The sequence below is a fragment of the Callorhinchus milii genome, unplaced genomic scaffold, assembly GCF_018977255.1.
Source record: "Callorhinchus milii isolate IMCB2004 unplaced genomic scaffold, IMCB_Cmil_1.0 Scaffold90, whole genome shotgun sequence".
NCBI lineage: Eukaryota > Metazoa > Chordata > Chondrichthyes > Chimaeriformes > Callorhinchidae > Callorhinchus > Callorhinchus milii.
The window spans coordinates 10,533-81,967 of NW_024704831.1; the positions used below are offsets into that span (position 1 = coordinate 10,533).

General features: G+C 45.8%; 3 protein-coding genes and 1 non-coding gene across 5 annotated transcripts; 2 read left to right on the forward strand and 2 right to left on the reverse strand.

The window, feature by feature from the left end:
- Window positions 1-3,533: 3,533 nt before the first annotated feature.
- Window positions 3,534-13,725, reverse strand: mfn2 (mitofusin 2). The gene is made up of 18 exons (XM_042345761.1): window positions 13,642-13,725; window positions 11,886-12,064; window positions 11,591-11,726; window positions 11,210-11,372; window positions 10,759-10,883; window positions 10,281-10,389; window positions 10,081-10,188; window positions 9,827-9,980; window positions 9,574-9,641; window positions 8,607-8,728; window positions 8,341-8,467; window positions 8,026-8,130; window positions 7,673-7,775; window positions 7,362-7,582; window positions 7,080-7,235; window positions 6,745-6,941; window positions 6,141-6,275; window positions 3,534-5,143 (listed from the first exon to the last, which is right to left on the reverse strand). The coding sequence occupies exons 2-18, from the start codon at window positions 12,058-12,060 to the stop codon at window positions 5,074-5,076; spliced, it is 2,274 nt and encodes a 757-aa protein (XP_042201695.1). The 5' UTR covers window positions 12,061-12,064; window positions 13,642-13,725; the 3' UTR covers window positions 3,534-5,073.
- Window positions 13,726-14,975: 1,250 nt separating this feature from the next.
- plod1a (procollagen-lysine, 2-oxoglutarate 5-dioxygenase 1a) lies at window positions 14,976-30,386 on the reverse strand. 2 transcript variants are annotated; one of them, XM_007897851.2, is made up of 19 exons: window positions 30,234-30,386; window positions 27,310-27,401; window positions 26,866-27,002; window positions 25,432-25,595; window positions 25,049-25,161; window positions 24,531-24,594; window positions 24,108-24,205; window positions 23,895-23,996; window positions 23,442-23,573; window positions 22,944-23,065; window positions 22,635-22,739; window positions 22,089-22,214; window positions 21,478-21,619; window positions 20,866-20,979; window positions 20,565-20,630; window positions 20,271-20,375; window positions 20,028-20,174; window positions 18,374-18,499; window positions 14,976-16,515 (listed from the first exon to the last, which is right to left on the reverse strand). In XM_007897851.2, the coding sequence occupies exons 1-19, from the start codon at window positions 30,334-30,336 to the stop codon at window positions 16,360-16,362; spliced, it is 2,214 nt and encodes a 737-aa protein (XP_007896042.2). In that variant the 5' UTR covers window positions 30,337-30,386; the 3' UTR covers window positions 14,976-16,359. The 2 variants fall into 2 exon arrangements, with proteins under 2 accessions (XP_007896042.2, XP_042201701.1); XM_042345767.1 differs by lacking the exon at window positions 18,374-18,499 and adding an exon at window positions 18,757-18,882.
- Window positions 30,387-32,038: 1,652 nt separating this feature from the next.
- On the forward strand, window positions 32,039-32,110 carry trnat-ugu. Its single transcript has one exon. It is a non-coding gene; the product is annotated as a tRNA-Thr (tRNA).
- A 1,105-nt stretch (window positions 32,111-33,215) lies between these two features.
- On the forward strand, window positions 33,216-39,428 carry kiaa2013 (KIAA2013 ortholog). Its single transcript, XM_042345768.1, has 3 exons — window positions 33,216-34,611; window positions 36,081-36,934; window positions 39,119-39,428. The coding sequence occupies exons 1-3, from the start codon at window positions 33,642-33,644 to the stop codon at window positions 39,134-39,136; spliced, it is 1,842 nt and encodes a 613-aa protein (XP_042201702.1). The 5' UTR covers window positions 33,216-33,641; the 3' UTR covers window positions 39,137-39,428.
- Window positions 39,429-71,435: the final 32,007 nt, after the last annotated feature.

Consider the following 71,435-nt stretch of genomic DNA (forward strand, 5'->3'; position numbering starts at 1 on the left):
ATTATTATTATTTGAACGGATTATTGTCCCCGTCAACTGACTAACATCCGGGTTACAACTTACTGCTAGGTAAACAGAGGTGTATGGAGTTAGGAAACTTGCCTAAAGTTTTGCTCTGCCCGTGAACTGAACCCATGTCCTCTCACTTGTGAGGTGAGCTATGGGACTCTTCCTGTTTCCCTCTCCTTGTTTTTTCTGCTGAACTCTAAACACATAACCATCACATTCCAACTGATCTGATCTCCTCTCCTCCAGCTACTGCTGTCCTGCCTGTTTCCTGCCCACAGTGTAACACTGTGTCCAGGAGCCGGAGTCACTCACACTGGTGAGGTGTCCGGCTGGGATCCAGCTCCTCATTCTGCCAGCTTCCACTCGGACGTTCCCGGGTCCCTCTGTCCTGCTCTGACAGTAAAACACAAAGAGGTGATGGGTACAGTACAGCAGCCATCAGCGGCTTTCCCCGTTAAACGGTCACTGTTGCGAATGGTGGGTGCTGTGCCAGGGCAGTGCCGAGAAATCCACAGTTACAACAACAACTTACACAGGGCCCCTCATGCAGGATAGAGTTCCACCGAGCTGGGGGGAGGGGGAGGTAACCGTAAGCATGGTGGAAGCGGAAAGCGGAGGGATAGAGGAAATGTTAGAGTTTTGGGGCACAGAGGCTGAAAGCGTGATGATGGAACTTACTCCAAGTATTCCTCGCGGATACATTCCTCCTTGTTCACCCGACGGAAATCCTGCAGATCTGTGAAATACTGTTCAGCTCTTTCTGACAACGAGCAGTCAATGTCCATGAGACCTTAGGCACAATAGCAGTATCGCATTAGCGTTCACCTGACCAGGGTCCTGCTGTGTGTGTGTGACCACACACTGTACACTATACACTGTATCCCGAGATATTATTTCCTAACGGAAATCTATCTAATTTGTTCTTGAAACGAACAACACTTTCAGCTTCCACCATCTTCCCTGGGGAGCCTGTCCCATACATTGACAAACTTTATTATAAACACACTTGTACAAAATTTATAATACCCCCAGTTTGGGTCCAAATGCCGGACTGTTCAGCGTCTTGGGATGTTCTCCTGACGTGAAAGGCTCTATACAAATCTAACTATGTATTGTATTGTAATACAAATAAGAGGCATGTCCCTGAACTACAACCCGCGCAGATTGTAATGTTCCCAGTGTATGTTACCTGCGATCCAGTCATAGCCCAGTAATGGCTGCAGTGACCGATCACCGGCCCTCGGCACCTGCTCCTCGTCTGGCAACAAGAATGTCACCTGTCCCACACCAGCCTGGTAATCATTGACAGTTATAACGACAACAAATTACATTACATTTACACAGCGCCTTTCATGTCGGGAGGAGGTCCCAGAGTCCTGGACAGTCAAATGATTTGGACCTGAGTAGGAGTTGGGATCAGGAAGGGTGGAGGGTGGCTGAAGGCGCGGTCAAAGGGGAGAGGCAATGGATGGAAGGGAGCAAGATGAAGGGACAGCCTCAAGGACAGTCACACTGGGAGTGGGGGAGCCAAGGGTGTCTGTGTGAGATGACTGAAAGTGCGGTCAATAACGAAGTGAAATGAAGTGCATGACTGTGCTCTCTTACCCTCGCAGCGTGGTCACTAGCGGCAGCCAGAATGGGTTTGGGTTTCTCATCCTCTCTGAACAGTTCTGTCGCATGTTCGTTTCCTTCAGTCAGCAGCCGGTTCCTATAGGAGGCCGTCCTCGGCCCTGGCCCAGTCCCAGGCCTCAGCCACCCACCCTGACCAAAGGAATGTGAGAGACGGGAACAGTCCTGGGGGCTGCCGAACGGGCTCTGGGCTGGGGCTGAAGTTGCCCAGTGCCTTGGCCTTGCAGCCATTTGCTGTGCATTGGGAGCCTCTGGCTGTCCGGCCTGTCTGCTCACAGGGAACTGTCTGAAAGGAGTTGAGCTTTTAAAGACGTCCCTTCCCCTGGAGCCACTCAATGGTTGTTGGTGGAAACCGGTCGCAAGCTTTGGCCGTGACGGGGTCTTGGCCCGCGTTAGGCTCCCAAGTCTGGGGGAATTCACTGTTGATAGCTGTCTCAGGGCTGGGTTAGTCTGTACTGCACCGCGATGCCCACCAGGCTGGATATTCTCTCTGCCAAGAGCCAGCCAGGCCGGGCCACCATTGCTGGGCCTCAGTCGCTCATGCGTGGCTCTGTCCCTCCCTGGGGAGCAGAGTGTGGCTCTGGCCACGGCCCTCCTCCCCGGAGACACCCTGATCACAAACTCCTCAGGAATCCTTCCTCCGTCACTGGTTTGATCTGTCAAACGCTGACTCTTCCCCGAGGCAGCGTCGCTCTGGGGTAATGACAATAAATAATAACAATCCTTACTTTTGATGCACGTTATCGCATCGCCAAATGTCTCAAAGCTTCACCAGACTCACTATAAAGTGTAGTGACCACATGCTTTGTGTAGTGACTGGGTGTTTTGTGTAATGACTGGGTGTTTTGTGTAATGACTGGGTATCTTGTGTAGTGACTGGGTGATCAGGCCGTAGCTTCTGACACCGCGGCTCCCTTCGGCTTAGCCCGGGCCCGCGCGGGGCCCAAACCCACAGGCCGCAGCCCCGGCGGCGGGGATGTACCTGCCGCTCAAGCCCTGCCGCCCCCAGCTCCCGGCGGCCGCTCCTCAGGCGCTGCAGCTGCCGCTGGTTCTGATCCCGAAGCTCCAACAGCGCCTGACTGTAGCGCATCCCGCTCCCCGGCCTCAGGCCTCCCGCTCCCCGGCCTCAGGCCTCCCGCTCCCCGGCCTCAGGCCTCCCGCTCCCCGGCCTCAGGCCTCCCGCTCCCCGGCTGTGAGCGGCGGTTACAAGCCCCGCCCACCCCGCGCGCCAGTTGCCGGGGTGACCGCGGGCAGGGGCGGGGCCTGTTGCCAGGGTGATCGCGGGCAGGGGCGGGGCTTGTTGCCGGGGTGACCGCGGGCAGGGGCGGGGCCTGTTGCCGGGGTGACCGCGGGCAGGGGCGGGGCCTGTTGCCGGGGTGACCGGGAGACAGACAGTTGCTGCTCTCGCTGCGTCACCTGAGCACTGATGTCCACGTTGAGGTGATCACTGTTGAGAGGTCCTCCTGACCTCAAATGCCCTACAAAATATCATTGTGCTGTGGTGTTGCCCCCACCCACCCACCCCCGGGTCTGCGTCACGCGCTCCGAGACGCTGCCCCGCCCTCAAGCCTCTGTGTACGTGTGTAAGCTGTTGTTGTATCCCCGGCTCAGCCGCAGCAGTCGGGTGTTAAGTGACTGTTTGATAAGGCGCCTCATCACATCGTCGCGACATCTCAAAGCCCTTCGCGCGCTGTACCGTAAGGTGTGGCGACTGTGTATTTTGCGGGGAAAACGCGGCAGCCAATTGCGTACAGCAACGTCCCTCCCCCCCCCCCACACACACACACACACACACACAGAGCCGTGGATTGAGTCACCAAATTATTAACATTTTTAATCTCCTGAGGCTGGAAAGAGCCGAGGTTTGTGGATACAGAAATGAAGCACACAAGCGATGGTTTATATATTAATTTATTGTACGTTTTCATTTTTAAACAAATAATAGTACCAGCAGCACAAAGACACTCGCATCGGGAATCTGGTTGTGTGCATTTACTCTTCTCCCGAACTTTAAATAAACACTTTCACAACAGACTTTGTTCCAATCGGGGACTAAACTCCAGTCTGAGCAGCAGCACCGAACTCATCCGTTCTACATAATGGTCACAATCTGATCAAGGCTACACATTAGCCTCTCAGTGACATTAAACCTGACAAAACCAGGGTACAGCTGCACCTTCCTCTCAATACTCTGGGTTATACATTTGGATTAAAGAGGCTTACATTTCACAGGACTTTAGCCTTATTTAGAACAAAGTTGAAATCTTACCAGCAAAATTACTTGGAAAAACACTCAGCTTTCCCAACACAGATAGTGCATGTTTATTCCAAGAACCGCTGACGAATCAGTAGTGTCACACGGTATTTGAATGAATGCTAATGAACATCTTCCTGTTCACAGTTTATTCCCCAGACTCTCCCCGAATTGTAAGTGCACAACAGCTGGATTGATTGCTTTAAATGACACTTCCTCTCACACTGTAAGCTCTTCAACCAGTTCAAGTTTCATGGTTTTATTTATAATAAACTGCAAGCATTATAATATATTTCAGTGTCGTATTTACTATTATTTAGGGGTAGAGATTCCTCTGACAGCAACCACCTGAGGGCACAGCATGACTGGGTGGCGGAGATGGTGTGGGGTGGGGTAGGAGAATGAGTATGCACATGTTGTGCGGGATATAAGTGCAAGGTAAAGTATACCCTGATATCCAAACACTTGGCAGCAAATTATAACTCAGAATCAAACCAAACCTCAGAGTTGGTGCCCACTGAGGCTGAAAATCCTCAAAATTAAGTACAGCAGCACTGATACACTGGAAAATCACCTTGTTTTTACTCAATTATGTGGGCAAAACAAGGTGGGGGGGAGGGGGGGAGAGTTTATCTCTTTCTCTAACTCACAGTCTCTCTCACATAAAGTGGGAGTTAAATACAATGTTTTCATCAAATAAAGCAGTTTTACTCAAAGTCCGAGGTTACTTGGGGGCGCAGTCACAACCGCTCACTCATCCCTGCATACGGAACAAACCAGAATGTGGAAGATTTGACGGACGCGATAACGGCCTTTAACACAACAAGCTCCGAGTGTAAGGAAACGTCACCATTGCTGATCAGCAGGAGGACATCGACAACATGCATTTAAGTGAACTGATCCCGGAATTCAGGAGCGGTTTGGGTTTAAACTAGTCGCTTCCGAAGCTGAGAATCAACGCATCTTTACACTTTCTCCAGTCATGCATTACAGGGATTAGTCAGGAGGTAACTAACTGGTTTAATACAAGTCTCTGTAGGCCTTTACTATATGACCAGAGTCAGGAAACAAACCAGTTAAAAACCTGAGCAATTTCTGCCATTCCAGGAGCTCGGCACTTGGCTTCAGCATCAGCACTACCCCTTTCCCCTCTTCCCCCACCAGGCTCAGGGGAGCTGCTCTCATCGGCTCTGCTCCAAGTACTGGTGGGTGAACATGTTGAGTTCACTGTCTAACCAGCCAGCCTTGTTCCTGAAAGAGAACAACAATTACATTTTGTATGCAGCCTTTGACACCCTGCCAATCTGCGCACAGCGACCTCCCACAACAGCTGTGAACTCACTGGCTCACTGTATTTGTGGGGTTGTTTCTCTTGGCTCAAATCAAAAAGAGCCTGTAGAAAGGATGTCAGTGATCTGTCACAAGGGAACACAATCAGACTGCAGTCTGGAAACTTCATCCCAATCACAGACTGACATAGTTCCCAGCACAGACCAGTAATGTGATCCCCTGTCAGCTCAGTGTGTTGCTGGCACATTCGGTGAATACTTTTCTTTTCCAATATTTCTAAATTCCCTTTAAAAAGCTATTATGGATTCTACTTCAGCCAGTGTGTTTCACACACTCACCCCCCTGCACACTCACTCACCCCCCCACCCACACACACACTCACCCCCACAAACACCACCACACACACTCACCCCAAACACACACACCACACCACACTCACCCCAAACCACACACCAAACACACACCCCAAACACACACACCCCAAACACACACACACTCACCCCAAACACACACACCCCCACACACACACACCCCCAAACACACACACACTCCCCCAAACACCACACACACCCCCCAAACTCACACACACCCCCCCAAACTCACACACCCCAAACTCACACACCCCAAACTCACTCACCCCAAACACACACACACTCACCCCAAACACACACACACTCACCCCAAACACACACACACTCACCCCAAACACACACACACTCACCCCAAACACACACACTCACCCCAAACACACAAACTCACCCCAAACACACACACACTCACCCCAAACACACACACTCACCCCAAACACACACATACTCACCCCAAACACACACACCCCAAACTCACACACCCAAACTCACACACCCAAACTCACACACACTCACCCCAAACTCACACACACTCACCCCAAACACACACTCACTCAACCGCAAACTCAGGCCCAGAGCGAGGGACCCACCGGAGCAGCTTGGCTTTGCCCTGAAGCGTGTCCAACAATTCAATCTTCTTATTCAGGCCTTTAATCTCGTCGTCCAGGTTCTGACGTGTGATGTCCACCTGCTGACATAGCTGTGCAAATGTGCCAGCCAGCTCCCTGCGTGAGAGAGGTAGAAAGTCAGAGACAGGGGTAATAATAATAATAATCCCTGCATTTGCATAGAGTGCTTTTCACAGAACACACTGTAAAGTGAATTGACTGTATATTTGTGGGCGAACGCGGCAGCCAATTGCGCACAGCAATGTCCCACAAACAGTCGTAGATTGAAAATGACCAATTTACTATTGTTTTTGGTTTTGGAGGGATTATTATTAGGCTCTGTGTGGAGTAAGGAAACTTGCCCAAGGTTTCGCCCTCTGCCTGGAATTGAACTCAGGTCTCTCACTTGCAAAGCGAGTGCTCTAACCACTGAGCTACAGGACTCCACAATGTCTGCCCAGAACTCCCTGTAAGGGACAGGCAATATTCTGTTTACAATATGCTTTATTCCTGGTGGGTGAGGGGGCAGGTAAGAGTAGGGGTGGGCAAGGGAGGGGGCAGGCAAGGAGGGTGCAAGGATACTCACTGCTGCACCTGGTGACTGCAGTTAGAGCCTGTGTAGCTGACAATGAGTTGCAGCTTCTCGCTGGCGTACTCCACAAACTGGCGTTTGAACACTCGCTCCTTGGCCCTCGTCGTCCATGTCAGCCGTTCATACACATACAGGAGCCCGTACATCCCCACGCTGAGCGCGATCAGCCGCCAGCCCACGGCCTTCCACACCTGTAACACACGGCAGTTACACACACAGCGGCTATACGAGCCCAGTTACACACACTCCCATTACACACACCGGCATTACAGCACCAGCCCTAGCTGGACAGGTCACACACGGCGAGCACAGCTGCAGTGATCACTCACCACGCCTCCAACCAGGATTATTCCCATCGACGTCCGTGATGTCAGTGATGCCAATCCCGTCACCATGGAGACCATGAGTTCCTCCTGCGTCATGGAGCCCTGGGGTAGCGGCGGGAGGCTCGCACCAACTGGGGTCAGGGGCATCGGGCGCTGCACCTACGAGTGACAACACGGTGAGAGGTTTGAGGGAGTGGGAAATTGAGGAGGCGGAGTTTGAGGGGACGGGATTTGGTGGGGGGGGTGGGGGGAGTATCTCCTGTGCCAGCGCTGTCTTATACTAACCTGCTCACTGTATCCCATCAGGGCCCGGCGGCCGCCCTTTGGCCCCAGGAAGCGGTTGACGAGCATGGTCCACCCGAGCGAGAAGTGGAAGTCCACGTCCTCTTGGAAGTCGGAGCAGAGTTTGTCGCAGTTCAGGTCGTAGCTCAGGCTGAAGCGCTGGCGTGGGATCAGCGCGTCCACCTGGCCTCGCACCTTTGGGGGCAGCAGGGGCTTCAGCCCGTCTGTGAGAGACACAGAGTGTAGTGAGCACAGAGTGTAGTGAGCGCAGAGCCAGCGATCTCGTCACCGTGGCTGCACCCGCTCACACTCACCGATCATCTCCTGCTGGGTGTCCTGCAGGGTGGTCGTGATGGTCACAGAGCAGCGATCGGACATGTTACGTCCCAGCCCCTCCTCGATGTGCTTGTGCAGCTCCTGCGAAGAGCAACACAGTAGGTTACAACAACCACCTGTATTCATATAGCTCTTCCCCTCACACAGCGTAGTGTCTCACAGCGCTTAAACAATCTGGGAGAGGCCGAAGGTCAGAACAGGCTGTGACAGTAGCTTCCCAGAGGCCTAGCGCCTACCCCTCCCACCCCAGTCCCTTCCCCACACACCAGGCCTTCCCCCTCATCAGTCCCTCCCCAGCTCCAGCCCCCACTCCCCAATAGCCCAGACTCACGTTCTTGTAAACCCTCAGCACCACGGAGGAAGGATGGAAATCCATCTGAAAATCATCCACCAGAACAGAGAGGCGACGGATTTCCTCCGCCATCGCGTTCGAGACCTGAAACGCACAAAATATCATGAAATGTGAATCCCAAGGCAGCCCGGTCCCCAACTCCCTACCCTCAGCCCCTCCCTCACTCCCCTCAGCCCCTCCCTCGCTCACCTCAGCTCCTCACTCCCTCCCCTCAGCCCCTCTCTCCCTGCCCTCAGCTCCTCCCTCACTATATCACATCAGGTCCTCCCTCGCTCACTCCCCTCAGCCCCTCACCTGTCTCTCCACCTCCTCTGTGATGTGTTTGATCTTGGATTTACAGTCCTGGCTCAGTAAATCCAGCTGCTTCTCGATGAACTCCAGCCGGTCCTGTCGTTCCTCCCTCTGCTCCAAACAATGGATCCTGCAGCAAAACACAGACACACCCACGCACACACACACACACACACAAGGTTATTCCCAACTCGAACACAAGTGTAACTTGTGGTGCTGAGCGCTCCCCCCACAGCAGCCCCTTCCCCCACCACAGCCTGACACGCTACCTCTGTTCAGCTGCAGAGACGTGGACAGAATCCATGATCTGCCGGAGAGCTTCAGAGATCTGCTTGGCTCGCACCGTATGCTGCTCGAACTTGGTCTTGACGGCAGATTGCGAGATACATTCCTGCAGGGAGCACGGGACAGTTCAGAGCCAGCAATCCATCCGGCTCAGTCTATTGTACACTCATCTCGCAGTCGGGAGGTTGTGGATTCAAGCCCCCCACATCGCGGCATTGAGCTCACAGTCCAGGCTGATGCCGCAGAGCAGTGCTGGTGGCGCGACATTGTTTGAGGTACCGTCCTTCAGATGAGACATTAAACTGAGGTCCCGCCTGCTCCCTGTGCAGCCTGAGAAGCCAGTTAAACTGAGAAGGGAGTTTCTCCTGACATGCGCAAATTCATCAAATCCAAGCATCATTATTATATTTATCTCATCATCTTAAACCCTTAAGCGAGAGGACCTGGATTCAATTCCCGGGCAAGGCGAAACGTTGGGCATGTTTCCTTCCTCCACATGCCTCCACACGCATTTTTCCTTACTCCACACGCCAAGCAGTAAGTAGGAACCGGCTTGTTGGTCAATTGACGGATTGGTTTTCTGGGGGTAATAATTCCTTAATTTTTTTTATTATTTAGTATATAACCCCTTGGGTCCCACAGACAGCCATGAAATTAATGGCCAACTTTAATTGGAAGATTGTTGACCAGGATACAAGGAAAAAATTCCCTTATTTTTTCAGGTAGTGTCAGGGGATATTTAATGTGTATTTAATGACTTCAGTGTGACGTCTCCTCCGAAGGTCAGGACCTCTGTGGATGGGGCATTCCCTCTGGCATTGTGCTGGAACAAGAAGCCCTGACCTAAACTAAATTACAGAATAAAAATTCCTCTAGAGAGAGTCGAGACAGAAAAGGACAGCGACAGGCCGACACATCCACTCCCCAACCCTCTCATTCCAAGTCACTCACCTCAAATCTTCGCTCGAAGTTCTGGAATTCAAACATTCTCGCCTGGAAGCCCTCGGCCAGCGCCCCACCTGCTCACAACCACAAGCGTTAGCCTGGGCAACAACAACAGCCAACCAAAGTTCAGCACCACTCCCCACATTGGGCGCTCCCTCACTACCCAGTAACCCCATCACTCCCCTCCCTCACCCCGGCACAACCTCGCACCACCCTCCCCCAGGCACCTCTTCCCTTCCCACCGGCGACACCCCCATACCTCCCTCCGGCAGTCCTTGTGCTTTCTGGATGCGAGCGTTCAGCACCTCTTTAGCTGATACAAAGAAGATCCTGTCGCTAGCCTGTGCACGGTCCACCACCCCCAGCTCCTCCACCAGGAAACTGCTGCAGCGATCCATGTGCTGCCTCCGCACCTGCTGGGGCGGGGGGTGACAGTTACAGTCCCTGCAAGGCCATGTTGCTCCACATGGTTACGCCCCTCCCCGCAGTGCCACTCCCCCACGCCCCACTCACCTCATCCATATACTCGGGCTCAGACGCAGACGCATCCCAGCGGTTGTTCAAGATGAAAATATTAGGCTGCGATAGGCGTTCGTTCACTTTGTGAAAGAACTGCTTCTCCTAGAGAGAGAGAGAGAGCATTATATCATGCTCACAGACCCCTGGACGCTGTCTGGTTACTGAAGTTGATACGAGGTCTCAGTAACTCTTACCGTCTGCATCAGTGTCGACTCAGAGTTTGCCACCAGCACAAACACATCTGCATCCAGACAGAAGCGGTCGATCCAGCTGTCCAGCTCAGTGGTAACATCAATGCCCGGGCTGCAAGAGAGAGCAGCCGAGGTGAGCTCAGCTTAGGAGCTGGTATTGATACAGGTTAACGTGTTAGGCTGTCAACCTGGCTCAGTCGGTAGCACTTGAGTCAGAAGTTTGGGTTCAAGGTCCACGTGGGGACTTTGAGCTCGCAGTCTAGGCTGGTGTTCAGGCAGTGCTGGGGGAGCGCTGCATTGTTAAGAGTCACTACATCGAGTGCAAGGATGATTGTTTATTATGCTGAGCTGGAAGATTCTCATAGATTTGCACAAATTCTTAAATACTGTATTTTAGTCAAAATATAAACTTTAAAAATGCAGGTTGCACAGGTTGCACAGGCCGCTCGGACACAGCAACCCCCACCTCCCCACACCTCACCTGTCCATCAGCACCAGGTCATCACGCAGCAGAGCGCACTTCAGCTTCGGCCACATAACGGACACCAGGCTCCCGGCATCCAGCAGCTCATCCTGGTGTAGCGCATGTGCCAACTGGTTCACCGTCTGTGAGAGAATCACTCCCGTCAGCACGAGGCCCAAAATCACCCCCAGCTCCCTGCGTATGGATCCCCCCCAAGGGGCAGGGAGGGGGGGTGAGGGGCAGGGAGGGGCTGCGGGGAGCAGGGAGGGCATGGGTGGGGCGGGGGAAGTGGCAGAGAGGGGGAATGGCAGGGAGGGGGTGTGGGGGGCATGGAGTGGCTGCAGGGGCAGGAAGGGGGAGGCAAGGGGCGGGGGGAGCGAGGGGCAGGGAGGGAGTGTGGGAATCAAGGAACCTTAGTACCACACAGTCTAGATCCAACGCCATTAGGACTGAGCTCTTGATTATTCACCTTTATGCTCTTCTTCTCTTCCGATCCATCCGTCAGTAAATAGGATTCATTGCCATCTGTGCCCTCCACCCGCAGAAAGCAGTTTGTGGTGTGACCGATTCCTGAAGGCAGCACCTTATCCCACAGCATGGCATTAATCACCGTGCTTTTCCCATTGCTCGTCCTGCGCAAACACAGCACGTCACGTCACCATGATACCAGCCAGCCAGGCTGCATACAGTGGCATTTATACAGCGCTCTTTACTTAGAATAACATCTTGGAGCCCCTCACAGTTGTATGGATGGAGGCTGATGTGTGTGTATGTATGTGCGGTCGGAGGGTATTACCAAAGAAACCATACAGTCGGAGGAAACTCTCAGGACACCTGGGTACACCCCTACCTGCCGAAGAACGCCACCTTCATGTGCCGTCGAGCCAACACCTCACTGATACCCCCGACCTTGGACAAGTAGCCCTTTACCTCCAGCACCTGCTCCTCCATGGTGACAGGATCCAGCTCCTCATTCTGGTAAGTTTCTGTACAGACAGGAAACAGCAACAGCATTGACCACATCTGGTAATTCCTCACTCGCACGAGTGCGTGTGTCTCTGAGGCAGATCCTCCTTCCCTACCCCCACACTGCACCTCACTGTCCCCCGGCCCATGTACAGTAACTACACGTGACCAAGACCCACCTTGCAGGAAAGCCGCACTTTCCTTGATGTACGCAGCGAGCTGCTCAAAGATCCCGTTGATCTTCTTCTTGGCTGTGACAAAGTGTTTGAGCGGCGACACGTTTGCCTCCGCCATCAGTCGCTTGTCCTTTTTCCCAACTGCAACTGAGCTTGAGCGGGAGAACATCAGGGACATGGCTCTGGAACAACAACAAATTAAATTTGTATAGTGCCTTTCATGTCTGGAGGATGTCCCAAGGCTCTGGGACAGAGCAGAGATGGTCAGGTTGACAACAGCATCACAACACAAAGCCAAACTCGCTGCATTGCTTCTTCTGAAGTGTGAGAGTCACACAAACAGTCCCCTCACTGTCACCAGCACCAGACATTCATAGTCCAAATCCTTATCCTTATCCTCGCTTTGCACTCACGCACAGTAAATCACACTGTTCAGCCATAAATGTCTCAGTGCCAGCCACAGCATTCTGATCACAGAGCTGGACAGTCGCTGTACACTGCAGACGCCTGATCCACTGGCATTTCCACCAGGTAGAAATACAAAAGAAAGATGATATCTACTTATTGCATATTTACAAGATATTATATTTTGAGTAAAGGAGTGGGTGGAAAATCATGTGCAGTATAAACACCAACACAGACTCGTGAGGCTGTGTAGCCTGTATCAATGCTGTACATTGTTTGTTAATCTTTAGCAGCTAGTGTTACACTAGCATTAATGTCATGGTCACTTCACAGCTTCTTCATTATAATTTTTGCATTTGATATAGCACGTTATCATTTCAAAGCATTTCATAAAATATACTGTAAAGTGAATTGACTGTATATTTTGTGGGCAAAACAAGGCAGCCAATTGTGTGCAGCAGTGTCCCGCAGTCATGGATTGTGTGACCAAATTTTTTTTTATTTTTTTTCTTAAGGGATTATTATCCCGAGAGAAGCGATCCACCAAACGACTAACAACTGTGTTCCCACTTACTGCTAAGTCGCGTGGAGAAAGCCAACTTGCCTAAGGTCTCGCCCTGCACGGGAATCGAACCCAGGTCCTCTCTCTTGCGAGGCGAGTGATCTAACCACTAGGCTGCAGGACTCCAATTAATTATTCGTTACCAATTTCTCTTCCCAAACCTGGAGAACAGAGGCCTTCCTGCGCTGTCTTGGTTCATGCTCGCTCTGGGTGCTGCGTCCAGACCTCCCTCACACTCTCTAAACATAAATGCACATCTGGTCACGCACGACTCTCGCTCCTGCCCTGATGTCCAGCCCCAGCCTCGGGGCTGCCTCGTCCACGCCTTGTAATAATAATCCTTGCATTTGATATAGCGCCACTATCACATCTTCCGCACGTCTCCAAAGTGCTTCACTGTAATGTGAATTTACTGTATATTTTGTGCACGAAACAGTGAGCAGTTCACTGAGTATGGACCGAGCGGGCAACCGGACCTTTACCGAGCGGGTAACCGGACCTTTACTGAGCGGGTAACCGGACCTTTACCGAGCGGATAACCGGACCTTCACTGAGCGGATAACCGGACCTTCACTGAGCGGATAACCGGACCTTCACTGAGCGGATAACCGGACCTTCACTGAGCGGATAACCGGACCTTTACTGAGCGGATAACTGGACCTTACTGAGCGGGTAACCGGAGCGGGTAACTGAGCAGATTCGCCACACTCACTGATGGCTTTAGCTGAGATGCTCACAGTGAGCGCGCGGGGCGGGTTCGGGCGGGTTCGGGGCCTCGGGCCTCTGTCTGACCTTGTGTTGGCGGCGGCGAGAGCTTCACCCTGTGGCCAGGCCTCGGCCTCAGCCCGGGCGGTAGGCGGCTCAGGCGGGCGGTCAGCGGCGAAGGGAAAAGCGGCGGCTCGGGGGTGGTGGTGGTGGCGGGGGGCGGGGCGGGCCGGGCCGGGCCGGGGGGCCGGAGGCTGCGGTCAGTGGGCTACTCCGGGCTGCGGCCTCCCCTCAGCGGCGCTGCTTCCCGGCGCCATCATTGCGTCATCACTGTGCGCCACAAGCGGGCGGTCAGGTCACTGTGAGCGATGACGACCTGTGGTGTCAGACCTCAGCGGCAGTCAGTCAGGGCATGAAACCACCTCGAGGGGGGGCAGGACCCTGGGGGGGGGGGGGGGGCAGGACCCTGTGGGGGGGGGCAGGACCCTGTGGTGGGGGGGGCAGGACCCCGTGGGGGGGGGCAGGACCCTGTGGGGGGGGGCAGGACCCTGTGGGGGGGGCAGGACCCCGTGGGGGGGGGGGGGGGCAGGACCCCGTGGGGGGGGGGGGCAGGACCCTGTGGGGGGGGGCAGGACCCTGTGGGGGGGGGCAGGACCCCGTGGGGGGGGGGGGCAGGACCCTGTGGGGGGGGGCAGGACCCTGTGGGGGGGGGCAGGACCCTGGGGGGGCAGGACCCTGTGGGGGGGGGCAGGACCCCGTGGGGGGGGGGGGCAGGACCCCGTGGGGGGGGGGGCAGGACCCTGTGGGGGGGGCGGCAGGACCCTGTGGGGGGGGCGGCAGGACCCTGTTGGGGGGGCGGGGGCAGGACCCTGTGGGGGGGGGGGGCAGGACCCTGTGGGTGGGGCAGGACTCTGTGGGGGGACAGGACCCTGTATGTGGGTGGGGGGGACCCAGGACCCAGTGGGGGGGGCCCAGGACCCTGTGGGGGTTGGGGGGGGCAGGACCCTGTGGGGGGTCCCAGGACCCTGTGGGGGGTGGGGGGGGCAGGACCCTGTTTGTGGGTGGGGGGGGGGAAGGACCCTGTTTGTGGGTGAGAGGGCAGGACCCTGTATGTGGTGGGGGGCCAGGACCAGGACCCTGTGGGGGGGGCCAGGACCCTGTATGTGGGTGGGGGGGCCCAGGACCCTGTATGTGGGTGGGGGGGACCCAGGACCCAGTGGGGGGGGGCAGGACCCTGTGGGGGTTGGGGGGGGCCAGGACCCTGTGGGGTTGGGGGGGGCAGGACCCTGTGGGGGGTCCCAGGACCCTGTGGGGGGGGGGGAAGGACCCTGTGTGTGGTGGGGGGCCAGGACCAGGACCCTGTGGGGGGGCCCAGGACCCTGTATGTGCAGCACAGTCATCAGCAGCCAAAAAACAGGAACTGGGTGATCAGAAAATATTTTATTTCAAAACTAACTGTACAACATAAAAGCTCCAGAGCTCTACAAACAGCTGCACCCACATCTATACACATGTAATTTGTTGCTGTTATTGTTTACAGCCCAATTTCCAGCCCAGGAGCCTATGTTTGACTAAGATTTGGGGTCAGGAGGACGTCCCAAAGCGCTGGACACTCAAAAGATCCACACCCTGTTTAATTCTACCCAATTGTACTCTCTCTGCGCACAGTTAAACATTGGGTACAAAGGGCGCTATAGAAGTGTAATTTGTTGTAATTTGTTGTAAACATGCAGTTAATGTGTGATAGCTCATGGGTGGCTTCCAGGGCGGTCTGGCTCACATTACATTTTTTTAAAAATCAGGGATGTGGTAGGAAGGAGAGGAAGAGAGAGTTAACTTTATCTTGGAATGCAAACTTTACATGCGAAAGAATGTGATATCCTTTTTTGGGGGGGAAAAAAATTGGAAAACTGGAAAAAAATGATTTTATTGGAATGGACTATATGATAGTCTGTATGAAACAATGTGCATCTTTCTTGTTTGGGAGGATATCTGGATGTGTTTCACACACAGCTGATGGGAAGAGAGGGAGAAAGGTGGAGGGACTCTGGGATTGAGTTGCTGTGAGTTTCAATTTTCAAATGACTTATAAAATCTTAAAAGTTGATCAACTGGGAGATAGGGAATCAGTGGAGCCAAGCAATGAGCTGGTGCAAGGGGAGGACATGGGCTGCAGAATGCTGTTTGGCCTGCAGGGAGGAGCTGGGAGTTGGAATAATGGAACCTGATCCTTATCACTGCTAATATTCTGATTAAATATTTCTGGTTGGTCCTATTTTCCTCTACTACTTGATTGTCACGTAGAAAACTATAAATGACATTGGAACATTGTTCAACTGCAAAACAGTCAAATAAAACAGAAGAAAGTAATGTAAGAAGCTACGGTGAGAAAGCTGGTGCTGGTTTAATATATAAATACTGGATATGTTAGTGTTGCGCACCCACTGGGACACATGTCTCTGCAGAACCTGGTAAACTGAAAGTCATACTGACTCGGTTTGGGATCTCTATTGTGCTCTAATCTAATTTTCACTGAATGCATCGCAAGATGCCATGTAAACATAGATATTCCATCCAGAGTTCATAGCCTGACACAGGAGAGTGGGTGTCCCCGGCCTGCAGAGTGCATGTCCATTCTCTTATTACACACAAAAATAAAATTAACAGCTGATGAGAATTCTGACTAACTATTCCTTTGAGAAGCCTGCAGAGTTGTATCAGCCACGAGGCACAGTGTTAGAGCAGGGATATTGGTGCTATGTTGATTATAAAGCACATTGTTCCTGCAGCTACTCCATGTTTTTATTAAGGGTCAACAAAAGAGACAACAATGTATCGTGTCCCATTGACAGTTGGAAGACCCTCATGGTAATGAGTTAGACGTCCGGGATGCAGAATGGCCCAGCCTTTGCGAGGAGCCAGAACAGAACAGTTGTACCTGATAAACCTGCAGCCGCCTCCCTGCAAGAGAAAGAGAAAGTCCTCAGTGATAGCATCAAATCTTCGGGGTGTAAAAGAACAGAGGCTAAACATAAAAGGGTTGCAGAATTTAAGCCCAAATGTCATTGTCTTGTGGATCTTTGAGTGTAAACGTTTATTCATGACTAGGTCTCATTCCTGCTCAAGGCATAGAAACTCAGTCAGCAGTGGAGGAATAGACAGTCAGTGTTGAAGCAGTGGCCAATCCCCAGCACAAGTTGTACAGAATATTGGTCATGCTTCGTGTCACTTACAGTCACAATCCGCCGTCTCTAATCAACCTTTCCTCCCAAAGTTCTACCAGACTCACTCACCAGGTTTACTTGTTATATCCTCTCCTGTACTCTGTCAGCACAGGATGTTTAGTACTTGAACAATGAAAAGTAGGAAAAACATTTAACATGAAACATTCAACATGAAGAGAAATAACATTGGTATTAATATACTGGGGAATAGGGCAGCCCCCTCCCCAACAGACAGGCACAGACTGACACACCCAGACATACACACACAATTAGACACATACCAGACAGCAAGAAAGTTCAGCATGGACCAGTGATAGTGTCTGATGACATTACTATGTCTCAGCACTTTTTGCAGGGTCAGATATTGGTTACATGCAGGAGAGAAAGAGGATGGTTCCTGAGATTACTGTACTCACTTTGGAAATGTAGATGAGCAGCACCCCAAGGAGATGAGAGCAGCTGCCCAGGTGGACTAGACTAACTCTCAGTCTCCCCTCATCCTCCCCATTACAAAAATCTTGCAAGTTTCTCCCATTTCCCTTCTCTGAAGTGATAATGCCCTGCAATCCAGCAACATCCCACTGTATCTCCCACCACTTGCACTGTGGCTGTGCATACTCACACCCACATATCAATGGGAAAGCACACATTGCACTAATTACTTAGGAATAACTCTTCTCTCTGGAAATATTTGTTCTTAAAATGGAAAAGGACAAAACACACAGTCAGACAGACAGAGACAGTCTGATAGACATTGTCAAGCAGAGGACAGACTGAGGTGTTTTGAGATGACATCTGAAAGACACAAGTTAATTTCATAAGTGTTTGCTGTTGTATCCAACTAGAATATTATCCGACAAACATTAACATTGCAACCCACATTGAGCTATCTCTGGCCTATAGCTGGGCCAAGCGGGCAATGAAAAGGCTGATCTGATCTAGTGTGGAGTCTGTTTCCTAAATGACCTAAATATTCAATCACACATTTACCAGTGAAATACAGTACAAAGCCAGGCATAATTCTTTCTGACAAATGACAGACAAAATGATTATTAGAAATAATAGACTAAGAAAAGCAAAACTAGCAACTCTATTGTGATAACACATGAAAGAGCTCAGGTCTTAGCACCCAGGATCTGACTACACAAAACCTGGAAACCTAGTAAACTGAATTATGGACACAATTTCCTCATGACACATTATTGTTGAAACATCAACCCTTACTCTGTGCAAACTGTTGTCAATGGGAACACACCACACCATGCAGTCACTGAACAAGGAATATTTTGCCAACCCTATCCAGCTCACCTCAAACATCCTTCAATCAAACATTCCAAAAGTCCGGGAGCAACAACAACAAATTGCATTGATATAGCGGCTTTCACATCAGGAGGACATCCCAAGGAATTGGACAGGAATAAATAGACTTGTGAAAATCCTTCAGAGGTTCGGGTGGGGAAACTGTCCTCTGGCAACGGGAGCCATGCACAAGTTCATGCTGCTGTTTGCTGTGCACAGCCAGAATTTATTCACCGAGCAAACCAAACCTGCCACCTCATACACAGACATCCTAAAGAACCGCACGCCCAACTCACCTGGTAGTCATTTCCAACACTGTTGAGTGCAATGTTTAGAGTAAAGGTAGATGCGTCATGATGTGGCCTTAAGGATGGCTGCTCATCAGGTCTATACCTAACTACAAAGGCCAGATCAAAGAGCGCCTGCAAGAGACAAAAGCGGCGTGAAGCGACACATGCAGCATTCAGAAACAGTCTCCAAGGAGCAGCTCGGCCTGTCCTGTCCTGTCAGCCTCTCTGGCCATAACACTGCCTCCACCTCATCTTCTTCCTCAGCAAACCACTTGGACCTGAATACTCTCCTGTGCTACTACCAACACCACAGCCCGAGGCATGTCTCTCAGCACTGCCAAAGTCTCTCTCCTCCTGCTGTAGCTAAACCAGACACTATTGGGTTTTACCTCATAATCAATTCCTGCCCTGTTTAGAGCTATGTTTACAGTGAAGGTGGAGGCATCGTGGTGCGGCTCAAGCAAGGGCTGCTCATCAGGCTTGTATCTCACTACAAAGTTGAGAAAGGAGTAGGCCTGAGGCAGACCGACGGGCAACATGGAAGAAATAAAAGCAGCGTTAGCAAAACAGATCACAGTTTACAATTATTTCAGAACATCTATTTGATAAACATTTTGAGAATCTTACTTTAGATCGTGCTGCCTTTCCTATTGTGATTATCCACTGTGGGCCAGGTGGGCGGTGGGGGGTGGGGGAATAGAATTGAGTTCATCCCTCTGTGGCTGTCTTGGTTCAGGTGGGTCCACAGTGCTACAGGGCACTGCCAATGACAGACCAGGCAACCTGGCTCATCAGCAGGACTTGAAGGGGCAGGGATTTTTCCCAATCGACTCTTGTTATTCCTACAAGTCAAAGCCCTAATGGGTAGGGTGGTCCTGACTGCGCAAACAGACAGTGCTTTCAATGGCAACCTATCCATTTTTAGTTGATTAGATACCAGCAGTTACCCCAACACCTACTCTAGGATATTCAAACCATGGCTCTTGCCAATCTGCTCTTAATACTCTCAGGAATTAGATGAGAAGAGTGCATCCTTCCAGGCAGAGAGTGGGCGTTCTATTCCAGATACAGGGACATTTCCAAGTGTAGGTGGCATACATATATGGAATTCTGTCTGGTTTGAATAGTCTTAAGCATAGCAAGTTTCTGCGTGTGTCAGACACCAGACTGATCACGGTGATGGATTTCCGTGTGTGTCAGACATCCGGCTGATCACAGTGACGGATTTCTGCTTGTATCAAACACCTGGCTGATCACAGTGATGGGTTTCACACAAGGCTGGGACAACTGTTCCTGTTTATGTGCGGTGCAAGGTCTCTCAGAGCAAACTGGAATTTACCTTCAAATGGCCACAGCACAGCCCTGACTCATCAACAGGTGCTGTTTCTCAGTGGAGAGCATTGAAACGGCAAAGCGCAGTCTATCACTGGTAATAGTAGCAATACTGTTGATTACTCAGTAATTACCGACCAGCCATGAGGGTGACTTCCTCCCTCTCAACTGGTTCTCGGTCACCATCGAAGATGGATCTCTTGTTCAGCCTGGCTGTAACTCCAGACCGCTGATGGACAGAGAGCGGATGCCCTCTGCTGCTTGTCACACCTCACTGCTGCTGTGTGAGATGCTGAGGAGAATGTTACTGTACAAAGAGCAAGGTCACCTTGGTGTAGTAGCCCGGATAGATCTTCTCGGTCAACGTAGCCACGTATTCCTGGAGGAATTTCTGCCATTCTTTCTCGAACCCAATCTGATTCATGTGGATGTCAATGGTGGGCACGTTTTCGTATCCGCCCTGAATCCTCGCGTCCTGGCAACAGACAAACAACTCAATCAGATGGTACAGGGGAGGCCAGAGCCAGGGTAATGTGGATACTGAGCGCGCTGTCTATCCTGGCTCTCTCACCCGATTGCCTCCACTCGACCACTGTCCAAAATGCTCCATCTCCTCGACGATATCGTCGCAAGCCCGTTCGGAGAAAATCGGGAACCAGTAAACATCTGGGCATGGCTGCAAGAGAATACAACAGTCTCAGCCACACACACACACAGCGCAGATACACATACACCCACACACAAACACACAGCCACACACACACATAGGCAAACGCACTCATAGCCACACACACATAGCCAGACGCACACACATAGCCACACACACTACTCAGCCTAACCCGCAATTGACACAGCCACTCTTTACCTCCTCCAGGATCTTCTTTTTCACCACTGAGCTCCAGTTTGTGTGAATGTATTTCTCCTCCCAGTCCTGCAGGTCAGCATAAAAACACCATATTACCCAACACCTGTCTCCACAGCCTACACAACTATCACTGCTACTGACCTGGGAGTGTGGAAGGACAGTGTAGAGGGAGCGTTATTCTGTCTGTAACACACGCTGTCGCTGACTTTGGATTGCTGGATAATCTTTGCTTATACAACCAGCTTTCAGTGAGTTGAGATACGTTACAAAGTACCAGTTGGAAGCAGAGGTCATTCATTACCTGTGGGTTTTCAAAGATCTGCCACAAATCGTTGTGCAGGTGACTGGTCTGGTAATTGGTGGTGGAAAGAATGCGACCGAACTCATGTCTGTTTGTGACATACATGAAAATACCCTGGAGAGAAGGAAATCAGTTAGAATCTACAGTGATTCCTGTAGCTCAGTGGTTAGAGCACGTCTCGCAAGCGAGAGGACCTGGGTTCGATTCCCGGGCAAGGCAAAACGGTAGGAAGGTTTCCTTACACCACACGCCTCTGTTTACCTAGCAGTACATAAGAACCTGATTGTTGTTGATCGTCGGATTGTTTTTCTGTCAGTAATAATCACTTTGAAAATTATATTTAAAAAATAATAATTTGGTCATTCAATCTGCGACTGTTTGTGGGACATTGCTGTGCGCAATTGGCTGCTGCGTTTCGCCCACAAATATTCACTTTACAGTCAATTCACTTTACAGTGTTTTCTGTGAAGCGCTTTGAGATGGATCGAAGATGTGATAAGGCGCTGCATCAAATGCAAGGATTATTATCATTATTCATACAGGCACGAGCACACACACCATAGACAGTCTAGTACAGTGTGCAGGATGTCACTCGGGAGCTGCCCATCTCACCTTGTTCCTGAGATTGTAGCAGAAAGCCATGTCCACGTCCAGCCGGCCTGCGTGGAACAGATCTTTCTCGCTCAGATGGGAGCGCAGCAGGTATCCGTGGATCAAGTACACGCTGGAGATGTACGGAACATTCCAGACCCCGCTGCGGAGGAGAACCATAACTTCAGCGAGCAGCAGCAATCAACCACAACATTACGCTTCCACTTCCACATGAAACAAAAAGCTTGAAGCGGTACACAGAATCCGGTTTGTTAGAGACCTGAAGCGAGGCAACGACAACAAATTACATTTGTATGGCGTTTAACACACAGTGTTATACTGAGGGGCTAGAACCGGTTTCCCCTGTAACTTGCGATGGAAATCCCAAATTATTGTCAAAATAAAACGGATGAACTGAAAATAAATACATTTAAAATTTGATTAATATCCCGTGTTCTCCCGGGGTCCCTTTTACCCCAGTTGCTGAATCCCTGGAGCAGATACTCTCACCTTGTTCCATCTCGCCCCCCCCCCCCACTCCCTCCACACACACTAATGTACAGCCCTAATAGCTGGGAACAAGACAGGTCCGACTATGGCTCTGAGCATAAGAGGGGTGAAAGATCACTCACCTTCTCCTGCCTTGAACAATATCCACATAATCCTCGGAGCGAGCGTAATAGTTATCTGCGCTCAAGGCGCCCCAGAAGTTAGACCACAGCTTTCTGTGCCGGCTGACCAGGGGAGCCAGGACAGGCCTACAGAAGAAGAAACGTGGGGAACATCATTATCCTGTGATAATAATCCTTGCATTTGATAAAGTGCCTTATCACATCTTTGAGATGTCTCAAAGAGCTTCACAGACTATACTGTCAAGTGAATTGGCTGTATATTTTGTGGGCACACACAGCAGCGTCCCACAAAGAGTCGTGGACTGAGTGACCAAATTATTTTTTATTTATTTTGAAGGGATTACAACCAGGTTCCTACTTACTGCCAGGCAAACAGAGGTGGGTGGAGTAAGGAAACGTGCCCAACGTTTCGCCCCGTCCCGGACTCAAAGCCACATCCTCTCGTTTGCGAGGCAAGTGCTCTAACACAGCTGACATCTGTTGTCCGCCATCAAAGTCCCCTTCAGTCTGATCCCAATGCTCACTCCCCAACATGTAACCACTGACCTGTTTTGCTGGATCAGGATTTTCAGGCTCTCGGGATTTGGCAGCACCACCTCAATATCAAGACTCAGATAATAATCGCACGTCACGTCCTGCCGGCACAGGTCACTGCAAGCAGACACAGCGGTTCATTGGTACCTCAGCAACTGCAAGACAGTGCATAGAGTGACAGCACACACACACACACACACAGACACAGATGTGCACACACACACACGCACAGATACACACAGACAAACACTCATCGACACAAACATCATGCAGTTTCACTCACTCTGGCACAGACGCTCTCTCTCCCGCTCTGTTACTCACATGCCCATGTTCCGCCCCTCTGCATTGCTGAGCTTCTCCTCTGCTCCCACCAGTTTTACCATTTGGTATTTGTCTCCATGTTGCTCCATGAATTGCTGCACAAGCTTCTCATGATGAGCTTCCTGCACACAGAACACAGTGTGAGAGGAGGAGCAATATCATTAGAATAGGCGTCTCCACAGCCCTTGTACATGGTACGCAATCAGCCTGCCCAGAGCAACCTCCCTCTGGATTCACCCTGAATACCCTGTATAACGACTCCATCTTAGCCCTCAGCCACTTGTAAAACAGCGTTAGAGAGAGAGTAACGATGAACGTTACTCTGACTGGAAGGACGTTTATTAGATCTTTGATTTATCAACGTTGCAAAATGTCCCGGGTGAAGCAACAAGAATAAGTTTCTAATGATGGATCTTCTTTCCTCTCTTCCCATGAGCTTCTCGACGTCCTGCAAAACAAATGAACAGAGGAGTGAGGAGCAGCGAGGCCGGCACTCACTGTGTTGTGGATAAACACTCGCAGACACTCTTTCGGGTAGTCCAAATTCACCAAACGCTCAACAAATTCAGATGTGAAAGGAGTCCCCTGCTCGATGAAGATTCCGATCAGGACTACAGGGTACTTGCTCTCCTGTGTTCAACAGAAAGCACAAACACATGTGGTAGTAAGTAACAACAACAACAACAAATTACATTTGTATAGCGCCTTTCATGTCAGGAGGACGTCCCAAACAGCTGTAGGAATGCTCTATACCGTGTGATACAGGCACTGTGATGTCTTTCCGACGTGAAGGGCACTAGACAAGTATAATTTATTTTTGTAAATTACAGGATTCACAAAAGGATTTGGAACCAGCGAGTCACAGGTGTGTGGTGGCTGGAACTCGGCACAGACCCCAAAGTCACACGTTGGCGTCTGAGGCAAGGTCCATGCGATGGATGTGCTTCTCACCTTCAGTCCTGCCAAACTGATCGTATCTTCGTCACACACGGTGCAGCCTGTTTCGAAGGTCCACACCTTCGGGATGTAGTTTCCCAGATAGTTTAGTTGCAGCTTCAAAATAAAAATATCAATGTCAACGTCAGGTTTGGTTTCAGAGGTAGGGTTGTGTGATCTCTGTTACGCAGACTCTATGTGGAGATTAACAAAACGCCATCTGCTTACCTTTGTGGGCCCGTTCCCGTGAACAATCACCGGCAGAGTGTCGTAGGCCACGTTCCTCGCCCTCACCCGTCCGTCCTCAAATTTCAGAACCACTTCATCTGTCAATCACAGGAGATACAAGCGGCTGTGTTAGAAACTCACAGAGCCAGTGAGCTCAGCAGACAGCAGCCAGGGAGAGGGGGCAAACTAAGTGAGAACGAAATGTGGAGCAGAGGAGATTTATAGAGAGTAATTTCTCCTGGGTGCAATGTCTGGAACTAATGAAGGAAGCGATTGGCATAGGTTCAATTTCTTTATTGCTGCATTTAAACTATGCCAAGCGTCAAAGCCACATTGTGTTTGAGGTTTAATTGCTGTGTTGTATAACACAACGATGATAATGTTCTGGAGAGCATCCAGCCCCATTTGCCCAGCCCCACTTACCCAGAGCACCGTTCAAATTCTGGAATATCCGACACCGGTGATCGAGGGTGATATTCAGCTTCTCCTGGGAACAGGGAAAGAGGAAATAAGAATGTAATGTGTGAAAATTAAGGTCCGTGAACACTCTGTCAATACAGAGCGAGTGATGTAGTTCGTGGACTGACCCAATCACATAACAACCTGAGCTCAGGATCGCTGCTTCTCTGCTCCTGTCTCTTCCTTTTTCTACAGCAGCTGCTATTCCAACAACAACAACAACTTGCATTTACGGTATTTAGCGCCCTTCACGCAGGATAGCGTCCCAGATTGCTTATTCCCTCCCCGCCCAACTCCTCCTTCCTGTACTTGATGAGCTCTGTACTCCAATCCCATTCCTTGCTCTCTCCCCATCGTGTCTGTGCTGGTGCTCGCTCCCCCATTGAATCAAATTAGGAATGAGCTTCTAGAACATCGGTGTTTTCACAGAAACTCTTAATGGTGCGGGTTCTTTCATTCCCACCCTCTCTCCCTCTCCTCACCTTCTTCTCTGAGTCCAGGAAGATTTTTGTGTAGAAAAGCTGGTCGTCATCATCGTCCTGCAGGCTCCAGGGCTCTATCATCTGGTAAACATTGTCCGCGAAGCCGATAAACCCTGAACATCCCAACAATGGAAGTGTTAAAATCACTTTCCGTCAATCAAACTGATAAGGTGATGGGGTACACACAGGGGATGGGGTACACACATGGGGATGGGGTACACACAGGGGATGGGGTACACAGGGGATAGGGTACACACAGGGGATGGGGTACACACTCGGGCAATGGGGTACACACACATAAACAGAGAGGGAGCTGATGTTTCAGATACAGTATGTGGTATACTGTTGCAGACAGCATGACTGTGTAAAGAGCTAACACCCACCTCCAGAGTTCAGGAAGCGTTTGCCAATGCGCACGTGTGGATACTGGGCCTCCAACTGCCGGTTAGGCCAGGCAAACGCTTCAGCCGCAAAGACAACGCGATGCCGGGATTGCTGAAACTTCTTCAGTAGCTCCTCGGGGCCGGAGGCGAATATCACATCGTAGCTGGAGAAGTAAGGAGGAGAAAATAATAATAATCCTTGCATTTGATACAGCGCCTTATCACGTCTTCGAAACGTTGGGGACAAAACGCGCCAGTCAATTGCGCACAGCTGTGCCTACAAGCAGTCATGGATTGAGTGACCAATTATCATTATTATTTTTTATAAGGAATTATTAGCCCCGGAAAAGCGATCCACCAATTGACTAACAACCGGGTTCCTTACTTACTACCGTAAACAGGCGTGTGGAATAAGGAAACTTGCCCAACGTTTCGCCCTGCAGGGAATCGAACCCAGGTCTCTTGCTTGCGAGGCAAGTGCTCTAACCACTGAGCTACAGGACTCCACCTGAGGACAGGCAGCAACACAGCCCCTGGTATCAGTGCACGTACCTCACCCCAACCCAACAACACACAAACCATCCCTCTGTCTGGTCACTGGAGGCTGAAAATAACAATAATCTGATACAGTGTCTATAAAGCGACACAGCCCAAAGGTCTTCACTGCTAATTGCTGTCAACAGTGACTATTTGTGTTGGAAACGCAGCAACCAATTTGCACGCTGCAAGGTCCCCACACCTCCGAGAAGTAAATTACCAACTTATTTGAGGGACTGTTGGCCAGGACACCAGAAGAAATTCCCTTCTCGTTTTCCTGTAGCACAATGGGAATTTTAACGTCCACCTGAACAGTCAGACGGGAATTTAGTTTAATGGCACATGGCTTCTCTGATAGTACATTGCTCCTCCCAGTAACAAGTACTTCAGTGGAATGTCTGCCTAGACTGAGCTTGTCGGCTATCTGCACTTAACCTTCTGACCCAGAGGCACATTGCTACCAACTGAGCCAAAATAACACAGGATAATAATAGTAGTAATAATCCTTGCATTTGATATAGCGCCTTATCACATCTTCGAGACGTCTCAAACACTTCACAGAACATACTGTATATTTTGTGGGCGAAACGCGGCAGCCAATTGACACAGCAGTGTCTCACAAACAGTTGTGGATTGAATGATCAAATTATTATTATTTTTTGAAGGGATTATTCCCCCATCCCCCCCAAAAGCAATCCGTCAATTGATTAACAACCGGGTCCCTAGGTAAACAGAGGCGTGTGGAGTAAGAAAACTTGCCCAATGTTTCTCCCTGCCCGAGAATCTAACCCAAGGTCCTGTCACTTGCGAGACGAATGCTCTAACACTAAGCTACAGGAGTCCACTAAGATGACACAAGAAGCTTAAAATGATTTCATCACTGAGCTTTGCCAATACCTATCAACAAACAGAATGACCAGATCTTCTCTTGCGGCATACGGTTTCAGAGCAGGCTTGAGAATCCGGACTTTCTGCCCTCCGCCCACCGTTCTCTTCACATCACCGCCCTTCCACTCCTCACCCAGACCGAACACCTGGCACAACACAACACAACGGCATTAGTGTGTCCTTTACGCCACTCCGGCTGATCTGTAAAAGCGGAACATTTACTCGGTCACCGTGCTACAAATTTCATCCCAAGGCAGGAATTACCATCAATAATTGAGCCAATGTTTGGTGAATAGAGAACATCGATGTGTCAGCCTCGCATCCTGTTCTCAACCCTCAGAAACTCCCTCAGGTGCCCCACAGCCTCCCAGCCCCACCCCCAGCCCCCATCTCTCCTGATTGACTCCTCCTGTTTACAGCTCACAAGGAATCAAGCTCACACACTGGCATCACCTTAATTGTGTAATTGAAGAATTTTGCAGATCTGAAGAATCGCTTGAATCCATCTGTCTCCTCCGTGGCCACCGTGACAACCAAGAGATTCTCTGCAACAAACAACAGCAACAAATTATATTTACACAGCGCTTTTCATGGCAGGAGGACATCCCGAGGCGCTGTACAGTCAGGAGACAAACAGTGCCGAGGAGACAGAGATCAGTTTATAATAATAATAGTAATCCTTGCATTTGGTCTAGTGCCTTATCAGGTCTGCGAGATGAAACGTTGATGCTAAACTGCGAGAGTTTAGTATAACTTACCTATAAATACACAATTACTTGCACCCATCTGGGTTTCCCTTTGAAACCCTGTGAGATATTTTGATGTTATCGACACTACATTAATATTATTATAAGGATTGTTATTATAATACACTGAATGTGCGACCAACACTCTGGAACCTTGGGCTCTTGGAAAGAGAGATACTCGTCAGGCAACATAACATCAACTACAACAAATTATGTTTGTAAAGCCGCTTTTACACAAGGAGGATGTCCCAGGCAGAGCCAGCACAGCTCCTCACAGCACCTCATTCACAGATTGCTGCTGAGGTCAAATTCCTGAGCTCAGAGAAGCTGTTTGGACTTGCATGTTTTCAGCAAGATGTTATACAATAATATTTGAGGATGGAATGAATGATGAAAGACTGGATAATTGAAGCACAGACTGGATAAAAGAACTTTTAGCACAACCTATTGTGGACTCTCTCTCTCTCGGGTGCAGATCACCTCGGCAGCTGTTGCTCACTGAGCTGTGCTGGTGAAAGAAGAGCCAGTGTTTCCACCATTGGCGGGCGGGCCTTCAGCCTCTCTGCCCCCACCCTCTGGAACTCCATCCCTCAGTCCCACTACCTCTCTCGCTCCCTTGCCCCTTCAAGACTCATCTCAAGACCCTCCGCTTCGACTGTGCCTTCGGTCACCCTCCTACCCCTACCCTCCTGGCCCTCCACTCTTCTTGATCTCAAACCCCAGCTTGAGTGCGGATCCCTAACTGTCCAGTACCTTGGGAAGTCCTCCTGACACAAAAAGCGTTGTGTAAATGTAATTTGTCGCTGCTGTTGTTGTTTGCCTCAAATATCATATTAAGAGCACAAAATACCCCGGCAGCTGCACACTGGATTCGACATGTCTGTGCACTAACTAATGCTGATTTTTAGACTCTGCTCAGTAACGTGTCAAGTTAGTTTTTGCCAGATTCTCAACAATCCTTACATTTGATATAATGTCTCATCCCATCATCAAGACATCTCAGAATTATTGTAAAGTGGAGATAGTAACCGTGTATTTTGTGGGTGAATGCAGTTTAGTGCCTCATCCAAAAGATGTGTATGGAGAATAATAATAATATTCCTTACATTTGATACAGCGCATTATCATGTCTTTGAGACGTCTCAAAGCGCTTCACAGAATATATTTCAAAGTGAATTTGACCATATTTTGTGGGCACAATGGGGCAGCCAATTGCACACAGCAGTGTCCCACAAACAGTCATGGATTGTGTGACCAATTTTTCTTGGAAGGAATTAATACCTCCGGTAAAGTGATCCGCTAATTGACTAACAACCAGGTTCCTACTTATTGTTTGGTAAACAGAAGCGTGTGGAGTAAGGACACTTTCCCAAACGTTTTGCCTTGCCGGGAATCGAACCCAGGGCTCTCGCATGCGAGGCGAGTGCTCCAACCACAGAGCTACAGGACTCCAGACATCTCAAAGTAAATCAAGATGTATGAAAGTCAGACAGCCCAAATAAGGCTGTTGTATCACATGCACAAATTATTATTATTGATAATAAAAAATGGTTAAAGATGAACAGTCGGTGAATATAAGTATCATGTGTTATATGATATATACAGTCTTAAAAAATATACAGTCAATTCACTTTACAGTGTATTCTGCGAAGTGCATTGAGACGCCTCGAAGACATGATAAGGCGCTAAATCAAATGCAAGATTATTATTATTATTATTGTTATTGTGTCGTGAAGTCCTGTAGCTCAGTGGTTAGAGCACTCGCTTTGCAAGTGAGAGACCTGGGTTCAGTTCCAGGCAGAGGGCGAAACCTCGGGCAAGTTTCCTTACTCCACACAGAGCCTAATAATAATCCCTCCAAAACCAAAAACAATAATAAATTGGTCATTTTCAATCCACGACTGTTTGTGGGACATTGCTGTGCACAATTGGCTGCCGCGTTCGCCCACAAATATACAGTCAATTCACTTTACAGTATGTTCTGTGAAGCGCTTTGGGACGTCCTCCCGACGTGAAAAGCGCTATATCAAATGCAAGGATTATTATTATTATTATATCAAATGCAAGATTATTATTATTATATTATTATTATACAGAGGGGCAATGCGGGCAGTTATTCTTTTATTGCAACAACCCACTTCATTCCAGAGCGTTTCTCACAAGCGGGGGAACATCTCCGGGGAGGGAATTTCACAGCGCTTCGCTTTTCCCTAAGGAAGGCAGACAGGATTGGGAGGAACGACCACTGGGAAGCAGCCCAGTGATGGGGAGCGGCTCAGACCTCCCCTCCCCCTTCCCAATCCACGTCAGCACACAGTTGCCCACGACTCACTCGCAAATCCCAACCTGGAAACGTGGAGCAGCGACTCAACCAAAAGCCAAGTCACTGCAACTGACTAAGTCACTTCCCAATTCTTTCCTGTGCACTAAACTTTCTCCCCCTGTTCTCGCTGTGGCTTTGCGATGGGGTTATTCCCTCGCAGCTAAACTTTCCCCATCTCCCCCCCCCCCCCCCCCCACCCCCAGATGGTGGGTCTCCCAGTGCTTTGCTCCCAGACATCCATCCCCACTCCGCACCCCCTCTCCTCCTCCTCCTCCTCCAGTGCAGTGCAGTGCAAGTGCTGCGCTCACCTTTCAGCGGAGGCTTCTCCTGAGCGTCTGAGCTCCCGGTGCTGAGCAAAGAAGGGAGATTCAGGGCTACCAGCAGGAGACAGGCAGTCCGGATGCACTCCATGTCTAAACCCGTGGCTTCCCTTCGCTCTGCCTGTGAGAGTGCGCCCAGATGTGCAGAGATCCCTCCCTTCCTGGCTGATTGGCAGCAGCAGCAGCAGCTCCGAGCAGAGAGGCACCAACATCTGGCAAACTTCCCCTCCTTTGTCTGTGCGCGTTGGAATTAATGTGAATGCAGTGTCGGACAGGATTATTAATTCATTTTCGTTGCGAAATGATAGTACCTTAATTCCAGCTGTGCCCTCCTGTCCCATGAACTCCCTTCCCCTGGCACCTGGACACAGCTGGATGGCATTCCTGGGCACTATATTGGCACTGCCGCTGCGCTGCGCTGCACTGCCAGCAGCCATGGGAATCTTACAGCGAGCGTAAGAAGAAAACTTGTATTTTGCACAGCACCAATACATCAAAACAACTCAAAGTGCTTCACAGGAATTGCAGCCAGATGTCTGACACAAATGCGGAAACCCATCACCGTGCTTAAGAGTCTCCAAACCCAGATGAGATTTCCATGCATCCCCCCCCTACACGTCGAAATTCCAGAGATAGATGTTGGAATGAAATGCTAACCTAATTCCGGAAAGTATTAGGCGCATGTCGGCAAGAGCCAAGGCTTAGGAACCATAGAGTGTGCATTGGGGTCACTACTGGATTCTAACTGCATAGCTTGCCGTTGATCTTGCTGCCCAACAAGCTTCCCCACTGCTTTCCAGCTATGAGCACGCTACTCATTAGGGCTTTGGCTCCAGGGTTAACAGGAGCTGAATGGGATGACTGTGTCCTCAGTCATAAGCAATCACAATGGCAACGTGAATTAATCTGCAGTTTTGCTGCTACGACACTCCCTTTGCTCTGTGAATTGTTTCTTGAGATCTTTTAAAGTCCAACTGAAAATCAGGCAGCAAGAGGCTCAGTTTAACATTTCATATGAAAGATAGTGTCTGACAAGGCAGCACTTTCTAACGCAGTGCTGCAATGTTGATCGAGAAGTAGGGTTTAAAATCCTTACTTCTGACCCTGAAGTGAGAGTGCTGCCAATCTAACTGGGCCGACACACAAATTACCAACAACAACTTGAATTTATATAGTGCCCCTCACACAGGGCAGCGTCCCAGAGCACTCGAGTGGCGATGCACGACTCCGACCCGCGGGGAGGTGACCATAGGCACGGTCGATGAGGAAGCTCTTCAGGCGTGACATAAAGATGTAAAATGTAAGCACTATGCTGGGTCCAAATCCCTGACTGCCCAGCGCCCTGAGATATCCTCCCATCATGAAAGGCAAATATAATTTGCTGTTGTGCTGGTGACACCTCTATTCCAGTTGTAAAGATCAGCTTTTCGTGTATTCAGGGTCTGACTGTATGGGCTGTAACAGTGGAGGGGGTTTATTGCCTCGTCTCTGGCTGGAGTCGCTGTGGTATGAGAGGAGTGTTAGTCTTGAGAGACGGCGCTGAGGCACAGAGCTGCTGCTGCTCTTCAACACAGTGGGTTTTGGGGGTGGGTGGAGGTGTGAGGGGGGTGGGGGGGGGTGTGGGGGCAGAATATAAACCCCAGTCGCACTGGATCATTTTATGGATGGCAATTTAACCAGTTCAAGAATACTTGGCAAATTTCACCCTGTTACTGACAGTTCAGATTCCCAGATGAGCTTCAGGTGTTCCTGGTTTCGGGTATAAATATCCCAGGGATGTATGCAAGGAGCGGAGTCCTGTAGCTCAGCGGTTAGAGCACTCGCTTTGTAAGCGAGAGACCTGGGTTCAATCCCCGGCAGGTCAGGGTGTAACCTCGGGCAAGTTTCCTTACTCCACACAGAGCCTAATAATAATCCCTCCAAAAAAACCAAAACAATAATAAATCGGTCATTCTCAATCTACGACTGTTTGTGGGACATCGCTGTGCGCGATCGGCCGCCGCGTTCGCCCACAAATATACAGTCCATTCACTTGACAGTGTGTTCCGTGAAAAGCGCTTTGGGACGTCTCGAAGACGTGAAAAGCGCTATATGAAATGCGAGGATTACTGTTATTGTTATTATTATTATGCATTGGCTCGGCTGTGCCTGGGAGGAGGGAGCTGAGCAATGCCTGACTGCCTGAGCTCATGCCAACACACACACACAACATACATACACACACACACACACACATGTGCTGCCCACACTGAGGGTTACCGTCTGTGTCGCAAAACCCACCAGGAAGTCCATCAGGAGGGCAGTTTGCATCGCGACAGTTTCTGGTAAATTTCACCGACGGCAGAGAATCCAACAGACGGCAGGTCTTGTGAGTGTGAGAGGAGCAATAGAGAGAGAGAGAGAGAGGGTATAAATATATATATATATAGAGAGAGAGAGAGAGGAAGTGTGTGTGTGATAGAGAGAAAGATAAACAGTGTGTGTGAGAGAGAGAGAGAGAAAGAAAATATAGTGTAATAGAGAGAGAGAAAATATAGTGTAATAGAGAGAGAGAAACTATAGTGTAATAGAGAGAGAGAAACTATAGTGTAATAGAGAGAGAGAAACTATAGTGTAATAGAGAGAGAGAAACTATAGTGTAATAGAGAGAGAGAAACTATAGTGCAATAGAGAGAGAAACTATAGTGTAATAGAGAGAGAGAAACTATAGTGTAATAGAGAGAGAGAAACTATAGTCCAATAGAGAGAGAAAGAGAGGGAGACAGAGAATGCGACACACACATAAAAAAGAAAGGCTGAGACGGTGAGAATCACAGAGAGAGTTACAGATAGTCAGAGAAGGTGAAAGCAATAGAGAGAAAGGGGGAGAGAGAGAGAGAGAAAGGGGGAGAGAGAGAGAGAAAGGGGAGAGAGAAAAGGGGGGAGAGAGAGAGAGAAAGGGGAGAGAGAGACCAACAGAAGAAGAAGACCCAGATCAAAAGGAAAGAGTAAGGGAGAGAAGCAGAGACAGAAGAACGAATCCTGAGGGAGGGAGGGAGGGAGAGTGTGAGAGCACAACAGAGGAATTAAAAATTACCGAAAGAGAAGAGAGATTGTAAACAAAATTTACTCTTGAATCGTACACCGCCCTGGCCCAGGGTTTGGTAGTTGGGCTTGAACCGTGTTTGGAGCTTTGACGATGAAATGAACAGACCGTAGTGGTGTAAGGTGTTACTGATAACGCAAACCGTCTAAATCTAAAGCCCTGAATTCTGGAGGTGTTTCATTCCGATGCTTGGACTGTGCTCTGAGACCAGGAAAAAAGTCGGAAACCATATCGGTGTGTGAGGGGGTGAGCAGGAGAAATCCCCGGTTACACGTTCAGAGAGAAAGCTGAGGCTGGTGTACAAGCACAAGATGTGGCTTCAGCAGCGTTTGAAGGGACTGCCGATGCTCCTGTCAAGTAACTGGGCCCGGAGGGTCCTGGCAGGCCTGGCCTTCCTAATGATATTTTACTGGTATCTGACTTCTGAAGGTGGCTTCAGGCTGTTCTCTGCCTCTGGGGAATCCAGGACAGTGACTGGGAATTGCCTTCAGGCAGAGACCCAAAGATGGAGGCCAATTGTCGACCACGGGAACGGTCTGATTGGGTGGACTGATGGGGGAGCCCAGGAGCAGGTGTCCGGCCCAGCTGTGGTTGGCAATGGCCACTTGCTGGTGGACGCCATCTCCAATCAGCTGTGGGTGGCATCGATCTCTCCCACAGGCTCCAGCAAAGTCTACCTCACGGACTATGTGCCACTCCAAGCTCTGAAGCCTCTCAATCTTCGTTCCGCCTCGAGGGCTTTGCTGGTCCACTTCCAGGAGGGTTTGGTGCAGTCGGTGCAGTGTGTCCAGACTGGAGCATCTCACTCCTCACGAGACTGTGTGACCCTTCGTGAGGACATCATTGTCCATCGAAGTCGCCCACACGTCATACTCCAGAGGATTCACGTCTCCAATCCCAGTGACCGAGGGACAATCTTTGAACTTACAGACATAGTGCCAGCTGCAGGAAGCAAATTCTCCTCGAGTCTGGAGAAGCACGGTGATCAGGAGTTTCTCCTTGTTTCGGGGAGAGTGCTGACTGAGAAAAAAAACATTATTCTGGTGGTGGTTGCCACAAAGAAAATCGCAAGTAAACTACAGGTGACGATGAAATCTGAATTTACTGAACACGCATTATCCGTTGTGTATACGTCCGAACCGATTGATGGAACAAAATTGGAAGATACATTCAGTAAACTCAGGGAAGCGGCAAAGACGGAAATGGGAGAGGTTCTACGAATGGGAGCAGAGGAGCTTTACCAGGAGCATCAGCAGGCGTGGGGAGACTTAATTATTTCAGGTAATAAGCGAGTCGTGCAGAATTCAACAGCTGCTTGTGAGTCGCTATCACCTTATTAGAGAAAAAAAACATGTCTGTGATAACTTGCCCCAGCACAGGGCTGGTGTGGTCAGGGGTTGAGCCCTCATTCAATGCAGGCAGTAAACTAAGGGGTGCTTCCCACCTTGTGTCCTGTAGCTCAGTGGTTAGAGCACTTGACTCGCAAATGAGAGACCTGGGTTTGATTCCCAGCAGGGTGAAATGTTGGGCAAGTTTCCTTACTCCACACACCTCTGTTTACCTAGCAGTTAGTCGATTGGCAGATCGCTTTTCTGGAGTTAATAAAGCCTTCAATAAATAAATAAATAGGTCACTTCAATCCATGACCGTTTGTGGGACGCTGCTGTGCGCAATTGGCAGCCACATTTCGCCCACAAAATATACAGTCAATTCACTTTACAGTATATTCTGTGAAGCGCTTTGAGATGTTTCAAAGACCTGATAAAGCGCTAATCAAATGCAAGGATTATTACTGTAGTGTGAAGTGTGTAGTGTCTTGGCTTACTGTGGAGAGAATTGCAAGGTAAATTACAGAAGGGCAACACAAATATAGCTGCTGCACAGGGCCTGCCTGCAATTTCCTGGAGTTGTTTGACTGATGCAATTAAGCGTCCATCACGTGTATGTAAATAGTTTATTTGGGAGGGAGCGAGAGACAACAAAGCTGCTGTTTACACTGATCACATAGTTCCAGGTTTGTGTGACCTCGTGTGCTGAGTTATGTGATCTCAGCCATTTTTAGGCTTGCTGCCTGTGTCACTGCTATTAGAAGTAAGTAGTCACCATTGGCTGTGACCCCACTGTTAAACAGCTCCTTTATGGCTCAGCTATTTCCACAGGGAGAGAAGTACAGCCCTGAGAGACAGTTTGATTGCTGGTATGTGTGGAGACACAGATCTCAGCCAGGGTGCTGGTAACATGGGTTTCAATGCCTCTTTATAAAAAGGCTCTCTCACCTAATAATAATAATCCTTGCATTTGATATAGCACCTTATCATGTCATCGAGACGTCTCAAAGCGCTTCACAGAATATACTGTCAAATGAATTGACTGTACATTTTGTGGGGAGGGAGCGAGACAACAAAGCTCCTGTTTACACTGCTGTGTGCAATTGTAAAGTGAATTGACTGTATTTTGTGGGCAAAATGCGGCAGCCAATTGCACACAGCAGTGTCCCACAAACAGTCGTAGATTATTTATTTTATATTTGTTGAGTCGAGTACTGAAGAGCAAACTGGGGAAAACTTTCTGTTGATAACATAATAATCCTAGCATTTGATACAGAGCCATTCACATCAAGAGCATGTCTCAAAGTGCTTTGCAGGATTGACTGTAAAGCGTAGTGACTGTGTGCTTATTTGGAGACAGATTGTTGCTTGGTGTGTTGTGGTTGGGTTGCACTTGTTGAAAGCTGCCTCTTTGTGTTTCAGGAGTGGAGATGAGAAAGATCACAGATTCCCACACGCCCTCCAGTGTGACGGTGAACAGGACACTTTTCTACGTCCTGGCCACCTCTCCAGCTCCTCTCCTGGATATGCGGGTCGGGGCTGAGGAACGGGAGAAGCTGGAATCGAACCTGAACTATGCCGATCACTGTTTCAGCGGCCACGCCACCATGCACGCCGAGAACCTGTGGCCCGACCACATTGCCGATGTGCCCCACCTGCTGCTGCTCTCTAACCTGTGGCGGCTCACACTGCAGAAGCGAGGCTGTAAGAGTTTGGTGACCGCTGGGGCCCATGGCATGGTCCAGGGGATGGTCATGAGCTTCGGGGGCCTTCAGTTCACCGAAAACCATCTCCAATTCCAGGCCGATCCCTCTGTCCTGCACAACAGCTACTCCCTCCGAGGCATCCATTACAACAAGGATCTCATCAGCCTGGCCGTGCTGCTCGATGAGGAGGAGAAGCCCTTCCTCCACGTCTCTGTGAAGCCACAGGACGACCCCGTTAAGCTCTACGGCTGTGAGGCAGGCTGCATGAATGACCCCGTCGAGCTGACTTCAGAGGTGAAAGGACACGTGTTTCCTGTGATGGTTACCCGGCCCATCACACCCTTACTGTACATCTCAACTGACCTCACTCACCTGCAGGATCTGAGACACACACTGCACCTGAAAGCTATCCTAGCGCACGAGGAGCACATGGCTGAGCAGTACCCAGGGCTTCCCTTCCTCTTCTGGTTCAGTGTGGCGTCGCTCATCACGTTATTCCATCTCTTCCTCTTTAAACTTATCTACAATGAATACTGCGGTCCTGGGGCCAAACCCATATTCAGGAGTAAGGTATAAAGCTGTGAGTCTGTCCTGGGTGTGGCCTGATTCTGACTCTTACAATCTATTTCTCTTTGAGATGTTTCACTCTGAATGTGCAGGGCTCTCTGGGATGTTTTCTCTTTTCGGAACAGACTCTTAATCCTTTCACCGGTTTGGCACAAAGTCCTATATTTTAGAGTGAACAAATCAACTTTTCATTGCCATAACTTGATTTCTGTTTGCACTGCAGTTCAATGATTATATTAAGTGAAATCCGAGTTGCTGTTTGTGTCGGTGAGTGTGCACAGCACAGAGACAGTGCCACTGAGATATTCAGCTCACAAGCAAACATTAATTACAATACGGCGTTGCTCAATCACACCTTTGGACAAACATGCATGGGAGGGGATTGTGGGGAAGTGGCTTAAACAGGCTGAGGATTGCAGGTTGTACTCTTCAATGTAATTGGGCACAGAAGGAAATGATTAGTTCTAAATGATTTGAACTTAGTATTGGAAAAGTGGCTGGCACACGCCAAGCTCTTGGCAGTGAAGTGTAGGTGTGACTGCTCAATCGCTGGTCCGTGCCCTGTTAGTCATTTAGCTGAGCGCATCTGAAATAGGAAACCAGTTGAAATAGAAATGGATAAATAATTACTTGTAGGGTTTGCACAGTATAGTGTGTGTAATGGAGAAAGGCCAGCTCTGCTCTAACCAGCATTGGGCCCTGTAACAGTTGAAGATTTGGCTTTTGGATGATTGCTTCCCGTGGAGGAATACTGTACTGACCAGTACTCTCTGAACCGAAGGTGATTCCTGGGTCAAACAGGAGCTCATCTAGAGCTGTTGGGGAAGCATTAAAATACAAGAGAGATGGGAATGAAGGAATGTCTATGTCAAAGCATCCAGAGAAGTGTGCAATCTCTAGGCCGTTACAGTCACTTTATAATTGACCGATCAACATTAACTGAGGTCTGAACAATAATCCACACACTGACTCAGGATTCTCAGTTTCCCTGTGCCTGGCTAGTTCATCAGCACCTTTCATCCCTTTGTGTGTTGTCTTGGTTGATGGGGCTTTCAAAATAAAGGTGACAATATTCTCTCTATTCACTGTGAAATTTGTAAATATTTCTTGCAGCGGCTTGGTTTGTTGATTTGAATTCATGCTTGTGTGTCAAATTGTGTTGTATTTCACAAAGGCTCCATGGTTGTCCTTCGACACAGTTCATTTAAATCAAATGTCTAGCTTGACATTTAGAAATACCTGATTCAATGTTAAGCAAGGGGATCTGGGTTCAATTCTCGGCCGGGCAGGATGAAACCTTCGGCAAGTTTCCTTACTCCACACACACGCCTCTGTTTACCTAGCAGTAAGTAGGAACCTGGTTGTTAGTTGATTAGTGGATTGATTTTGGAGGGTAATAATCCCTCCAAAAAATGNTTTTTTTAATGTTTTCACCCACAAAATACACAGTCACTCCACTTTACGCTATATTCTGTGAAGCACTTTGAGACGTCTTGAAGATGTGATAAGGTGCTATATCAAATGCAATGATTACTATAATTTTTAATAATGCATAACTAAATTAAGGGACATTTTACATAATAAAATTGTTTTCTTTGAAATTACTCATGGAAGGATGCAGCACACATATTAGAGGTATCATTTCGAGATATGTTTTTCCTTATAATAAGCTGTGAGAAACCACATGGTTCAGGACAGTGTCAGCACTTTCCTCTGTGAAATACAGTCACCATCTCTAGACCAAACATATTTAAAGCTTTTCATGTTGCTGTCCTATTTATTCAGCACAGATTGTTTTGTATTTGGGATGTTCCTGTACTCCAATATCTTTCATTTTATTATCATTATCATTTATTTCTGTCCCTCGTGAAGGAGATATGTTAACATCTAAAGCGGAAATATTTGCAGGTTGTCTGTGAACATTCTTGGCTATGGAATGTCCGCGAGAGAGCAATTTGAAAATAGGAAAACTGAAAACACAAATTAATAAAATTCTCCTTAAGAACGCGCCAGTTTGTCTGCACTGACGCCTATTACAGTTGGGCATCAACATGAAATTACTCTGTTTGGTCTGGAGGCTTTCTTTGCTCGTTGAGGGGCAATTAGTTTCATTTTGCTAAGGCTGACTATAGTGCAGAATTTCTGATATCCAATTGTTCCTGTTTTTTTCTTTTGTCAACTGTACAGGATATCATAAACGTTTGATCAAATGATTGTTGTCCCTTTGTATCGCCACCTGCCGCACCCGTCTTGATGGACACAAGGGCACCTGTAAGTGTTTTTTTTTCCCCCCCACTCCCTGAAATGGTTGTCCATTATTTTAGAATTTAGCTGATGCCAACTAATATTCTTTTAAGGATAAATGAAGACTTTAATTTATGTTGAAAAGAATCACGAGTTGTAAATTTTAAAGTGGATGTGAATATATTTAAATTGTTTTGCAAAAAAAAAACTCTTGTAATCGCTCTGAATTGTGTTAATCCACTGTTGTCAGTTTCCGGACAAATGCTGTGTATTTGTAAAAGAGGCTGGAGTTTTTTTCTGTCAGGAATGTGCTCGTTGCTTCACCCACCACATTCTGCACAGAATGTGCCTCAGAGCACAGCCCCGTACCACCCTGTGAACCGCTGGGCAGGATAACATTCGTTCTACATGGCAAGTTGTGGCTGGGAGTAATGATAGGTTTGATGCTGCAGTTTCTGGAGAAGCTAATGGTAACCACTTGTGCAATAAACTCTTGGTTCTGACTGGCGTGGCTGAGAATGATAGAAAAACCTCACTTTTTTACCCCCACTTTCGAATATTTCACTCAACAAAACATTAACACTTTAAACCTTTTCACTCCCTGCAATCTAATGGCAGCTCTGAGGCAAGGAGACGAGACTACTGCACCTGCGTCTGTTATCAGTCCTCCCTTGTTTTTCCTTTGTAGCAGAAAAGAAGTGGAGATGAGAGAGAACTTTAAATCATTATACATAGAAGAGGACAGCACGACAAATCCCTCCTGAGTACTGCTTTCCTTCTGTTTAATTCCCATTTGATCTGCTGGTCAGTTTGCATTAAATGCTTAATGCTACCGTCTAGTTTCTCACAAATTTCTGGAACGTCTCGCTTAAGGAATGACTACAATGTTCACAAGGTTCTGTTCCTAGAGGAATTTTCCAAATTCTTAATCTTAAATTTTAAATTATTGGTCTTTACTCTGAGACCATAAAAATGTTGTGCCTCTGAGGGTGAAGGGCTGGGTGTTTGCAGAATACAATATCAGACTGAAGGCGCCTCACATCCAGTTACCAACGCTACTGCCAAATGGAGCAGTTCCAAAACTGCTGATGTGATCGACCTATTGCATTTTATTTTTTGTTACTGTTTAATAATTTTTTATGCTTACAAAGATCTGTTTGAATGATTCAAGTTATTGGAGGTAACTATCAACATAATTCTGGTGTTTTCCTTTCGCTGTTTGTTGGTTGTAATGCAGTGTAAGTGGGATTGAAACTCTGCTATGATGAAGTAGCCAGCATGGCGCTGGTATTTCTGCCTGCTGCACTGGATTAAATGAGGAACTACAAAGATGTTTCCACTGCCTCGCTTTTTTATCCCTCCCACCTGGCATCCTTGGGAAGAGAGGAAACTGAATGAGTATGTTTTGCCCTGGCTCTTGTTGAAACCAGCAGAGTACAGCAATCCCCTGATGATCAACTCAACCTGCAGCCCTTTTGCTCAAAGTTCTTAACTCCTCACTGACAATGTCTACAACTGTGGTCATTAAATAGCAATGATTTCCTCCTGTATCACAGCATTTGCTCTATCAGTAATTATACTGGGTGGAAAAAAAACAGGAGAACCATTTCTCAAGGGTTATACACTCACTAATAGTATTAAAGAACGCTAATAGTAATAAAAAATCCAAGTTAAACCATGCTCTAAAGAGGTCATTTTAGCAACAGTTTTTACTATTCATGTGCCTGAAGCAGAGGTAATAGCCTTGCCGTGGGAATCAGTTTCGTACATGATCGTGAGCGTTGTGGATGAAGCAAGCCCTTCACACATTGGATCTCAGCTCTCAGGAATACCCACATTCCCAATCACAGCATCAGGAATTCCTGGCTTACTAGTAACCCATTCCAGCAGGGGAGCATCTCTCTGCAAACACCGCCAGGCCTCTGAACACAGTCTTCCCCCATTAAGGTAATGGGAACATTTGCACTCAATCTTTCTATTTAACACCAAATGTAAGACTCGTAGCTCACAGACCAAAGGAATGACAGTGGTTAGACAGAGCTAAGATTTCAGCTAGACAGATCTGTGTTAGAGAAGTGCTAAAGACTGGTCAGCTCATGGTCCCCAGAGCAGTGTACAAGAGCTGATTGTAAAATGTAATACAAAGATAATATTTAGCATAGAGTATGCTCTACGTCTGTCTCAGTAAATTGTTTGTTTGGGTTATTAGTGGGGCTCAGCTGGCTCTCCGAGCTCCTGGCCTCTCCAGCTCCAACATCAAAAGGGCTTGTAATAGAGTGTTGTATTATTAGAGAACAAGCTGATCAGAACAGTGCAATGACAGAACAGGATGAATATTCAGCCTTGAATAGGAACTGCCAGCAAAGACCACAGTGCAGGGGGAGTTTCTTAGCCCAAAACAGAAGCAATTCAATGAGTGGAGGAGATCACTCAACAAGCAAGAGAGACAAGTCCATCTGAATTTCCTTAATTTTTTTTTATTAGTGATCGAGTTTAGGCCCCACTCAACTCCACAAACCGAATTAGACTGAAACATGTTCCTCAAGGGTTGAGACGTTGCAAAGATGTGATAAGGTGCTATATCAAATGGAAGGATTATTATTAAGGGTTGTTCCCCCCCCCCCCCCAAATTCTTTAAGCCGGAAATTATCAAAGGACAATTGCAGACCTGATGGCTGTCTTCACGACCAGCAAGTCAGGTGTCTCTGGCCGAGCAAGTTTTTATTCCCTTTGTGGCTGGGGTTGCAGATCAATTAATGAATTGGGCAAATCTTGATCAATAATCATTCGTTTTGCCCAACAGAATAGCGTTTGAGATGCCCCAATGACGTGATAAGGCGCTATATCAAATGCAAGGATTATTATATTCACATGTACAGCTCATAAGTTAGCATCTTGTTCATTCCCAATACAAAACAACATAGCACTGCAAGTAGTGACTCTGTAGTGTTAGAAGTAGGGCTCCTCTGTCCTGATCACTGACCAGAATGCATTTGGGAATATCTGTTGCAAATTCATCTCACAACAGCATTTTGGCAGAACAGGGTCATTATCACTCTGAAGTCAAAAAGACCTCAGGTGAATCTGTACAGAGATCTTGAGGTTTACTCATCAAAGACAAACAAATGGCTCCAATGTTCCTGTAGATTAGGACATAGCAAACACGGATAGACTCCACCTCTATTCATTCACCTAAAACGCAGTTTAGCAAAACAGTGCACACTCGTCTACACCATCACTTAAACAAATCAGTGTAGAACTCTCTCCTTTGATAACACATCTTTAAATCCTCTGCTGGGTGACTGACAACAGAATCCCGGAGCGAGAGTGCCAACAGGCCTATTATCCTGAGGCTTTCCAAACCATTACAGCATGAATACAAAATTGCCCCTTATTTCTGAATGCTACCTTATTGCACCTGATACATTGAAGTACAAGTTGCATTACAATGAATCGCCATGATTTATATGTATGTTTTCCTGCCTTTGAAGATGCCGCATGATTGAAGCAGTGGCTTACCTCACATCTGCTTAAAAGGTTAGAACGGCGACAGAGTAATCATTGTCGACATTCACACCACACATGTGGTTTGTTAAATAAAAGGTCTCCAACTCGTGAGACACTACTTCATTTGTTACTTAGCTCTGATTAACTCTGGACTCATGATTGTGCTAACAATCCCAAATAAAATTGGTCACTCACTTTAAGGCTGTTTGTGTGGCATTGCTGTTTGTGTGGCATTGCTGTGCACAAATTAGCTGCCGTGATCATCTACAAAAATACACAGTTGCTACACTTTACGGTACATCCTGTGAAACGCTTTCAGATGTCCTCCAAACTTGAAAGGTGCTGGATCAAATGTAAGGATTATTATTTTTATAGAAAATCCCCACGCAAGAAAAGGAGAACAGAGAAAACAAAAGGAGGATTGCTATTTTAAGAGTATGGTCAGAGGTCAGTCATGCATCCTCAAATGGGAGAAAAAAATGTTAAACATTTCAGACAAAACCACTTGGACTTGTGCTGTTGAGTTCATTCCTAAGGTCAGAGGAGAGAATCTGAGAAATAGAGTAGAATAATAATCCTTGCATTTAATATAGCGCTTTATCACATTGTTAAGATGTCTTAAAGTGCTTCACATTATGTATTTAAAGTGGATTGACTGTGTGTTTTGTGGGCGAAACGCGGCAACCAATTGCGCACAGCAGTGTCCGACAAACGGTCGTGGATTGAGCGACCCACATTTTTAAAAAAGGAATTATTGCCCCAGGAAAGCGATCCGCCAATCGACTAACAACTGCTAAGGTAAACAGAGGCGTGCGGATAAATAAAATTGAATATTAAATACGAATAAAAAGCAATAAGTTTTGAATTCCCTGCCTGGGACCTGAAGTGGTTTACATATAGCTTAGGGGAGACTGAGGCAGAAATCAGAAACAACATAGTAATAATAATTATTAATTATTGTAATAATTATTATTAATATACAAAGTGGAATAAGATGGTGGATTTCCTGTTGACAGGGTCCTGGCTGAGAGGCTGCAGAGAGCAAGATTTGCATCTCTTCCTATCCTTTCCCACGTCATATTTTCCCATTCCTATTCCATTCCCTCTCCTCCTCCTGTATTAGGGACCCCCTCCCTCCGCACTCCCCATCCCACCATCTCTCTGCCCCCCCCTCCCCTTAACCCCTTCCTCTCCGGCGCTCTGTCATCCACACAGTCGGGTTGGGAGGTTTGGTCCTGATGCTGTGTTGGGAGGCGGTGGTCCAGCACTGGGGATTCCCACACTCCCTCCCCATCACATTCCCAATTTCCAGTGTGTGGGACGAGAGGAGAGAGTCCCAGTGAGGTGTCTGCAGGACCACATCCCGAGTCTGTGGGAGGATTGTGGTTTCTCCCTCTCAGTGTGTTGCTGATGTCCGCAGCCAACAGACAGGACAGGGCCTGTGACCCCCCCTCCTCTGCAGCTAAAGCTGAAGGACAGTCGCCCCACTCCCCCCTCAGGGCAGTCAATGTGTCCGGAAAGACAGGAGCCGAGGACTCGGATACCCTCTGTGATTGTCACAGGTAAATAACTGACCGAATGGAATGAAATGAAACGAAACGAAACGGGACCACAGGAGGATTTTTCGAGTGAGAACAGCAGAATAGATGGTATTATAAAGTCGTTCTGTGTGTGTGTGTGTGTGAGAGAGAGAGAGAGTGAATGTGAGAGTGTGTGAGTGAGTGTGTAATGTTAGTGAGTGTGTGAGTGAGTGTGTGAGTGTGTGCGTGAGTGAGTGTGTTGGTGAGTGAGCGAGTGAGTGAGTGTGTGCGTGAGTGAGTGAGTGTGTGATTGAGTGAGTGAGTGAGTGTGTGGAGTGAGTGGTGGAGTGTGTGTGAGTGGTGTGTGTGAGTGAGTGGTGAGTGAGGTGTGTGATGAGTGAGTGAGGTGGAGTGGTGAGTGAGTGAGTGGTGAGTGAGTGAGTGAGTGTGGGTGTGAGTGGACTGTGGTGGTGAGTGAGTGTGGCGGAGTGAGTGTGTGGTGAGTGAGGAGTGAGTGAGTGTGTGATTGAGTGAGTGAGTGAGTGAGTGTGTGAGTGAGTGTGTGAGTGACTGTGTGTGTGAGTAAGTGACTGTGTGTGTGAGTGAGTGTGTGAGTGAGTGAATGTGTGTGTGTGAGTGCGTGAGTGAGTGAGTGAGTGTGTGTGTGAGTAAGTGACTGTGTGTGAGTGAGTGAGTGAGTGTGTGTGTGTGTGAGTGAGTGAGTGAGTGAGTGTGAATGTCACACTGCAGATCAGTCGGTAACGGGAAAGGGACCGCAGATGACCAGTGACTGACCGATTATTCTAAATTCTGACTTTAAAAAAAAACCATATCGGTTAATTCGCTGCAAACATCAGTGACAGAACATTGTGTGGCGCAGAAAACATTCCCAGAGGGGCAGTGACCCATCGAAAATATCATAAAACGAATAATAAATGTCGGCATTTGTAACAGTAAACGAAATAAATAGTAAATTAACGGAAAATATCCTGAAAATAAAATTGCTAAAAAAAAAAATTCGATAGCACAGACAGTACAAATAATCTTTCCTCTCGGAAAGGATCCAACAGGACTAACACACAGCTAAACACTTCACAGTTCACATCTTTGGGAACTCGTACATTGCGAGCAGGGAATTCGGAACATATAAAAACATAATAATAATAATAATAATAATAATTCTCTGCTCATTATTACTCACCAATAAACTGACTCTGATCTGACTCTACACAGAAGCTAAGACACGTTTGCTAACATTCAAACGGTTAGGACAATGTAGACATCTAATCAACATAGAATTTAGTCTGAAATATGGAAATCTCTGCAGTCCACAGAGAGACATTCGGGGAAACACAAACGAAAATATATAGAAATGTTCAGGCAAAAAAATACTAACCAGGAGCGAAGGAGGTGAGCAGTGAGTGTGTGAGTGAGGGCTTCTGGCAATGGTTCCTTTTACAGAACGGTTTATTTAATTGAGATAATAATAATAATATCCCTGACATTTGATACAGCGCCTTATCACGTCTTCGAGATGTCTCAAAGCGCTGCATTGGATAGACTGTAAAGTGTAGTGACTGTAAATGTTGTGGGGTAAAGATGGGAGGCTTTTTTAATATAATATTTCCGTTACAAAACAGCCAAACATGAACAGCGGAGGTTCACATGATTCTGCACTTCACAATATATTTTTTAAATATGTTTTTAAGGAGAAAAAAATCTGCAACTTGTGAAACTAATTTACTTCAAACGTGCGAGTTATATTTCAAGCTACGGATGTATCCCATACAAATAAAAAAAGGTTTCAATGGGGATCATTAAACTATTATCCCGTTTGCAAAGGAAAATAAAATATAGTACTTCGTTTAAAAATGTCACGTCTGTTTTATGTGCTGCTACTGAACGAGGGAACCGCCAATAATATATTTAAAAGACTTTATATATGTATATATATTTTTTTAAAAATTGCTGAAACAGGGGGTCGTTTCAAAGGGAAAATTCTGACGTTTATTTATTCACGCAATAAATAAATTGCGTCAATAAATCTCTGCCCGATCCGTTTTGAGTGCGTTTGACCTCCAACAGCAGAGAACCATTGTGGACATATTCATATAAATGTTCACATATATATATATATATACAGAGAGAGAGTATTCAATACCAAATTCTCTGCGAGTTGCAATTAATTCATGTACAACCGCAAGTGTCATTGATATAGATTTGCTGATGGTTCTGCAATCTTCCTCAGATGCTCTGCCCCTCCCAGAGTTGGAGGCAGCCGCACAGTTCGACGTATTATGGCAGTTTGCCTCCTCTCTCTGATTTCTTTACTGGGCTCCGTCTCCCTGGACCTGAGGGGCAGCCTGGAGGTGTGGAGAGACACCCAGAGCGCCCTCCAGGCACTGACCTCCTGTCCCACCTCCCTCCTTATCCACTTCATCAGCCGTTTCCAGGAGGACCGCAGCGCCTTTTGGTGGCAAAATGGTACCCATTCCTCCAAGATCCGAAGCAACCAGTCCATCACTGCCCAAGCCTTGAGATGGATGGACGCCATGTGCACCGAGCTGGAACACAGCGGGGGCTACAGCTGTTCAAAGGAAGATTGGACTTGCACTAAATTTGTCAATAAAACCCTGGCAAGTCTCAAAACAAACTCATGGGCCGAAGGAGGCTCCGAAGGTGATGTTGATACTATTCTCTCCTTGATCATTGCTGATCTGCTCGATGTTCTTGGAGACCCAGAGAAAGATCTCGCCATAGTCAGGGCGAACCAGGACTGGGCTGATGTGATGTCCCTCAGGTTGACACTCAGGATTAAGGAGGTCATCTTTAGGATCCACAGATCACAGGTCACATCCAGGCCAGAGGATCATCAGATGGCTTGGCAGCAGATCATTACAAGCCTCAACTTTGCTCTATTCATGTCAGACAACATGCAGAGATGCTGGAAGATGAATGCTAATTTCTCGCCACACTTTACCCGCTCCGAAACGATTTCTCTTTACGAACCCATCGTTCTGTTTCATTTCCCGACTGCTGACAACCAGCACCCGATAGGAGTCGACGTTCAGGAGCTCAGTGCTGTCCAGGACTGTTTGCTTCAGAAGAGTAATGATAGCCTGAGACAGAAATCCAGAGACATCCTCTCTGCTGTCAGCCTCAAGGTCAGCTTGTTGGTGGTGGCCTGCCTCATCTACCCAATAGTGCTTGTGTCCTTCCGACAGATGACACATTGGATCCAGAACTATGCTCGGAGTCTCAATGAGAGAACAGATGACCTGAAGCGTGAGCGGCGGGTGGCTGAGGACCTCCTCCACCAGATGTTGCCCAAATCAGTGGCCAGACAGCTCCGGAAGCACAAGCATGTGGAGGCAGAAAGCTATGAGCAGGTAAAAGATGTTGGGAACTCCGGCAATGTGACAACTGAAGCCGATCTGTGAGTGAGTGACCCCCCCACCACCACCCCCTCCCCCCCCCCACCACCCCCTCCCCGGCTCTGGGAGAGTGTGCAATCTGCAACTGTGCACAATCACTGTGTAAAAGCCCTGGACCAGAAAGATTTGGTGTGTGTGTGTGGGGGGGGAAGAGTATGTGTGTATGAGGGGGCTGTGTGTCGGGGAGGTGGTGGGGGGGCTGATGTGTGTGTGTGGGGGGGGGGCTGTGTGTGGGGCTGTGTGTGTGTGTGGGGGGGGGGGGGGCTGTGTATGTTGGTGGGGGACACCTGTGTGTGTGGTGGGGGGAGAGGGGGCAACTCTGTGTGTGCGTATGAGTGTGTGTGGGGTATGGGGATGGGTGGGGTGTGTGTGTGATTAGACTCTCGATGCTATGATGCTCTGAGTTTAATTAGTCAACGCAGAGAAGCGCTTCCAACAGATTGGGTCTAAAGATGATGTCGTCCAACATAAAGATTTTATCCAATATTAAATATTTCGTAATATTTATACCAACCACGATCAGGGGGTGCTCAGGGCTCAGACTGCCTGATCCCATGCTCATTTCGCTCCATGGTGGATAGCAAATTGCTGTCAGGTGTACAACTTATTAGCATTTGAATGTCATTTGTAGCTGTCGTTTTCGAGAAATAATTAGAATTAATTAGCCAATTTCAACCACCGACCTGGACCGGATCAAACATTGTCTGAAAGTTCGCAACAGGGGATGGAAGAAAGCAGGTCTCTTGAAGTAATGCATGTAAATAAGAGAACAAAAAGAGATGTGTTTATTTGAGTCTGGTTTGTAGTGTGACTGATCTGTCCCTGCTATAACAGCACTCACACAAGCAATGCATCAGTGCTCCCATCTCAGGTGCCAGGCTGAAATCATCCAGGAGAAGGACATTCAGCCCCTCGAGCCTGTTCCACCAGTCTATAAGGTCAGGGCTGATCTGTGGCTTAACTCCAGTTAACCCGCCCTTGCCCCATATCCTTTGATGCCCTGACCTAACAAATATCAATCCACCTCAGTATTGAAAACTTGAATGGATCCAACATCCACAGCCCTTTTGAGGGAAAGATGTCCAAATGAGCTGCTATACCAACAGACAGTGCCCTGTGCAGTGTATGAGCCGTACCACTACAACAACAACAACAAGATTCCATTTATAGAGCGCCTTTCACGTCGGGAGGACGTCCCAAGGCGCTGTACAGTTGGGTCAGGACCCGAGCAGGGGGAAAATGGTGAGGGGAGGGAAGGGAGGGAGCGAGGAGGGGGTAGAGAGTCGAGAGGGGAGCTGAAGGCATGGTCAAAGGCACTAGCCTTTGCTGCTTTTTTTACCCTGAGATGTTGAGCAGCCATTGTAAACAGACTCTCAGGTGCAATCGCAAAATGAGATGAGGGACCAGGTTTAAGGAAGGAAAGGAAAATGAGCACATGTTTCTTCCCCAGCTCCACTTGACCTCTCACCCCACCCTCGCCTATTACAAATCTTTTTTTTTCGCCAGCCACATGCAGAAACTCATCACCATGCTTAAGAGTATCCAAACCAAACTGATATTTCCATGCATCCCACCTACACATTGGAAATTCCCAGAGGTAGATTGTTGGATTACGAACCAGAAGCAGTAGAGGTACTTGGAACCACTGACCAATTCTCTCTGCAGGAGTTTAAATAATAATAATAGTCCTTGCATTTAATATAGTGCCTTATCACATGTTTGAGATGTCTCAAAGCGCTTCACAGAATATACTGTAAAGTGAATTGACTGTGTATTTGTGGGCGAAAATAACTCAAACTAATACAATGGGAAGAAAAAGAGAATATATTGACAGTATTAAACTGCTTCAGAGCAAAAAGGATCCACAGGTATTGATTAACTGGTGTGAAAGTCATCAATCTTAGTCAACAACTGTGTGTGCAGTGGCCCCAAAGGTACATGTCGTTACAGTTGTTTTTAAACTTATTGGCAGGTGACAATATTTTTCTCAGACATTGTTGGATTCACAAGCATCGCGGCCTCATGTGCTCCTCTCCAGGTTGTGGAGATGCTGAACAACCTCTACATGTGCTTTGACACCAGGATTGAATCGTACGATGTGTATAAGGTACAACACTCAGGAACGACAAGCTTTAATAATAATCCTCGCATTTGATAGAGCGTTTTTCACGTCGTGAGGACATTTCAAATTGCTTCCCAGGGTTATGCTGTGTATTTTTGTAGACAAATGCAGCATTCTTTGGTAAGGACACTGGGAGAAACTCCCTTCTCTTTTCAAAGAGTTGCAGGGTATGTTTACTGCCCACCTGAAAAGGCTGACATCTGGCACCTCATCCAAATGACAGCACCTGAGTCAATGTAGTTTTCTGCCAGCTCTATATTAGGGTGTCAGCCTGGTTACAATATGAATTCAAAGTCCAAACGTGGTGTTTGAACCCGCAACCTTCTGACTGAAAGGCAAGAGTGAGCCCAACTGAGCCAGTCAGTCAACTGACACCCAATAAGTGGGAGAACTCATGAATGTCATCATTCAACACCTATGACAAAAGTAATATTCCCCCAAGAACAAAAACAAACAGAACCAGTTTCACTCAGTGCAGTGCAAGCAGTTCATGAGGCTTTACGTTTACATTTTTAACAGAAAACCATGTAAGGATTTTATTCTATTCTGTATTTCAGGTGGAGACGATTGGCGATGCCTACATGGTAGTGAGTGGCCTCCCCGAGCGCAATGGGAACAAGCACGCTGACGAGATTGCTAAAATGGCCCTGGATCTGGTAGCAGCTGTACGGCAGGTGCCAATTCCTCACATGCCAAATGACAGGCTGCAGCTGAGGGCTGGCGTTCACACAGGTTTGTACTGCACAGAGGACACAGAATTCCGCAGCACACTGAATAGTTCAGTGGTAATAGGTTAAGAGCCCTGGGACGCTACCCTGCGTGAGGGGCGCTATATAAATGCAAGTTGTTGTTGTAATCTTGGTAATGCAAAGAGTTCTGGGAATGTAATACTGCCGGAGAATGAAGCTTGAATAAAATCTGAGTCCAGAAATCACAAAAGAGCTTTCAAATATCCCCTCGCAGTCTGATATTATACATTATGTTACATTTGACCTCTGATATTAATATGTGCCACACTGTTCCTGTGTGTAGGTCCCTGTGTGGCTGGAGTGGTTGGCTACAAAATGCCTCGCTATTGCCTTTTTGGAGATACTGTAAATACTGCATCTCGCATGGAATCCACCAGTCTGCGTAAGTCACCACAACGTAGTATGATTAGAAATTAAGGCATTCCGAGGTCTGATCCTGATCTGTACTATGGAACTGTACCATGTGGTTTAAGCCACTGTACAGAATTACATCTTGTGCCTCTTTTGCAGCCCAGAAAATCCACATTAGCTCTGTTACCTTCTGTGCCCTGGTCAAAGATGATGCTTATGATATTGAACCCCGAGGAGAAACTGAGGTCAAGGTAAATGGCAGTGGTTCTGGTTCTCGTAAAGAGACCTTTGAGTTTATATTTCATTTCATTCAAACTTTGTTTACATCCTCTAAACAGTTCTGGTTATCTCTCCTTTCTAACAGGGAAAGGGCAAAATGAAAACATATTGGCTCATTGGGAACAAAAACTACAGTGTTCAAAATGACAGTCTTGTCTGTCACTGGATTCCACGACCAAGGAAGGTAAATGAGAATGGGGACAGCATCTCATCCATACAGCAGGTATGTGCAATAGGGGCTCAGTGCTACCATCTGCAATAGCAACTGTGAAAGAGAAAGGGATTTAACTCTCAGCATAATATATAGCATTGCATTTACATTGTATTTACCACCTGTGAAAGTTCAGCACAAACTGCTCAATTCAAACAAATGGCACATTTCACCCTCATGCATACATAATCTACAACAGTAACTCACAAGAACAAGGTGCATTTATATAGCGCCATTCACACGGGGTAGCGTTCCAGAGCTCTTCACAGTGGCAGAGTCTGACAACGAGCCAGGGGGATAGGGAGGGGGGAGGTGTCTGTAAGCATGATCAAAAAGGAAGGTCTTTAGGTGGGATTTGAAGGTGGGGAGGGACGGGGCGAGGCGGAGAAACATGCTTGATTAAGAAATCTGCAGGAAGAAGTGGCCTGAGGTCCGCTTACCTATTCAGGTGGCCATTAACAATCTCTGGACACTATCTGAAAAGAGGATGGAGTTTCTTCTGCTACCCTGGTCAAACAGAAAACCTTACCGTAAATGTGTCACTCACTTTATGACTTGCTGTGTGCAAATTGGCTGACTACAAATACAATCACTACATGTGATAGCAAATATTGTTGAAGCACTTTGTGACATTTCTACATCGAATGCAAGGAATATCATTATCATGTATTTATTAAAGGACAACTGCTAGGGAAATTACAGTTAGCACTGTAATCAGTGGACAACCTTTTCTGTAGAACCTATTAATGATACTTCCACCAGATGGTGCTCCAAGACTGGATTACAGGATGTACATGTTGTTTGTGCTGCACTGAATGTGACCAGTTTGAGTGTCAGTGAAGCACAATGGAGGAAGAATACAAAATTAACTATATGATGAGCGTGAAAAAACACAGCAACGAGTGATCAAAGCAAATAGAACAATCAGAACAATTCAATCAGATAATATCAAAACGAGAGCCACATCACACAGGACCAAAAGAAATAAATTAGACACACATTTCCCAAGATAGTCAAGGGGTTTGCAAACCTCAGAGATCACAGCTTCCCACAGTGATCTGATTTAATGACACAGTTATCAGCAGGCTCAACTGGGTCTCACTCCTAAATACATTGGAGTCAATCCATTGGCCCAGGTGCCTGAGGTTTTTCGGACAGACAAAGTAATCTTTATCAGACATTTTTATTGTGTTTAGGAAATGTGACACGAGAGAGATCACCTAGAAGATTCTGGAATTGTTTCATACTTAAAAACTTATTAAAACCATTTCAGAATATCTTGTGCATCTGTCATTCCACAATCCATGTTTAAGAATCTTCTTGTCACTAAAACAGCCCCTAAAAAGACTGCTTGCTTCATTTCCTGCAGGCGCAATTGGCTGCTGTGTTTTGCCCACAAATATAATCAACTCATTTTACAGTATATTCTGTGAAGTGCTTTGAGACGTCTCAAAGACGTGATAAGGCACTATATCAAATGCAAGTATTGTTATCATTATAATTCTAGATGGGCCCATTTGAAGCCAAACATATCCAACTCAAAATGTCAAAGAGAACAAGCTAGATACATAGCAGTTTTGGACAGTGTTGAGTCAACTTTGTCCTTTATTTCTTTACAGTCAGGTGCCAGCTCTATCATTCAGACGCCGAGCAACAGGACCACGCCACTCTCTATCATGGAGTCCAGTGCAAATGGGCACCCAGGAGTCAGGAGTGACTTTGCACAGAAAGCTGACAGCCAGCTGGCGTTGTCGACATCGCTGCACTCCAGTGAATTCTCGCACAATAACAGCCCTAATTCTGAGAATGGGACTCTGCCTGGAAGACACACAGACCAGGGATTCAATGGAGAGCCAATGATTGAATCAGAGTCCTCTATTCCCAGAACCAACCTGACGTGTGCTGAGCCCGAAAACAGACAACAGGAAAAGTCCGAGCTTCTGCCTGGCTTTGTGAACTGCGACTGAGAAGCGAAAACGTTCAATTTTGACTGTAACACTACATTATACATATAAAATGTCATTGCAGGAACTGTACACATACACATTTGCAAAATACATGGAAAGAGTAGTATAGTAGTGCAGGTCATGAGCACATTTGCTACGGAGAGAGCACAACACCCCAATATCTATTCACTAAGGTAATTTGAGCTGAACCTGTCAGATAGTGTCATTTCTAATCTTGAAACTTCAACTAAACTGTAGTCACTATTACTTGGAGATTAAAAAAGTAATATAATAATATTTTATACTGTTAGGATTGTATGTACAACTGTAATCTGTCATACCAGCACTGCCCGTCTCAGAACTTTTTAGGTTTATTTGTGAAACGAGATGCTTTTAGATCATGCTGTAAAGGGAAATCTTTTGCAAGTAATAATTAATTGATATGAAAACTGCAGACTTTGTAGAAATTACATTGAATTCTAATTTATTTCTCCTTTCATTTCCATGTTTGGCTATTGTCAAGATTTGGCCACATTATATTGACATCTCAAATTGTTGCATTTTGCTGCAGATTCAAAATAAAATCTTGTTTTTTACATGCCTTTCTAGCAGTTTCTGAATGTTTTTATGTTCTTTTTCAGTGTTTTTTTTTTGTTAATTACTGCCACATCTTTACTTCTGCTTATCCATGTTGCCTGTGGTGACAGGGAGCCTAAGACAGACAGTATCAGACTTGCAGGTGCTATGGTGGAGGATGAAAAATGTGTTGTGATTTTAAGATCTAGCTAATCTGATTTGAATATACCTTAAAATGCAGATGCCACCGAGATAGCAAGCAAACAGTATGTTTGTTTTCAATTTCATAGAAATCTACATTGGAGAGAAGTGAGGGTGTTTCTGTCCAACTCTTCCCCTGATCATTATAATAATAAACCTTGCATTTGACATAACGCTGATCACGTCATTGAGATGTCTCAAAGCTCTTCACAGAATATACTGCAAAGTGGATTGACTGTGTATTTTGTGGGTGAAAAATGGCAACCAGCTGTGCACAGCAGTGTCCCACAAACATTGAATGACTAATTTTTTTTTGTGGAGGGATGATTACCCATCAAAATCAAATTGTATTTGTATTTATTTATCCCAGAGTGCTAATCGATTTCCTCATTTTACTCCAGTTTCAGTGTGCTGTGGTACACGACGTCTTTAAATGAACAACATGACTTTCAAACTTATTCCAGTGTCGAATCTGTTGAAGTGATCTCAGCACCAACTGAGGGCAACACTGCGCCAGCTGCAAGGTGAGCCATTGATTCCCCACCCTGGCAATTGCTGATATTGACCACTCTGTTTATTTAGCTGCCCGCACCAAAAATCTCTTAAATAGTTTCAAAAGGGGGGAATATGTTGTGACCGTCGATAGCCGTTCAATTACATCTGATGAATGGTTAATAATAAAAAGCTGTGTTTGTAAATGCACTGCCACTTACAGCCTGGGTTGAGAGCCAATCTCAGCCAGGTTTATTCTCTGGCCGGTAATTGCTGTAATCATGGAGACGGGGCAATTTCATGTAATTTTACCAAATTAAAATACATGAAGAAGCACAGTGTTTCTGTGAAGAGGTCGACATCATAACAGAATGAATTATCCACGCAAATGACATGTTTTCTAATCTGGTTCCCGAAGCGGCTTGGACATTTCCATGACAATGAGAAGCTGTTGCACTGACAGACCAGAGTGCTGAACCACAATCTCAAATCACTGTTTCACTCTCACATCTCTCGCTTGTCATCTTTAGCGAAGAATCAGACTGAGAAATGAAAGGAACATTGACCATTGGCTTGCACCTGGGGTTTAATGATTATAAACTCCTTGATGATCTGCTCGATAACTGATAATTTGCCGTGAGCGTTATACTTCCACAAGCGATGCAAGGCTTTGGGAGTTTTCTCTGTTGTAATGAAATGAACAACAGCGCTAACCATTCGTGGAACTGCTTCAAGTCCACCAGGTGCACTCAGCAGGCACATGTATCCATGCCAGTGTCGCACCATGTCGATCTGGTTCATCCCACAACAAGGGTTTTATATATAAGTAAATCAATAATGCTCAGCTTTTACAATTCATTGGTTAGGCTGGAATACTGCATCTAGTTCTGATCGCCTCATTTCAGTAAAGATGTTAAGGCCTTAGAGAAGGTTTACGGGAATGATTCCGGGGGAATGAAGAGCTACAATTACGAGGAGAGATTGGAAAGGCTGGAAAGGTATCTGTCTCTGTTTTCACTGAGTAGTGAAGGTTGAGCGGGGACCTGCAATTATGAGGGGGTTTGTCAGGGTAAATAGAGAGGAAATATTTGATAGGGGAGTCTGTGACTAGGGGGCATGGTTCCAAGACAACCACAAGAACAGCATAAGGAGAAGATAGAAGGAACTTTTTCACCCAGAGAGTATAGGCATGTGGAAGGCCCTGCCCGGGAGGGTGGTGGAGGTGGAGTCCATTGCGGCTGTCAAGATGGGAACAAGGTAGGGTAGTGAGATTGAAGTGATCTCCTTGCTCTGTGAGCTGGAGTGGACTTGATGAGCCTAATGGCCTCCTTCTGTGCTGTAGATTTCTAAGTTTCTATGCCAGTAACTTGGTACCCATGATTAAAGCTTGAAGAAGCAGATGATACCGTGTTACATTGCACATTCCCAGAGATCTGACTGCCGTCAACTTTAGAAAAATGTCAACTTTGATGTGCAATATAACTGGAGAAAATAATTCTAAATAGTTTGCTGCAAAACAAACATAAACCTCTAATCTCATTCTAGATTTTACTGCCCAGACAAAAATCTTGTTTATTGCCAAAAAATGTAAAGTGATTAAATATGTGGATTAGTAACAACACAACGGCTTTTAAATAGAGCTTCCAATTTCCTTTAACCATCTCAGAGGGTTGATAGCACCTATCCCATCTTACAGGTCTGCATTCGAATCCATTTGGAAGAGAGGTAAGTATCTGTCTCTGGCAGATCGCAAGTGAAATAAGATTGAGGGTTTTTTTAAACACAGTTCTGGTAAATACAATTCCACAACACAAATCAGCGCAAAGTGTCACAGAAAAATTGGGGTGTAAGGTTTCACATCTGAAGCCATCAGACATCAAAGACATTTACTCAGGCTAGGACAACAAATTATCCTGTTTACTGTTTAGATTCAATGAGAAAGCCAGCAATCAAAGACCGCACCCAAATAGGTTGTCTTTTCTGTCTACCATGTTCGCTAAGATAATGGGTTGTAGTTAGAATAATAATAAGAATAATCCTTGCATTTTATATAGCGCTTTTCACGTCGGGAGGACGTCCCAAAGCGCTTCACAGAACACACTGTAAAGTGAATTGACTGTATATTTGTGGGCGAACGCGACAGCCAATTGCGCACAGCAATGTCCCACAAACAGTCGTAGATTGAAAATGACCAATTTATTATTGTTTTTGGTTTTGGAGGGATTATTATTAGGCTCTGTGTGGAGTAAGGAAACTTGCCCAATGTTTCGCCCTCTGCCTGGAATTGAACTCAGGTCTCTCGCTTGCAAAGCGAGTGCTCTAACCACTACAGGACTCCACAATCATAGAATGATAGAATAATACAGCGCAGAAGGAGGCCATTCAGCCCAACCTGCCGGCTCTTTGGAAGAGTTACCAAATCAGTCCCACTTCCCCGCTCTTTCCCCATATCCTTATAAATTTTGGCTCTTCAAACACCTGTCTAATTCCCTTTTGAAAGTTGTTATTGAATCTGTTTCCACCACACCCTTCAGGCAGTGCATTCCAGATTGTAACAACTCTACACGGTGTATAGTTATTCTATATAGAGCAAGTATCTAACACTGGGACACGCAGAACTACATCTGGTCAGCGACAATCAGCCGAGTAATGGAAGAGTGCAGTATTTTTCCATCATAGCCACATTAACACAACTCTACATTTCATCCCTCGCTGCTTATACAGGTCAGGCCCAACAAGGGGCAGCAGTGTACAGCTAAAGGAGGGCGTAAGCGTTACTTTATATTGTCTCCCGCAGCTCAAGCACTTTAAACCCTTACCAGCACAGACATTGATCCACTTTTGAACAAAAGGCACTTTGGACACCATTTCTAGATTACACAGGACGGCACGAAAACAGACTATTCAGCAAAAAACTAGTCTGTGTCTGAGTTTATACTCCACCTGAGCCTCCGCCTCTCCTATTCCCCTTTCCTAAACCCCTTCAGCAATCAGATTCACTCAATTTAGCACATCCTCGGCAAGTGCTGGTTACAATATCTAAGAAAACTATGTGAGTAAAGTTACCATTTCATCTGAAATTCAATACTAAGTACAGCTCAAATGATGTTTTAAACACCATTTCAAGGCTGCCCCTGCCACCATATGTCTGATTTCTCAAACTGCGCATTCTCTAATCCAGACTTTAGAACACATTAGAATATACAGCACAGAAACAGGCCATTCAGCCCAACTGGTTTATCCTCCACATGAGCCTCCTCCTGCCCTTCCTCAACTAAGCCTTCAAGCATAACCCTCTATTTCTTTCTCCCTCATGTACCTCTCTAGCTTTCCCTTAAATACATCAATGCTATTTGATCAACAACAACTTGTGGTAGCATGTTCCGCATTCCCACTACTCTCCCCTGACATTGAAGGTTCTGCTGCCAGGACTGGTCTATGAACGATCAAATACACGTTGAACTGCAAGTAAATGAGTTGTTTTTCTGTACTTTAATTCACTCGACCTCAGGTACCATTTTGTGGATTTAAAAATGGTCTCAAGACCTGTCCAATGCTGTGTGCTAGGATAGGTTTAAAAACTTGTATCCTGGAGTGCCGAAAATCACCTCTGTTCACTCTCTCTTTCTCTCTTTCTGACACTTTGGCAATCAGGAACAATACTCCACCAAACAGCCTGATAATCATCCCATGGTGCTGTGCTGAAGATTGCTTTAGTTGGAGGAATCACCACATGTATAAATGAGTAAATCGAATTACATGAATGTTAAAAGGAGTCAACTAGAATAATAGCAAAAGATTCTGTATCTGAATAGTTCTGTATCGATGATCTCTGAACTTCCGAGTTGAAATATAGGATGACCCATTAAAACAGTGCTGTGTGGAGCATCTTCCCATGAATACTAATAATAGACACCCAACAATGAGACTCACAGTTGTTTTTCTGTGTGTCTTCTGTCAATGCTGCTGTTAAGTGTCTTTCACTCACACTCTTCTCTCCCACACCATCATCACTGACTGAATCATTAATGGAAATTACATTTCTAACATTCCGTCAGATAACAAACCTGTCACTAACCTGATCCGATTGGTGTCTGTAGCATTTTTTTCTCTGCATTTGTTTCAGTGCATCCTTTCTCAACACACTGGTGACTCGTGATCATTTCACTGACCCAAAATACTCATCTAAAATGAGCTCACAAGTGGACTTAGAAAGATAATAATAATAATCTTGTATTCAATATAGTGCCTTATCACGTCTTTGAGACGTCTCAAAATGCTTCACAGTATATACTGTAAAGTGTAGTGACTGTGTTTTGTGGGCAAAAGGTGGCAGTCAATTATGTACAGCAGTATCGCACAAACAGTCGTGGATTGAATGACCACATTAATTTTTTTAAAAAGATTTCCACAAAGCCCATTTTATTGCCCATTTATATTTCGTCCACAAAATATCCAGTCAATTAATTTGACAGTATATTCTGCAAAGCGCTTTGAGACGTCTCAACGACGTGATAAGACGCTATATCAAATGTGAGGATTATTATGTTATTGAAGACTGTTTGACATAACTTTTGTGGAATGTCAAGAACAATGGGAAAGATTTTCTGTTTGCGGATGATTTTGTCTGCCAGCAGAAAGTGCAATCCTAGGTGTGATGTCTCCTTTAGTCACTTCTCGTGTGCTGGTGGGTCTGAAACAGAAATTCTGCGGGAGAAAAACTAATTGCTGGCAGCCATGCTGCGCTTGCCATGTGTGGTGCGCACAAACGCAGAGGCACAACACAGACACAAAGCCGGAGTGAACTCATGCATAAGGCAGCAAGTAAAAGTGATAGAATGCACAACACTCCTCACACTGCTGGGCCAGGTGGGAGTCCATCCATTTTCAATCTGCTCGAGAGCTTTATGAGCATTTTCTCTGCATGTTTTCAGGATGTTGATGGTTTTCCACATCACACAGCTGACAGTGGCTCGGTTTCTAAGTGAAATGCTTTTCCGCCAAATGCACTTTTACAGGAAAAATGATTTAGCTGAAAGGTTGTTAGATTTTCTTAAATCTCAGCCATTGTTATGAACTAGGTACATGTCCTGCAAGTAAATCATTTCAACAGCTCATCTGCTTAAAATTAATTGACGAGGGAAGATGGAATAATAAATTACTTTAGGCAAATTGCTAATAGCTCAAAATAGACTGGTAATGATCATGCTGGTAATATCTAATTGAAACGCCAACAAATATTAACTAGTTAGGATATTTCAGGAGAAGCCATAATTTAGGATATTCCAGGAGAAGCCATAATTTATTCAGTATGAAAATATCAATGTTCGGCCAATAACTGATAAAGTGTAATATTACAGCTACTTTTGATTTCCATTCAATGCTATGTAGAAATCAGAGCAGAGCAGTGGTTGAAAGAGGTTGCATTCAAAGGACCTTGTTCTTCTGATCAGCAGCCAGGTGTCTGACACATGTTTAAACCTATCACCATACTTAAGAGAGTATCCAAACCCAACCGAGAGTTTCACATAAATATGCCACCTACACAATCTGCCAGTTAATTACTACTATTCCTCATCTAACCATGATCCCTGTGAACTCATCTCTCTACTTATGGATTTCCTGCAGTTTCACGTGGAAATTCAATGGCAGTCACATTACTAAAATGATTCATATGAAACAATTCTTGTGGATATTTTTGAGATATTGGTTGAAGCTTTGATGAGGAATGGGAAAGTACAAAGCTGTTTAGCTCCTGAGCTCGCTAAGTAAAGCTATCTTGTGGGTAACCAGTAACTCAGAGAATAACAGGAAAGCGAACCATTTTTTATATTCATTTTTTGTACCTTTTAATTTGGCGTGTTTATATAATAATGCTTGCATTTGATACAACACCTTTCACGTCTGGAGGTTGTTTCAAAGCACTTCACAGGAATTACTGTAAAGTATAGTGACTGTGAGCTTGGCAGTTGAATGCGGCAACCAATTTGCGCACAGCAATCTCTCAGAAACCATGGCATACAGTGAATTACCAATTTTGTCTGGCCAGAACACCAGGAGAAACTACCTTCTCTTTTCGAATAGTGCCGTGGAATCTTTGGTGTCCACTTGTCCATCCTTTTTGATCGTGCTTATAGTCACTTCCCTCCTCCCTCTCCCGCTGGCTCGTTATCAGACTCCACCACTGTGAAGTGCTCCTGGACGGTACCCCTCGTGAACGTTGCTATGTAAATGCAAGTTGTTGTTGTTGGCGTGGAACAGGCAGATGGCACCTCAACAGCGTTATGGAATCATGAAGTCATTTTGTTCCGTGGTTAAAGTGTGAGAAGGAGGGTCACACCCCATTCACCACAAGATCAAGTCAATCACAATGAATCCTTATAGAAACATGAGGATCACCTTCCCACAAATACGGAATGGGAAGACTGATATTCCTCGAGTCCTTTGTGAGCAAACTTGCTCCAGGAAATCAGCCTCAGAACAAAATGGCCAAGAAAGGCAATTGACACCTGGCTAAAAAACCTTCATCTATTGCTTGCTTTTAGGTGCTGAATGACATGTGTAGATTTACAGTAACTGCACTTTTTTCATTTGATATTCTCAAGTTATTGTCCATCAGTTCCAACAAAAGGATGTCATTGCCACACTTCTTTATCAGCGTGGAATTCCCACTGTGTCTGTTAATCACATTCCAAGGAAGGTGTTGGTTCAAGTGGCCTTGGATCAGGATGTCCTGTTGCTGATAACGAAGGGAATGTGTACAGCATTCAGAGGATGATGTCATTGAATAAAACCATCTCCCCTCTCGTCAGAAACTTGTGATGAGGAGTCACGGGAAGGTGTTTGGCAATTTACAGGAAATTACTGCAACTGGTGTTAGCTGGCATCCCACAGGAATGAGATAGGAATGGGTAAGGTGTCACCTCCACATCACTGACACATTGAATTCAACAAGGCAGTAAAGCAGAAGGGGAAAGTGACCAAATATATCCAGCACTGGCTCCACCACCCCGTCTTATTTAGCATCCTAGGTCCTGCATTCCCGTGACCAGACTAGAGTTCAGCAAACGTTTGTTTAAAAATAATTTCCAACACTTGTCAAGGATACGTGAACACGAGGCACTCCTCACTTGAGGATCCCATTTACTCATGGAACAAAAGGAAGCAATTCATGTCTTCTGTAGTCTCCGCAGTATATTTTCCTCTAGTTGGGGATTTAATTCAATACAACTGTATGATATAAACCAATGATTTTTAGACTTTAAATTATTTATTCTTTGTTTTATTTCCATGTTATTGTTATGAGGGTTTGTATGATTCGCACCATTTCTCTCCAAGACAAGAAATACCTGGGCAATCTATTCAGTCTCAGCCAAGGCTGCTTATCAATCAACTGCTATGAGGTGCAGAGAAGTAGTCAGGATAACTCGAATTTGGCTTGGTGTTCTCCACAGCATTGTGGCTGAGGCTGAGAACTCAGCCTCATGTGAAACCACACTTACATGGCTCCATCAATGTGCAGTGTGAATATTAGCCAACTTTCTCTCATTTTAAAATAGTATTATTCCAGGTTATACCTAACAAGGAAGCTGAAATTTAACTTAAAGTATGGGCCTCACTTCTCCTAGACCAGATGCAGATTCTATAGTCCCTATGTTCATCTTCATAACTGCACCAACCAGCCTATTTTTAAATACAAGCTTCAGATTATTGAAATAATTAATAGAATATTCAATGCTGGGCTTATGCAAGGTTATGTCAACACCTTAACATGTAAGCACTAAACACATTCTTACAACTAGCAAGTGCTGAGAACAGATACTCAACTTGTTTGGATTATATTTTTAGCCAATGCATAAATGTCATTGTCTAGCTAACAAACTGATGTCTAAAAATAAGCTTCAGTGTTTATTTTGTTAAGGAACCGATAAAAATAGATGCTGTGGACAGGAACTAAGAGGTAAATGAAAGTGTGTAAGTATCTTGCCCAAAGTTAGCTGGCTTAGTTCCATCCCCAGATAAAATTTGTCATCCATTTTATGGTTGTTTGCAGGACATTTCGGTGCAAAAATTACCTGCTGCGTTCAACTACAAAATACATAAGACACTTATGATAAATCCTATTAAACACTTCAAGACATCTTTTCCTAATACTGAAGTAGTGAAGACCAGGAATTCTTAACATATGGTAAATTTTGGATCGACCTGCTCCCTGCTCCTCTGTCTTATATCTTCCTAGTCCAGCAATCTACACTCTGCCAGGTCAAAGTTAACAGTTCCAAATGAGTGTTTCTCCCAGATGTGAATCAAATAGTATTTAAAAAAATATATAGTAATATAATAAACATATATATATAGAGAGAGAGAGGGGGGGTAGCGGGAGAGAGAGGGAGAGGGAAAAATGATTTGTTATATTTCACTGAAAATGTGTTGTTTTTTGGGAAGCGAGAAGAAATTTACATTGAAATCTTTGAGATTGCCGTGCAGTGACTCACATGGTGTGCAGCAATGGATTTCTGAGTGTGTGGCACTATGTATTGCTCACCATCAAATACCACACGTCAACACCAGACACGGAAAAATGTTGTTCTTTCTCAAGTACTATAGGCAATACGGTTCAGAACATTGTAGAAGAATATTAATTGCATTCTACGCTTAACATGAGTCAAACCATACAAAATGTGCATACAGCTTGGCACCTGCATCAAAGGGAACAGTGTCACAACACACCGCTAATGTAGACACAGCCAATTCCTTTTTTGTCTATGTATTTTCAATGAGGTTAAGGTTGACAGTGCTTGGAATGAGAGCTTCACAACTACTCGATGGCTGAGTCTAGTAACCTTTTAACTAACACATTCCCATTCTAAGCACGGATTGCGAGGTTTGCTTGCATTGTGTAATGGCAGATAATGTGTCAGGTAATGTGTAAAGCTTTCATTTTCAGTCAAAAGGACCGTTCCTGAAATCTCAGTTCAACTTCATATCTGAATCAAAGATAATGGTAAGAACTATGGATATCATTATTTCCTGACTCTCCTCTGCCCTTTAATGTGTTCTGTACTACTGTAATCTCTCCATACACACACCTTTCCTAGCATCCTAGAAAGTGGACTACCTGCAACCAGTCCTCTGCTCATGGCTTCCTGTAACTATGCAGGTGGTGCTACTCACAGTGACTTTTGGCTATGCTAACAGCTCCTAATAGGGCAGAAACATTTAGGATCATTGGCCACAATCCACGCACTACTACTTTGGAGTCCCAATGCTTTGTATCATTGCACCCCAAGACACCCCGACTCATGAAAGAAAAGAAATATGAAAACTGAATCGTGTTTAACTCAATTTATAAACTTAGAAGAAAATAATACCAAATAATTTTAGGCATAAATAGTCACAATGACAGTATTTTGTAGTATTCTGCATTTAAAAGGGGCAAGTACTCAATGTCATCTCAAACGTTGCCTTATTATTATTATTAGGAAGATTTATTTGAAATTCTTTAGATTTATATGAAAATCCGTCTTTTTATAAGGCATGTCTTACATGGACAAATGGCTGTGAATATTCTACATGCAGTGCCATCTGCATCATGTATTTCAGTGGCTTTCAAGACCTTTGACAAACATTTATTTCTCCTCGAATAGAATAGTTTTTTTTTAAAACGCAGTACCATGGACAGATCACACTCTGCACACAAACAGCAGGCAGTTATTCAAACTCTAAATCACATCAGCAAAAGAGACTCAAGCAATTACCTATTCATTTTTTTTATCTCAGAGAAACAGCAAGACACTGGATACATGAGCGAGGAAATTTAGTATGAAAAGCTTTGTATTATAAACCTGGAATCACTAATATTTCAAATATAAATACTAGAACAATTGGTAAAGATATTTCAGATTTTTTAATATAAAAACAAACATTAAGGAAAGGCACAAAGGCATTCACATACACACTGAAAGACTGCTGTAATGCCTTTCTCTGTATATTTTGCATTTGAATGACTACCCATCCCTTTAATCAACCAAAGACTACATCATCGTGCTGTTAAATGTGCAATTGAAATGTACAGATTACATTTTGCAATCACACTGTGGATTGAAAGTAAACTGTTAGAGTCACACTACAAAAGAAACCAGGGCATTATTAAGTCTGGTTTTATGTGCCTGGGTTTTAAGCTTTTCTTGAATGTTGTTGTTAATCCTATTAAAAACTATGGCAACTTGTTTGGACCACATTCTCCAGTTTGTTTGGATTCTGTTTGCACACATCAAAATTGGCTGCCACATTTCACCCATAAATACACAGTCAATTCACTTTACAGTATATTCTGTGAAGCACTTTGAGATGTCTCGAAGACGCGATAAGGTTCTATGTAATAATAATAATCCTTGCATTTGATATAGCGCTTTTCACGTCGGGAGGACGTCCCAAAGCGCTTCACAGAATAGACTGTAAAGTGAACTGACTGTATATTTGTGGGCGAACGCGGCAGCCAATTGCGCACAGCAATGTCCCACAAACAGTCGTAGATTGAAAATGACCAATTTATTATTTTTTTTTGTTTGTTTTTTGGAGGGATTATTATTAGGCTCTGTGTGGAGTAAGGAAACTTGCCCAAGGTTTCGCCCTCTGCCTGGAATTGAACTCAGGTCTCTCGCTTGCAAAGCGAGTGCTCTAACCACTGAGCTACAGGACTCCACAATCATAGAATGATAGAATAATACAGCGCAGAAGGAGGCCATTCAGCCCAACCTGCCGGCTCTTTGGAAGAGTTACCAAATCAGTCCCACTTCCCCGCTCTTTCCCCATATCCTTATAAATTTTGGCTCTTCAAACACCTGTCTAATTCCCTTTTGAAAGTTGTTATTGAATCTGTTTCCACCACACCCTTCAGGCAGTACATTCCAGATTGTAACAACTCTACACGGTGTATAGTTATTCTATATAGAGCAAGTATCTAACACTGGGACACACAGAACTACATCTGGTCAGCGACAATCAGCCGAGGAAACTTGCCCGAGGTTTCGCCCTCTGCCTGGAATTGAACTCAGGTCTCTCACTTGCAAAGCGAGTGCTCTAACCACTGAGCTACAAACAAGGATTATTATTCTTATTCGTGTATCCTTTCAGACCCTCTAGTACTTGTTGGGATTACACACTATTCTTCATCTACTGAGCCCTCTGAGGACTCCACTAACTTTTTTTGGTTTAAAATGACAGTCTGTGTGTATTAAAGAAATGGGTGAAAAAGAGGAAACTTTGTCGCAGATGTTCCTCCATCTCCTGGAAGCCATTTCAGAGAATCATTGACTCTAGGAAGAGAGCAGTCAGCAATGTACCGCCAGAATGGGGCAAAACAGGGTAAAATGAATACAATACAAAATTACATTTGTAGAGTGCCTTTCACATCGGGAGGATGTCCCAAGGCAAGGAATGGAATGGATAAATACTCCGAACGAAAGCTGAAAAGTTCAGCAGATGCTGCAATGCGAAAACAGCAGTAAATATGACAGACATAAGGTTATAACATTGCACTTTATTAACTGACTGTATTGTTAGCTTGGTTGCAAGAGTATTAAGGAAGATTGGCTCAATTCGCAACCAATTTCATCTTACTTCAATGTAGTCTCTCAGGACTGACTGGAAGTATTATGTTCCAGTGTATATCACACAATGTCACTGAGAGTAAATGAATTTTTGTTGACTGACTTTGATATATAACTAAAGTCTCAAAAGAGTATTTGTAGGAACATCTTGTATTGGTCAATTACCATAATTTAATGGTTTATCTAGTGATCTCTTACCAGTTATTTTCTCAGGGGCAATCACTGGTATAATTCTCAGTCAGTGATGCGTTCATGAGAGTGCCAATGCATTCAGATGAACTGATTTTACAGGTACGGATAATATCAAGATCATTTAGTTAAATTAAATAAATTTAAAATAAATCGATTGCAGTGATGGGGAGGAGAACATAGGGGTTGTTTATCAGCAGAGAGATTCCACTCCTTCAACGTGTTGATTACCTGCAGCTGAATATAACAAACCCACCCGCAAAGAGGACAGATGACTTGACAAATGCTGTCTATTACCCACTTTAACTGAGATAGCAGGCTAGCATTGTTTCCTTATCCTGCGTACAGTTACACATTACAATGACAGGAACCTGACCTGGCCCAGCACCTCACAATAATAATAATAATCCTTGCATTTGATACAGCACTTTTCACGTCTTCTCGACATCTCAAAGCACTTCACAGAATAGACTGTAAAGTGAATTGACTGTATATTTGTGGGCGAAAAGCAGTGTCCCACAAATAGTGATGGATTGAAGTGACAAATTTATTATTCTTTTTCTTGAGGGATTATTATCATGTGTGTGGAGTAAGAAAACTTGCCCAAGATTTCACCCTGCCGGGAATCAACCCAGGTCCCTTGCTTGCAAAGCGAGTGCTCTAACCACTGAGCTACAGGACTCCACAATGGTAATATCTTCACATTAGATATTCAACTGCTCAAGGAAAGGAGATAATAATAATGATAATATGATCCTTGTAGTTGACACAGCGCCTTATTATGTCTTAAAGTGCTTCATAAAATATACAGTAAAGTGAATTGACTATATATTTTGTGAGAGAAATGCATCAGTCAATTGCGCTCAGCAGTGTCCCACAAACAGTCGTGGATTGAGTGACCAAATTATTATTATTTATCTATTGGGATTATTATCCCCCAGAAAAGCAATCCTCCAAATGACTAACAACTGGGTTCCTACTTATTGCTTGGTAAACAGAGGAGTGTGGAGTAAGGAAACTTGTCTAATGATTCACCGTACCCCATGGAATCAAGACAGTAATCACTTGAATAATGCAACGGACAACCTAGTCTTCGTGTACACTCTGACTAGTGTGTTGGTGTGAACAATTCAGTGCCGCAAAGTATTACTTTGTCCATTTTGCTGCATGTTGTTGAGTATGTGTTTTTTTCAGCAGCAAATTCACATCCATTTCAAGCACACTTTAATGCTGGTGTGTATAAGACCCCTCAGTAAACCTTTACAAAATTGCTGCTGATGATTTCATTTGCAGGATGAGAAGGTAACACACACACACACAAAAGTAAAATCCCCCAAAATGTTTGACTGGTGCAGTTTATATCAGGTCCGCCACATCCCTGAGTGGCAAACAAGGTAAAATCAAAGATAAAATGTTCTTATACACTGAATTTGTTGAGTGGGGGGGGAGAAGGGGAGTGAGGATTAAGACTCCGTCTTAATGTACTTTCTTGCTTTTCTTTTCTAAAAAAAGGTACTCAGATTTTCTGTAAAGCTGAATTTGGCTGCCATTCAGCAGCCTCCCACCCCCCCACTCCCACCCCCAGCACAGAGAGACTGGCAAGTCACTAGGCAGGATGAACACAAGTCCAAACTCATGTCATATCATTCCATGATTAACATATTAGAGTGCCATTGTGTCAGCCAGCTTCTGAGTATGAATAATGTTAAGCTTTTCGCTCACTGCTTTATATATGCTTTTAATGGCAAAATATGGTAGGGCAAAAGAGAGAAAAAATCTCAACCCATCCATGCAGAGCAGGACTGCAACTTGATGCATTGCTCCCACTATCAGAAGAAAGCAAACCATTAAATGGCTGAGCATGTGATATATTTGAAAGAATAAAACAGATCATTTTGGAGACAGCAACATTGGGAACTGCCCCAAGCCCGAATGAGGTACTTTAATGCGCACATGATGCTCACATTCCTGAAGTAAACGTGTCAGGAACATGATGACAGGCCCGATTATCTCCAACTCTAAACTCCAACGCTGTGCTGCAATACATCAGCCCGCTTGTATAACTGTTAGATTCCACATTCTATCCTCAAATCGCCAGTGTTGACAAAAATATTTAGAACTTGTTCGCAATACAACTTGCTGAATTTCTCGGTTTTCCAAGTTTGCTGTTGCTCAACAACAACAACTTGGATTTATATAGCACCGCGTTCAAATTCTTGGTTCTATTGAATACAAGTCACCTTGCAACGGAGAGTCCTCAGTTTATAGTTTTCTGATGGTATTTATCCTATCTTCAAATTTAACATCATCAAGCTGCCAATCTTTCAAAGCTCCTTACCCATTCGCAAGTGACTGAAAGCACTCTCTTTCGCCCACAAAACATAGTCAATTCACCTTACAGCATATTCTGTGAAGTGCTTTGAGACATCTCAAAGACATGATGAGGTACTATGTCAAATGCAAGGATCATCATTATTATATCTTAGAACCATAGAAAGTTATGGCACAGACAAAGGCCATTCGGTTCACTCGCGTCTGTGCCACTGCCTCAAGAGGAATTCTATCGGTCGCACTTACCTGCCCTTTCCCCATACTCTGAAGGTATTTATCTGTTTCCAATATGGCTAAAGATAACGCCAATAATTCCAACACCAACATAGACTCAATGCACCAAATAACCTCCACCTAATATGTAATTTCTGTGATTCTGTGCCTAATGGTAGAATTTATTAATGTGCTGCCCTCCAGTTCAATCTCATCTGACATTGGTATGGTTTGCCACAAAAAAGGAAGACAACATGGAAATCTGAGATAATATGAGAAGCAGAGAGAAACCTAATAAAGAAGGATTCCTGTAATAAATACTCTAATCATTAGGAAAATTCATATTCTAAAGTAGAATCATAGAATCATAGAATTATACAGCCCAGGAGGAGGCCATTTGGCCCATCGTGTCTGTGCCAGCTGTTTGAAAGGAGCTATCCAAATCAATCCCACTTCCTCGCGCTCTCCCCATAGCCCGGCAAACTTATCCTCCTCAAATAATTACCCACTTCACTCTTAAAAGTTGTTATCAAATCGGCTTCCAAGTAAGTAATTAGAGGGAAAATTATTTTAGAATTCAAACTAACCTGGTATTGTCTGAACTCCTGCATCTTTTTGCATCACTAAGTCAATGTTTCATGTGTCATATGTCAACATCACTCAATGGGGAAAAGGGTTAAAAATCAAGTCCACTTGATATAAACTGGCTGGGCTGGGCGGTAAAGATTACAGGCAGTAAATCCAATCTCAGGCTTGATTTATGGCATCATCTGAACCCCCTCAATTGGATTCCTGCCTTTAATCCACTCCCACCTGCCAGCATCCTCAGAGCGTTCTATACATGTGACAGCGTAGCATCTTGCTGCAGGGAAGAAAAGCGTGAAGTTTCAACAACATCAAGTTTTTCTCTCGTTTGTTAATCATTAAAGACACTGGCAGCGAATACACGGTAAACACATTGGTGGCATATTTATACACCCTAAACTGAGGACAGACATAATAGAGAGATATATCCTATCAAATAAATTAATAATGATACTGGTATTATAATAGACACACACGAACACACTAAATTCATGTTGATCTCTGACTCCTGGTGCTGGGTCTCTGGGTGAGTGATTGTAAGTTAAAAACTATACGTTTGAGTGCCAATAAATAGTTAATTAGCGGGAAATATAAATCAGGATATATTACACAATAATAATCATCATATTGTTCTAATTTGGTAGTCCCATCACTTTATTGACTCAGAACAGATCGTGGATGCAAGGACGAAAGCATAGCTAATTGTGCTCTGATGTAATGGTAATAGGGATTATATATTTTTCAGTAATATTGTATAAAAAATCCTGGTGGATGTTTGAGCAGGGATATGATTTCTCATTTTGTGCTTAGAAATTCTTGTTGTAGTAGATTATTCCTCTTCCCTCCCATCGGGAATAATGAGCAGGAAAGGGTGTGAGTGAATGGAATCCTGTCTGAAGTACCATGTTCATTTTACAGCCTCTGTTTTATACCAATGCTGAAAACTGTAAGAGGAACTAGAACAATCCAAGTGTCATATCTAGAAAAGACCCTTCATCATTGTAAAACGCTGCGAGTCATTTTAGTTTAATTTTATTTCAAATGCAGTCAGGTGGTAGTTTATGGATATGTTCACATCAGAAAATGGAGTCCTTGACAATGTCTTTCACCAATTTTAAAATATATTACGTATTCGAACACTGTCACAAGGCTTACATTAGACGTTGAGCTTTGAATTTCCTCTAATATTTCTAACATTCACACTATCATTTTCTCGGCAAAAAATATGCACTCAATGCTTATTTTTGTCTTCTTTAAATATGCTCACAATGATACTCAGGAGACCCTTACCTCTGTAGTTTCACCCCACTTTGTTTGCTCGACCTGACACTTGCTTTCTTGGAGCTGGAGTCTGGTCGGACGCCACTGCCATTGTAACCAGCTGCTGGAAAATGCACAAGTGTGATAACCTCCTCCTGATAAGGGAAATTCTCGGTGGCTTCATGCTCTACCTCGGTGAGCGAGCAGTAAACTTTGGGAACAGGCTGCCTAGGGAGACAGTGGAAGCAGAAAATATAATTTGTTTCAAGAACAAATTAGAATCAGTTCTGTAAGAAAATAGTATCTGGGGACACAGTACGTAGTTTGGAACATGACTTGTCAACCGACTACCAGGATGGTGGAAAGCGAACTAGATGGACCTTGGTCTCCTTTTGCCAGCAAATTCTTATGTTCTTATGCTAGAACAGGACAATTCCTACAATTGGGTTCAAGAGCACTTCCTGTACAATTAATTCTCTCCCATTTTCACAGGGATCATCATTGCTGTCTCTCGGAGGGAGGTGACTAATCCTCGACAAGTTGTGGCCAGTTATGTGCCAGCCATTCACCAAGAATCGTGCTGAAACTGCTCCAAACCCATCTCAAGTAAGATCCTCGTAGTTGGCTTTGACAAGATGGATTCCACCCACCCCTTCAGTCTGGTCAATTCACTTCACTGTGA

Bases quoted from the DNA above. Each gene is read 5' to 3' on its own strand.
- mfn2 (XM_042345761.1), bottom strand. From the start codon at position 12,060: ATGTCCCTGATGTTCTCCCGCTCAAGCTCAGTTGCAGTTGGGAAAAAG. The intron at 8,468-8,606 runs GTAGCGTGTCAG...GTTTTGCTGCAG, and splicing joins GTCTCTGCAGCTGAACAGAG to GATCCATTGTTTGGAGCAGA. The intron at 6,276-6,744 runs GTGAGTATCCTT...TCTCTCACGCAG, and splicing joins TGCAGTCACCAGGTGCAGCA to GGAGCTGGCTGGCACATTTG.
- plod1a (XM_007897851.2), bottom strand. From the start codon at position 30,336: ATGGAGTGCATCCGGACTGCCTGTCTCCTGCTGGTAGCCCTGAATCTC. The intron at 24,595-25,048 runs GTGAGGAGAGGG...CCCTGTTCCCAG, and splicing joins TCCTGGACTCAGAGAAGAAG to GAGAAGCTGAATATCACCCT. The intron at 20,175-20,270 runs GTGAGAGAGCCA...GTCTGTTGCCAG, and splicing joins GGTCGAGTGGAGGCAATCGG to GACGCGAGGATTCAGGGCGG.
- kiaa2013 (XM_042345768.1), top strand. From the start codon at position 33,642: ATGTGGCTTCAGCAGCGTTTGAAGGGACTGCCGATGCTCCTGTCAAGT. The intron at 34,612-36,080 runs GTAATAAGCGAG...TTTGTGTTTCAG, and splicing joins GGGAGACTTAATTATTTCAG to GAGTGGAGATGAGAAAGATC.